This window comes from Callospermophilus lateralis, unplaced genomic scaffold (assembly GCF_048772815.1).
Source record: "Callospermophilus lateralis isolate mCalLat2 unplaced genomic scaffold, mCalLat2.hap1 Scaffold_127, whole genome shotgun sequence".
NCBI lineage: Eukaryota > Metazoa > Chordata > Mammalia > Rodentia > Sciuridae > Callospermophilus > Callospermophilus lateralis.
The window spans coordinates 115,521-186,204 of record NW_027512450.1 but is presented as its reverse complement, the minus strand read 5'-3'; the positions used below and the strand labels follow the sequence as shown (position 1 = coordinate 186,204).

Genomic DNA, 70,684 nt, shown 5'->3' with positions numbered 1-70,684 from the left:
TACTAAAAACAACAACAACAACAAACTTTGTCTATTCTATATTCATTGTTATGGAAATGGAAAGGTAAGCTGACAGACTAGGACAAAGTATTGGCAAAACATATATCTCTCAAGAGAATGATATCCAGGATATACAAATGATTCTTGTAACTTATTAATAAGAAAAATGACCCAATTTGAAAGGATGGGCAGAAGATTTTTTTCTTCACCAACGTAGATACAAATATGGTGAATGTGCACATGAAAGGATATCCAACATAATTATGGTTGCAAATGTAAAATAAGCTCGAGTGTCTACGTCTATTCCGACGGTGAATATATGATGGGCTCACACGATAAATCCAAAGAAACCAATGGATATTATAGCCCAAACTATTCCTATATAACCGAATGGTTCCTTTTTACCTGAATAATATGTTACGATGTGGAAAATTATGCCAAATCCTGGGAGAATAAGAATGTAAACTTCGGGATGTCCAAAGAATCAGAATAAATGTTGATAAAGGATAGGATCTCCACCTCCAGCAGGGTCAAAAAATGTGGTATTAAGGTTACGATCTGTAAGAAGTATAGTAATTCCTGCTGCAAGAACTGGAAGAGACAAGAGTAGTAGTACCGCTGTAATTAGTACAGATCATACGAATAAAGGGATTTGATATTGAGATATAGCGGGTGGTTTTATATTGATAATTGTTGTAATAAAATTAATTGCACCTAAGATTGATGATACCCCTGCTAAGTGAAGGGAGAAGATGGTCAGGTCTACTGAGGCTCCTGCATGAGCAAGATTTCCAGCTAGTGGGGGGTATACGGTTCAACCTGTTTCTGCACCTGCTTCAACTATAGAGGAAGCAAGTAAGAGGAGAAATGAGGGGAGAAGAAGTCAGAAGCTTATATTGTTTATACGTGGAAATGCAATATCAGGAGCTCCAATTATTAGGGGTACTAATCAGTTTCCGAATCCGCCAATTATAATTGGTATTACTCTAAAAAAATTATAACAAATGCATGAGCAGTAACGATAACATTGTAGATTTGATCATCGCCTAATAGAGCTCCAGGTTGACCTAGTTCAGCTCAGATTAGTAGACTAAGTGCAGTTCCTACTATACCAGCTCAAGCGCCAAATAGAAGGTAAAGTGTACCAATATCTTTATGATTAGTTGAGAAGAATCAACGGTTGATGAACATAGGTAGGTGGTAAAATGGCTGAGTAAGCATTAGACTGTAAATCTAAAGACAGAGGTTGAATCCTTTTTTTTACCAAGTCCTGAGGTGAATGAGTCATATTGAATTGCAAATTCAAAGGAGCAGCTTCAACTCTGCCGGGGCTTCTCCCGCCTTTTTTCTTATGGCAGGAGAAGTAGATTGAAGCCAGTTGAGTAAGGCGTTTAGCTGTTTGAAATGTAAATCAAAACTGCAGTGTTATTATACATACAGTAGGATGGACAAAAATTAAGACTGATCATAACAAATGTTGACAAAGAAGAAGACTATGGTATCTCTCTTAGAACTGCAGACTATAACATGTAGTACAAACAATGGCACAAACTGTTAGAAAACTGTTTGGCAGTTGCTTTAAAAATTAAATCACATCTGTCGAGATATTTACTCCAGAGAAATAAAAGCATACATCCACACCGAGACTTGTGCTCAACTATTCATGGTGGATTTATTTGTAATAGTCAAAAAATCCCCAATGTTGGACTGTGGGAACATGTCATGCCTCAGAACCCTTATACTCATATTAACCATATAGTATGCATTTGATTACTAACTATTCCATGAATGTAGAGATTGATTTTTTTACTGTTAATAGAACTTCTCTTTTATTAAATATAACAGACAAAAGAAAATCATGTATAGCACAATGAATTATCACAAAGTAAACATACCCACTAAACCCTAACCCAGGTCAAGAAATTGGACATCAAATGCACCTTCATGAGCCCTCTCTCATTGCTCCCCTAATTATTCCCTCCGCTCCCCCAGAGTTAGGCACTATTTTAACTTCTAATAACAAGGATTAGTTTTGCCTGTTTTGTTACTTTATTCAGTGTAATCATACACATGTGTTCTTTCTTGTGTGGCTTTTCTAGCTCCATATGTATTTTTATAAGATTTATCCAAGTTGTTGAATGTGAATGTACTTCTTATTTTCATTGCTTAATAATTTTCCACTGTATAAATATAACCTGGTTTCCTTAAAAAAAATACTCAATGTATATCAATAGGAAAATAGATAATAAATTTTGGAAACATACTTAGCAAGAATAAAGAACTATTGATAATAGCAAAAACAGGGAGATTCTGAATGAAATAAACTAGACAAAAAGTAATATGCATTGAAAAATTCTTTTTTGTACTCCCTAGTACAAATATCCAAGGGTGCTCTACTGCTGAGCTACATCCCCAGCCCTTTTTATTTTATTTATTCATTTATTATTATTATTATTATTATTATTATTATTATTATTATTATTATTATTATTTTCTATCAGAGATGGAACTCTTGGGAACTCAACCACTGAGCCACATCCCCAGCCCTCTTTTGTATTTTATTTAGACATAGGTCTCACTGAGTTACTCAGGGCCTCATTAAGTTGCTAAGGTTGGCTTTGAACTCCCAATTCTCCTGTTTCACCATTCTGAGCCGCTGGGATTACAGGTGTGTGCCACCATGCCCAGTTTAGTTTTTATTTTGAAACAGAGTCTGGCTGAGTTCCCCAAGTTTACCTCAAACTTGCGATCCTCCAGCCTCAGCCTCCTAAATATCTGGGATTACAGACTCTGCCACCACCTCCCAGCAGATTCAGTTATATTTAAAGGTAGAAAGTTATAAACCAGGGGAATCATAGTAAAGGTCTTAGTAAAAAATTAATAAAAATAAGAGCACTATGCTTGGTCACAATATGGTAAGTCAGAAAATAACAACAAATATCCATTTTCTCTCAGGTTGACCAGAACAATATCATTTCTCAATGGATTTCAAAGGGTCTCCTTCCTTCTTTCCCTGCCCTCCCTCCCTCCCTCCCTCCCTCCCTCCCTCCCTTCCTTCCTTCCTTTCTGAGTTTTGGTGTGTGTGTGTGTGTGTGTGTGTGTGTGTATGTGTGTGTACATCATCTTCTGTGCCAGTGTAAGAGGTTTAGGCAATGGATCAACCTTTACACCTGTGCCTAAGGACCCCAATCTTGGATCTATCTACAAGGGTGGAGGTGACTCTAGATCCTCATTATAATCTCGAGACTGGGAACTCCTAAAAAATAAACAACTCTTTCTTGGTAACACCAGTTTCCTCTTTGGTAAGAGTTAGTGTAGTGGGAGGGTGGCAAGGGCCCTACCCTGCCACAAAATAAATGCTGAAATGTATTTTGGTACAAATTGTAAACACTAAAGAGTTAAAAGTAAGAGATGAGTCTTGGGATTTGAGTTAGACCTGGATAAGTACATAGGATTCAGATTCTAAAAAGAGAATAAAAGGCAAGTGAATTAAACAGCATAAGAAAGACTCAGCAGAAAGAAATATGTTTAAAGGACAGTAAGGACACCTCATTTTGCTAAGAGAAAAGGATTCTATAAAGGATGACATATTTGTGTGCTTAGGTCAGATTATGAAATTCCTTGAAAATCAAGCATAAGGATTTAGACTTAATAGAATAAAAATGCAGAAAATATTAGACTTTAAGTAAAGGGATCATATAACTTAAGTGAAATTTAAACAAGTATCTTGTCCTTAAATCCAGGGAAGATGGAGGTTTAGGCTGGGCATGACCAGTAGGGCTGAGGCATTCCCCACAATTAAAAAGTCACGTCGAAGTGTACTGTACTAATGGGAGTGAGTCATATACAAGGCAAGGTCTTCTGCCAGCATCTACTGTTTGTCTAGCCCTGACAAATATTATTCCACTTTCAACTGTACAAAGAAAGAAACTCAAACATCTGAAATTGCCACTAATATATGGCATGTATATGAGTGCCTGTTTCTGGTTCTGCCTAATTTACCTTGGCATTCTTTTCATGGAGGTCAAATATTTGGTGTGTTGAAATAAATGCAGAACAGATATTGGGGACATATGGCCTATACATCTCAATTTCCACAGTGCACTGTTTGGCTTTTTTTTTAATATTTATTTTTTAGTTTTCAGCAGACACAACATCTTTGTTTGTATGTGATGCTGAGGATCGAACCTGGGCCACACACATGCCAGGCAAGCATGCTACCACTTGAGCCACATCCCCAGCCCCGCACTGTTTGGCTTGATCCATTTAGTTTTCAGAAATATAAATTACTTCCTTACCAGAACAACAGCAGAAATAAGGAATATAGCCAAAAGGATTGTAGTAAGAGTCAGAAGTCTAATTGTGTGACTATAGGCAAATCATTAACTTTTCTGAGTCTCAGATATTTTATCTATACAAATATTGGTCAAAGTTAAAATTGTATAGTTTATTTTTTAAGAAGAAAATGAGATAATATATGAAAGATTGCCCATTTATGTGGTTTAAATAATTAAACAGCAAAATCCTGGCTGTTACAGCCAATATAGACAATTGACAAAGCAACAAAAGTCTTGGCAATAAATGCTTTCATCACTAAGGAGCCATTTTTAGATAGTACCTACTCTGGAAACTGTTCTTTTCTCACTGAAACAAAGTAAGGCTGATAACATCCTACCAAAGTGTGCTTGGAAGATCACAAGCACCTCTTGGAGGAGACAGGGAGAGTGGAGGAGAAAATATGTTCTTTGGGATAACATATAGTCTACCAGAGCATACATTGAAGCAAAGCAAGCCCTCCTGAATCTTCAGCATTTTAACTGATGCATGCAGTATAAAATTAGAAACAGGATCATAAACACTATTATGAAGACTATACTCAGTGGGGGACACTGATCAAACATATATGGGAAAGTAAGTTCTCTGCGATTAGTATGAAAGCTCAGTCTTACCCAAATTCACATGAAATTTGAAATGATTTGGAATACATAAGAGGATCAGTGAATGACATCAAACCCAAATGATGAAATAGAGAATCTGAACATGATCTTTCTCTTATTTCTCACTGATTCCTTAGAACCACCAATAGAAATATAATATTAACTCTACATGTAAATTAAATTTTCTAGAAGTCATATTTTAAAAAGTAAGACAGATGAGCTTCATTTAATAATGCATTTTACATAATTCAATATATTCAAAATGTCATCCTTTTAACTTGTAATCAAAATAAAAATATAACTGTTATTTTACACTCTTCATAATAAGTCTTTGATATCTGACTTATGGCACATCTCAGTTCAAACTGGGCACATTTAAAGACAGTCGCAGCATAAGAAAGTAGGGATTGTAAATTAACACTAGGCCATATCATATATTTGCACTTATTTTAAAGAAAAGCCAAGTTTAAAAGTATGTTTTAGGTTTTAAAATATTTTTGGCCAACCTCTCTTGGTACTTACGCAGAAGTGAGAAAAGATGATTGAAGGTATCTCAACATCCCTCTTTTTTTTTTTTTCACTCAGAGGTTAAGATTTCTGTTGCAATAGCTAGGGATTGCATTGTCATTTCAGATGAATCTCAAGTCTGTAATCAAAAAGTGTAAGTCATCATTAGGTTCCTACACTTGTCATTCTTTTATTATTTTTCATTTTTACCTTAATTATATTTACTTCTTGACAAACAAAGAAATAAAGAATTATATTTAAATGGATAATAAAACAATTTGACTACATAAAATTCCTTTTTGTTTTAGGTAGACCTACTGGTACAAACAAGTAACCTGGGTGGTCTATTTTTCTTTGGTAACAGGGATTGAATTCAAGGGCTCTAGACCACTGAGCCACATCTCCAGCCCTATTTTGTATTTTATTTAGAGATAGGGTCTCACTGAATTGTTTAGCGCCTTATTTTTGCTGAGGCTGGCTTTGAACTCAGGATCCTCCTGCCTCAGCCTCCAGAGCCACTGGGATTACAGGCATGCAGCACTGCACCCGGCACCTGCTCTGTTCTCTTACTTAACTGCAACTGTTTTCCTTGCAGTTAAGTAAGAGACCTTGGTAGATTACTTCTTTGCACCAGGGTTTCTTGATAGAACTCTATTGGTACTTTGGTTTGGACTCTTCCTTCTAGCTGAAGGTTATATACTATCTATGGGCCTGGCCAAAAAATGTTAGTAGTTTCCTCAGTCATGGTGAAACAACAACAAAATGCCCCCAGGCATTTCTAAACTTCTCTTGATAAGATAGTATCACTCTCCCAGTTTGAGAGTCACTGCTTGAAACTTAAGTTAAACTCTGATCATTTAACAAAGCACCTTTAGTTGTAAGTATCCTATATTTTGTAGTTTGCAAGTATTCTGTATTTTGTAATTTCTCTTATCAGCTAAAAAGAAAGGATTATAAAATCAACATTTAAGGCCTGGCTTCATGATGCACACTGTAATCCCAGTGGCTCTGGAGGCTGAGGCAGGAGGATCTTGAGTTGAAAGTCATCCTCAGCAATTTAGCAAGGCCTTTAGTAATTATGGATTCCCTATCTCAAAATAAAAAATGTAAAAAAGGTCTGGTGATGTGGATCAGTGGTTAAGCACCTAGATTCAATCCCCTCAATCCTCCACAAATCAACATTTTAAAAACCAGAAGCACTAAAACATCAAAGAAACCCAAAGGCCCTTGTAAACACAACTGACTTTGCTTCAAAGGTTTTTTGCTTTTTGTTTTCCACTTCAAGTTAACACTACCTTTAAAAAAAATCGCATTTTTGAATTTATTTTTTCTGACATCTAAGAGGGATCTTACATTTTTCTACTTCCCTTTCCAAGACTATTCCCTCCTTTGCACTGTGTAATCTTAAATTTAAATCTGAATTAGTTGCATTGATTTTCCTTTGTGTTAATAGTCAAATTATGATACAATTTGAATTATTGAAATGCATATGGAGGGGTTTATTTTCTTATTTTTAATGAAAACTCATGTTTTTAAAATTAGCACCTAGGGGACTATAGGTAGAGACTTAATATGTAGAGTAATCAGCATGATAATTGTAATTAAATAAACACAAATCAGTTCATGATAGCTGATTTCATTTACCATTATAATCAACTTTCTCCTCTATAAAACAGCACAATTAGTCCTAAATTGACATTCACTAATTGTATATTAGAGTTTCAAGGAAAACACTGAAGAGTTAGTGACTATCATAATGATTGAGATGTGTTTTGACATCAGTAATTATTATTATTTTTAAGATGGGGGTCTTGCTATGTTGCCTAACCTGATCTCCAACTCCTGGAGTCAAGCAATCCTCCTGGCTTGGCCTTCTGAGTAGTTAGGACTACAAGTCACCAAACCAGCCCAGTAATTATTGTTTAGTAGATATCTTTTTGGACACTAAAATCACTACTAATATGATTGTATATGTTTGAAATTGGTTTTATGAGCAACATACAGATTTGATGCAATTCCCATCAAAATACCCACAAATTGGTGTGAACATACTTTGTATACAACCAGAGATATGAAAAACTGTGCTCTATATATTTAATATGAATTGTAATGCATTCTGTTGTCATATATATTTAAAATAATAATAATAATAATAAGTGTCATTTTTCCAGAACTAGAAAAAACAGTCCTGAAATCCATTTGGAAGAGCTCCATCCCCCACTGTTTTCATCTCCCATAGCACCACACTGAGGCCCAAGCCAGTAATCATAGTGTGTCTTTGGGCAACAAAAACCATGGCAATATATAATATGCTAAACTCTTTCCAAAGTAGTACCAATTTATATTCCACTGGTAATCTGATTAGGGTTTTCTTTTGTCAGTATGTTCCTTAACATTTGTTAATTTCAGAATTTTTTTTATATCTGCTAGTTTATTGGGTATAGTGGTCTCATATATTTTTTAAGAAAATAATAGCTTTATTGAAAATTGAGAAAATAGTTTATATGCCACATAAATATACCCACTTAAAGCATATAGTTTTTAATATATTCATAAAGTTGCCCAGTAATCATCACCACCATTAAATTTGGAACATTTTCATCACCCCAGAAAGAAACCCTGAACTCTCCATTTCTTCATAAGCTTCTAGGCAACCACTAATCTACTCTCTGTCTTTAGAGATTTATGTATTCTGGGAATCTCATGCAAGTGGAACCATCTATACAATATGTGCTCACTTAGCATAATGATTTTAAGTTTGCAAGTAACTGTATTTCATTCCTTTTTGTTGTTGAATAACATGCCATTGTATAGAGATACCACATTAAACCATTCCATGTTTATCAATTGATCGACATTTGGGTGGTTTCTACTTTTTGAATAATATTGCTGTGAATATTTATGTTCAGATTTATTTTTCTTGAATATGTTCCTAAGAGTGAGATTTCTGGATTATATAACTATGTTTAACCTTTGGAAGGAGCACTAGATTGTTTTCCGAAATAGCTGCACTATTTTATTTATTTATTTATTTTTGCATTTTATTAAAATTTAAAATTAGATTTATTTTAATGTAAACCTCCTTAACTTACAAATGCAAATTATTATTTAAAAATATTACACATTACATGTGTAGTGTTTGCCAGTCTTGAGAGATCTAAGTCAAATCATGTACAGAATGACATGGAAACTGCATGAAAAGCTGAGACACCAGCGCTCACCGAACTTTAATAATGCACATTACAAGTCACACTTTGGAAAGCAAGCCCAAGAGCTCAGGCAACATCGTTCCATAGAAATGGCAGTTCAAAGGCACAGCACGTCTGAGCAGAGCTCTGGATCCAGAGCCAATCTGATCTGCAACCCTCCCTTCTCGGAGTCCTTGTTTACTAGCTCTACCTTCAAATGGAAATATCAGGGATGGAAAAAAGCCTATTTGGTCATTACTGTGTCCATTCTGGGCAGCTCAGAGGTCATCCCTACAGTCAGGTTCCAGGGCTTTGCAGAATCCAGTTCTAATCATCTCAAAGGAAGGCTTCCTTCACTCGGAGAGACTATTCCACAGTTAGCCTTTCAGTCCGGGCCCCACAAGTAGTGTTGCCCGAGCGGCAGGGACATCCCAGCACCCCGGGGAGAGGGAGGGAAGCGAGCGGGGATCAAACACCCTACAGCACGTACGTAGCCCTTTCCAACCACACACTCTGCCGCCAGCCAGCCCTCTGCCGGCTCAGGCGGTGACACTGGAAGAGAACCCGCGGCGGCCCAGCCCCAGGGACGCCGCTGAGGCAGGGTGTCAGCCGCGCGGGGCCTCCCGGTGGCCGCCACACGGCGCCGAGTGCCGCCGACCCCATGGCTCCACCGCGCGTAGTGGCCGGCGGCGGCCCGGGGCGCTGGGCGCGGCAGAGAGGATCCCTTCAGCGATTGGCGTCAAGCCGGCTGCAGCCTGAGCCCTGGGGCTGGCGATGCGATCCCCGCCCCCCGATGCCAGGCGGACCCGCGGCGGGGGAGGGGAGGGCGGAGGGGCGCGGGTGGGGGGTGCGACCGACCTGTCGATAGGAGCTTGTGGTCCCCCATCCAGGGGATGAGGTGCTGTCCCTGCTCCTGGGACAGGGCACGCTTGTCGTCCAGAACGGCTTGCAGGCATAGCCGAACACCAGCAGCTCCGCTCACTGTCCCCGCCGAGGGCGCCACCGGCAGGGCCTCCTCCTTCGCGCGGCCATTCCTCTCGGGCTTGGCGCGCCTCCGCCCACGCCGTACATGACAGCGTCCCTGGCTTCCCAGCGGGTGCTGCTCTGCGCGATGTCCCGATGGCTTGCCTGGCTTACCCCCTCAGTCAAAGGCGCCGCATCCTGGCCGCAACCTTAACATGGCCGCCATGGCGGGCCACAAAATGGAGGAAGCTCGACTTCCGGCAGGGGGGCCGCACTTTCAGCGATGGTAGTGGCAGATTCGCCAGCGCCAGGAGCGTTTCAGCCGCTGGAAAATAAGTAGGCCTTCCTTTTCGCTTTCCCACGGGCTGCTGCCGACGGAGCTGCCGTGCTCACGGGACCCACATTGTTTTCCTGTTCTCCGGAGGTGCTCGGCAACATGACGAAAGCGCTGCTGGACGCCGCGCGCCCGCTTCAGCTGTGGCCGGTGGGGCCGCGATGGCGTCCGGGCGGGGGCCCTCCCAAGATGCCGTGCATGACCGCGGTGCTGCAGGGTCGCTTAGGGGTCTGGGTCCCAGGCACCCACCTCAGAAGGTGCCCGAGGCTCGTGAGTGCTGGGCGGCGCGCGTCTCCGTCTGGCCCGTGGCCTCCCCACGTGGGGCTCTGACTCAGCGCTTTTGGGTCAGAAGGTCAGGAGCTGGAGGGCCACGGGTCCTGCGGGTAGACAGCCCATTTATGCCAGGACGGGAGGCGAACATTCCCCTTTGTGTGCCTGGAGCCCCCGGCGGCGGCGGGACGTCTTCCTGCCAGGAACGTGACAGCGAGGCCATGTCGCCCCTCAGCTCACGTGTGTGGTGCTGGGAGTTAGCACCCTGGGGAGTGCAAGGGTACCATTCCCGACAAGCTCAGGGGCTGCTCAGCCTGCCGGCCCCTCCCTGGTGCGAGGCCTCTCCAGGTGCGGCCCTGGGGCTGGAGGAGCGCCACCCACGCTCGGCGCAGCCTCAGGTGCTGGGCACTAACCGAAAACATGCCGACCAGCAGTACCCGTTTCTTGAAAATTCGCTGCACTATGTTAAATTACCACCATTATCAATGGAAGGGTACTAAAGTCCATGGTATATATGGTTTTGATTTGCATTTCTATAGGGACTAATTATGTTGAGCTCTTTTCGTGTGCCTGTGAGCCATTTGTATGCCTTTGGAGAAATTTATATTTATATCTTTTGCATATACTTTGATTAAACCATTAATTTTTAGTTATTGGGTCATGAGTTCTTTATATATTCTAGACAGAAGTCTCTTAATAGATAAACTTAATAGAAATCTCTTAATAGGAGATATTTTCTCCTATTCTGTAGGTTGCCTTTTTACTTTCTTGCTGATGTCCTTTGAAACACAATTTTTTTTTTTTGAAGTCCAATTATGTGTTTTTGCTTTTGTTGCTTGTGGTTTTGTTGGCATATCCAAGAAACCATTGCCCACTTCAAGGACACAGAGATTTTCACTTACAAGAGTTTTATAATTTTAACTCTAGCATTTAAGTCTTTAATCTATTTTGAGTTAATTCTTGTGTGTTATATGAGTTAGGAAACAATCTAACTAAATTATTATGCATGTGAATGTCCAGTTGTGCCAACATAGTTGTTGAAAACAAGTATTTTCTTACTGAATTGTCTCGGTACCCTTCTTGAAAATCAGATACCATAAACATGAAGGTGTTGTTCCTGTACACTCAGTTTTCTGTCATTGATCTATGTATTTTCGTCCTTACACCTATATCATACTGTCTTGCTTACTGTAGCTTTGTAATGAATTTGTAAAGTCATGGTATGAATCTTCCAACTTTGTTCTTTTTAAAAATTTTTTATTCTATTCTCAGTCCCTGGGATTTTCATATAAATTATAGTTAGCTTATCCATTTATACAAAAAGATTACCTGCGCTTTTGATACAAATTATAGGACTCTGTAGACTAGTTTAACAATAGTAGTCTTCCAACCTATGTATCTGAGGTGTCTTTATATTTATTTGGGTCTTTTGAAATTTGTTTCAACAATATTACTTTTCAGATGGAACTTTTCATCTCTTTTTTAAAACGTACACCTTTTATTTTTAGTTTTTGATGCCTTTACAAATGGCATTGTTTTCCTAATTTTATTGTTTGCTTCTTCATTGTAAATTCATTTATTGTATTTATCTTGTACCTGGCAACATTGATGAATTCATTTATTAATTCTAATAAATTTTTAATGGAATTTTAGAATTTTCTGGACAGAAAATATAGTTTTCCTTTTCAGTCTAGATGTCTTTTCTATAATTTGCTGTAAGCCCTAGCTAAAACCTCCAGTATAATGAATAGAAATAGTGAGAGGGGACATTCTTATCTTGTTCTTGATTTTAGGGAAAAAAGCATCCAATCTTTCACTATTAAATTTCATGTTTGCTGTAGGTTTTTCATAGATGCTGTTTAATCAGATTGTGGAAAGTTCCTAGATTGTCGATGGTCACAAGATGATCATGTGGTTTTTGTTCTTTGGTCTACTCATTTGGTTTAGATAAGTAGATCTTTATTTACATTAATAGATTTTCAGTTGTTAATCCAACCTTGCATTCCTAGAATAGATCCCACTTGAGCATGATGTATTATTCTTTTAACAATAGCTCAGTTTACTATTGTCTTAACAGAAGTTCTCAATACTAAACGACTTTTCTCTCTCTTTTTTTTTTTTTTGTGATGCTGGGGATTGAACTCTGGGCCTTCACCAAATGACTTTAAAAAATTTTTTATCTTCAGGCAGATGAAAATGATTATGCATACAGTTCAGCAACCCAAAGTATGCTCAGTGACAGCTGGAAGACATCTGTAAATATTTGTGGATTGATTAAAACTCCTGGAGTTTGGGACCCTTTTGTGAAGAGTTATGTAGAGGTAAGTAGACTTTTCATAAAATTGTATTGGTTTTATTTTTGTCTTAAGCCTATGCAGAGATTGCATGCCTAATTATCTTTATTGATCAGGAGGAAATTTAATGGAAAAAAAATGTAAATCTAACTAAATAAATAGAAAAAGAGTATGGCATATTTCTTTCTTGGTCTAAATAATTCGGGTTTTTTGTGGGGAGGAGGTGGTGGCAGGTACCAGGGATTGAACTCAGGGACACTCAACCACTGAGCCACATCCCCAGTTCTTTTTTGTATTTAGAGACAGGGTCTCACTGAATTGCTAACACCTCGCTTTTGCTGAGGCTGGCTTTGAACTCTGTCCTGCCTCAGCCTCCCAAGCTGCTGGGATTGCTGGTGTGCATCACTGCACCTAGCATTTTGTTTATTAATAAGCTGTTGATGTTACTTTTTTTTCATTAATGGATAAACTGTCTGGGCCTTCACCAAATGACTGATCACCAAATGGTGATCAAGATGAAGCCTGAAAGATAGCCAAATATCTACAAAGTAAATAACAATATAATTGTAAGTGTCTGTTCTGTATTATTCTTGTTGAGCTTAAAAGCTGAAAGATCTTTTATGATTTGGTGGGATATAAAAAGAAGTGAACAAAAAACCTGAATCTAGGTCACAATATATGAGATGAAGAATAATGGCTTTTAGAAAGTTTATGAAGATTCTCTATCATCTCACAGTCATTGTAAAAAGGCCATTTGTGGGCAGTGGATATAGCTCCGTGGTAGAGTGCTTGCTCAGCATGTGTGAGGTACTGGGTTCGATCCTCAGCACCACATTTAAAAAATAGTAAATATATAAAATAATGGTATTGTGTAAAATATTTTTTTAAAAAATATATTTTTTAAAAAAGTCATTTGTCAGAGGGCTTTGATACTGAAAAATAGGAATAAATTTTCAAAATAAATCATTCTTTGAAAATTTGAGTACTTAAAGTGCTGAACATGAAAAGATGGAAACAAAATGGAAGAAGCTATAATTGTTATGCACTCTTTTGTGACTGAAGTTATTAATGGGGCACTGAGGTTAGTAAGCATCATATTTTAGTCATTAATATTTTTGCTATGAAGCTGGGTGAGGTGGGATTACACTCCTGTAATTCCAGCAGCTGGGGAGGCTGAGGCAGGAGGATCACAAGTTCCAAGCAGCCTCAGCAAAGGCAGGGTGTGAAGCAGAGACAGGTGAGACCCTGTCTCTAAATAAAATACAAAATAGGGATGGGGATGTGTCTCAGTGGTCGAGTTCCCCTGAGTTCGATCCCTGTCCCCCCACCCCCAAATTGTATATATTCTTGCTTTGAGGCCATGAATTTCTTATAGGAATAGTTCTTATGTTGAAATTACTATTTTTTTTTTCAGTAACAAAATAGCACAAGGAAAAATGAACTTTATAGTGTTCTATTTTAAGGTGATTTTTTTCATAGATGATGTAACATATATGCTAGTGGAAGCATGTTCCTTCTGTGGTACTATTTGTCAATTTTGTACTCAGCAATGAAGTTGTGTATTATCTTTTGTATCTTATAAAATTCAGCTAAGATATTATAACTTATTTTATATAGATGTTGGAATTCTATGGTGATCAAGATGAAGCCCGAAAGATACTTACTAATTATGCTTATGATGAAAAGTTCCCATCAAATCCGAATGCCCATGTATACTTATACAATTTTCTTAAGAAGGAAAAGGCACCAAGAGCGAAACTGTTAAGTGGGCTTAAGGTATAGATTTTTTATTTCACTATTTGAACAGTTTTGGAGGTTTATGTTCAGACATTTCGGGGTTATTGTTTTCTAACTTTTTATATTATAGCACTCATAGAAAATGACATTGTATGAATAGTATGCTTAGGTATACAGAGAAAGTTGCTCCCTCTGCAGGCTCTAGGAAGACACTCTACTTCTAAGGAGAGAGGATCTGTGTTTTAGAAACCCTTTGCCACTCTAGTTGGAGAATTCTGCATTTTTTTTTAAATCAACGATTGAAATTTAACTTATATATAGTAAGTGTACTTATTGCAAGCATATGCTTGGATGTGTCTTAACATATATCCATGTTACTTTCATAATAATATAATATAAAGCATTACTGTCACTCCCAAAAGTTCTTTATTTCACAACCCATTACCCACATATTCCTGCCTTCAGGCAGTCACTGGTCTGCTTTTTGAAATCATGGATTAATTTTATCTTTTCTGGATTTTCATATGAATGTAATCTTAGTTTTATACTTTTTTTTTTTTGTTTGTGGAGGGTGTCTGGCTTCTCTTACTCAGCATGTTGTTGAGTTTTTGCCATGATGTTGTTTTAGCAATTTATTAATGCTGAGTAATACTTCATTTTTATACATTAAATTTTTGATGAACATTTGGCTTTTTGACTGTTATGAATAATGTTGCTAAGAACATTCGTGTATTTCTGTGAGTGCACACATATTTTTGTTTTTCTTGGGTAGCTGTGTAATTGCTGAGTAAGGAAAATAGATATTTAACTTCTTAAGAAATCATCAGCTGTTTTTTGAAGTGATTGATTGTACCATTAACATTCCCACCATCTATGTTTCAGAGTTCAGCTTCTCTACATCCTGTCCAACATTCGATATTGTTTGATATTCTATATTTTGGGGGGGTTGTAGCCATTTTAGTTATGTCTGTTTTACATTTCTTCCAACAATGCATGAGGTTTTTAGTTTTTCTACATTGTTGCCAACTCTTAACTTTTTTTAATTTTGATAGTAGCTATTCTAGTAGTATTGTATTCCAGTAGTGTGGTGTCTCATAATAATGGCTTGTGATGCTAGGACATCTTTTTATGGCCATTTATCATCTTTGAAGAGATGTCTGTTCCAAGTATTCAAGTCCTTTGCCCTTTTTTGAATTGGATTGTTTGGTTTTGGTGTATTGAATTGTAGAAATTTGTGTGTCAGGATTAAGCACAGGGCCTCAGATATACTATGGGTGCTGTAAACTGCACCCCCATCTCCTATAGTAGTTCTTTATATATTTAGTGGTCAGTTTTTAATCTGCTGTTTTAGAGAAGAAAGAAGAAAGGTTCTTTTCAGCCTATACAGATGACTAACAGAAATTCTTATCTGTTAGTCTTCTTTTAAAAGTCGATTAGGAAATCAGTAGGGTGAACATTTATTCTTAAGACAAGATAGACTTAGGGAGAAATGCTGTTTTCCTTTTGAGAAGTACAGTATTGGGATCTAAGAGCTCAAATTGTTGGGTTTAATAGCAGATTGGGTATGACAAAAGAGAGGGTTAGTGTAATGTGTAGAAAAAGCAGCCTAAAGGACAGAGCAAAAAAGGGTGGAGAGTGCAAAAAAGATTGTATTGGGGGCTGGGTTTGTGGCTCTGTGGTAGAGCGCTTGCCTAGCATATATGAGGAACTGGGTTCAATCCTCAGCACCACACAAATATAAAATAAAGACATTGTGCCAACCTAAAACTAAAAATACTAAAAAAAAAAATAAAAATTAAAAAAAAAGATTGTATTGGGGACTTGGTGAAAACATCTGATACCTTTAATTGAAGTTTTGGAGGAGGCAGAAAATGGGAGAAAAACAAATAATAATAAAAATATATATGTATTTGAACAGTAAATGGCTAAGAATTTTCTAAAGTTGATGGAGAAATTTTTAAAAAATATATATTTATTTATTTTGTTATATATGACAGAAGAATGCATTTTAATTCATATTACACATATAAAGCAGGATTTTCATGTCTCTGGTTGTACACAAAGTAGAGTCACACCATTTGTGTCTTCATACATATACTTAGGGTAATGATGTCCATCTTATTCCTCTGTGTTTCTTACCCCCATACGCCCTCCCTTCCCTTCCCCTCCCCTTGCCCTATCTAAAGTCCCTCCATTCCTCCCATGCTCCCACCACCTCTCCCTATTGTGGATCAACATCCTCATATCAAAGAAAACATTTGGCATTTGTTTTTTTGAGATTGGCTTACTTCACTTAGCATGATGTTCTCCAACTCCATCCATTTACCTGAAAATGCCATGATTTTATTCTCTCTTAATGCTGAGTGATATTCCATTGTGTGTGTGTGTGTATATACCACATTTTCTTTATCCATTCATCTACTGAAGGGCATTTAGCTTGGTTCCACAATGTAGCTAATTGTGAATTGTGCTACTATAAAAATTGATGTGACTGTGTGTCTATAGTATACTGTAATCGGAGTCTTGGAAAAGGCAGGGTATAAACCAGAGTGGGATATAGCTGGGTCAAATGGTGGTTCCATTCCCAGTTTTCCTAGGAATCTTTCTGATGGAGAAATTTTATAATTCTGATGGTCTTTTATTTGATCTGGGTACTGGTCACCTGGGTGTGTTAAATTTTGTGATGATTTATTCAGTGTCATAGGACTTATACCTTTCTAGTACATACATTTCAATTAAAAAGTTAAAACTAAGTGACTTGAGCCGTATACAATGTAATTTTGGTAGGAACCAAGTTTTAATAATATTCTCTGATACGGGTATGTTGATCTTTATTATTGAACCTGGTTGATTAAATTTTTACAAATTATTAAGAGAAGTTAACAAACTATTTTCTGTTTTGTTGGGAATTATTTCATTTTAAGTTCAAAGTACTTTGGAAAGTAGACAGTGAATTTGTTTAGTATTATGTGTATTGAAATGAGAAATAATTTAAAATTTTGGGGTTTTGTATATTCATAAAAATAGTCCTTGTTTTCAGAGAGGAAAACCTGTAAATTTGTTCCTGTTGTGTAGAAGAATTGTTAAATTGTGGGCTGGGGTTGTGGCTCAAGTGATAGAGTGCTTGCCTAGCATGTGTGAGGCACTGGGTTCAATCCTCAGCACCACATAAAAAAAGATATTGTATCCACCTAAAACAAAAAATAAATACTTTAAAAAAATTGTTAAATTGTTTACCCAAATAACTTTAGGGTACTGTGTTCCTAAATCCAGTCTCCAAAATTGTTGCCCCTTTTTGAATTTTTGTTTTATGTATTATATAAAAGCATTTCACAATATCTTATATGTAATGTGTATATAAAACTTTGTAATCTGTGATCTCTTCTGATTGGTATTTTCTGTGTGATTTCTCCCCCCCCAACCCCCAGTCCTTGCTTCTGAAAATAAATTATTTTAAGTGTGGTAAATATTGTAGCTATGTATAAGATACAAATTAAGAATTCTCCCCATCTGTTTCTTCTGATAATCTTGTCTATCATGTTAGCAGGATTTTTATTTTAAAAAATTCTTTACAGAGAATACTTTTTATACCCAAGTTAAAATTGGATCAAAGCAAAATATCTTTTAAATCCTTGAATAACTTACTGAGAGTATATTAACCAATGAGAGCTTTATTTGAACATAAGCTGAAATTTGAGAAATGTCTTTGTATAACTTACAAGATTATTTTTTTCCCGAATTTGTATCAGATTGTACCCTCCCATAGACTGATGTTAGAATTCCATATGTTACTTAGAAAATCAGGTAAACAAGTTTTTGTTTTATGCCTCTTTGTACAGATAAGCTATAGTCAAGGAATTAACCAACTATGTCCCAGTGGCCAAATTGACCTCATGCCTGTATTTATAAATCCAGTTCCATTAGAACTTATTTATTTATGTATTTTCTATAGCTGCTTTTGCACTATAATGGCAGAACTAGTGGTTGTAATAGAGACTAGTATAGCTAGAATATTTATTATCTGACCCTTTACAGAAGTTTGACTACTCCTGTTATAGAACATCAGTTCCCAATTGGAAAAAGAAAATTGCCTTCAAGTTATGTAATTTCACTTTGTTTTAATGCCTCCTGAACTTCAGTATAGAAAATAACATGCTTCTTAAATGAAAATCAGTCCACTAATCCAAATAAATCAGTGCAAAGATTGCATCGGTTTTTTACCTAAGGGAAGAGAATGTTCCAAAGATGGGAAAATAGGGCAGGGACTTTAACTCATGTTCTCCATAGTATATGAGTTAGTGCATATAATCAATATAGGGATCAAACTGAACACTTGGACCTCATTAGCATGTTTGATATTATTGAGCGTTCTTCTGATTTATTTCAGGAATATGAGCATAATGAATTGTTTTAAATCATTAACCAAACTAGAAGGCTTACATAATTTGTTTTCATCAGCTGTACATGCCTTTCTAGCTTTATGCACTTCTTCAATCAATACCTTATTTAAACCTGAACTGTTATGAATGTTGCAGAAAAAGAAGAACTCCATAAATTGGGGTTGAAAGTATTGTTTGGAGTCCTGGATTTTGCTGGATGCACTAAGAACATACCTGCATGGAAATATTTGGCTAGATATCTGAGACAGCTCTTAATGGAGTGAGTAATAAACACAGCATTTATTTGCTTGTACTTTTGGATTTCTTCAGCTCTTTTCTTCTGAGTGTCAGAAGCTAGAAAATGCAAAGTCACAAACTTAACATACAACAATTCTCTCCAGATACTGTGTACTATCAAATACTACATCTTGTAAGTCCATTGTGAGCTGGATATGTAAAACTTTACCTATTTTTTGGCAGAATAAAGGATATCACAAAATTGTTTATATATTAATTTTAGTTGTATAAGGTACCCAGGGTAAGTGGAAACTTGTTTCAGACTTAAACTGATCTCGGGAGAAAAAATGTATATCTTAGTCTATTTGGGTTTCTGTAACAAAATATCATAATTTGGGTGGCTTTTATATAACAAATTTATTTTCACAAGTTCTGGAGGCTAGGAAGTCCAAAGTGAAGGTACCAGCAGTATCATTGTCTGATAAAGAACAAGATTCTCAGTTCATAGAGGGTTCCTTCTATGGTGGAAGGGAGCAAGGCAATTGCCTGGGGCTTCTCTTAAAAGATCACTAATTTAGGTCATGATTCATCTCCTCATGTCCTAATTATTTTCAGTGGTGATTAGGTTTTTAATATTTATTATTTTTTTAGTTATAGGTGTACAAATTATCTTTATTTTTATGTGGTGCTAAGGATTGAACCCAGTGCCCCACGCATGCTAGGCAAACGCTCTACCTCTGAGCCCAACCCCAGCCCGTGATTAGGTTTTAACATGAATTTTTGTGGAGGGTGGGCAAGCATTCAGATGGTACACTCAATGTAAACTCCTTTCAAATATAAAGGACTGTTTAAACCCCTGCTAAACCATAGGGCCTTTTTTTTTGCAGGGGAGGGGTTTGCCAGGGATTGAACTCAGGGGGCACTTGACCACTGAACCATATCCTCAGTCCTATTCTGTATATTATTTAGAGACAAAGTCTCTCATCCAGTTGCTTATTGCTATCCTCCTGCCTCAGCCTCTGAGCCGCTGGGATTATAGGGGTGTGTCACCACACCCAGCTACTATGGGGCTTTTGAAAGCCAAGAAACATAATGTTTGCTTTTTAAATTTCCAGAAGGTTTGCCACAGGAGACATACAGGTGCTAAATAAGTATATCCTCAAATTATTGATGAACATTTAGCATTGCTCTTCAGTTGTGAGATCCATGTATTTATGTATTTTATAATAATTTCATTTTAATTAAATTTTGGTAGCATATAATTTAAGGTTTTAAAGTAACTTTTAAATAATTATGATAGCATTTATTGAACATTTGCTGTGTACCAGATAGTGTAAAAGGAGCTTTATGTGAAACCTGCTTCTGGACTAGTTTAGTCCTAATAACAATGCCATGAAATAAGTATCATTTTTATCCTCAAGGAAATTGAGAATCACAGAGGTTAAGCAACCTGCTCAAGATCAATAGTAAATGGAATATCTGAAATTTAAAGAATTTTTACTTCAGAATCACTGCATCGCTTTACTGTAATGAACTGGCTATTTAGTTAAGAGGACATTAGAATGTGGAGATCAAAGAGAATTAAAAAGTATTTGATTTTATGTTATTGCTGATGTTAGTCTGGAAATAGCTTCCTATAGCTAAAATCAAATTCTAATGTACAGATTTGTCCCCATCACTGACCTTCCCTTTTGACATTTTTGTTTTTAGGAATCGTCTTGCATGGGTTCAAGAAGAATGGAATTCCAGGAAAAGCTGGTGGCCAACCTTTCACTTCAGCTACTTTTGGGCAAAAACTGATTGGAAGGAAGATACAGATTTGACCTGTGAGAAAGCTTTTGTAGCTGGAATACTGTTAGGAAAAGGTACATTTTTTATTTCTTTTAATTTTATCTTTTGTATATGACCATTCTTTGATTGTAGAACTTGTCTAATGTGGTCCATAAGGATTCTGGATGCTCAAGAAATAATTGTTGAGCTGGGCGTGCATGCCTGCAGTCCCAGTGGCTTTGGAGGCTGAGACAGGAGGATTGCAAGTTCAAAGCCCTCCTCGGCAAAAGCGAGACACTAAGCAACTCAGTGAGGCCTTGTCTCTAAATAAAATACAAAAATAGGGATGAGTGATGAGTATGTGGCTCAGTGGTTGAGTATTCCTGCATTCAATCAACAGTACCCCCCTAAACAACAACAACAAAAATAAAGAGTGGATCATGAGTTGGGAACTGGTAATGTGCTTATAAGGAATCCCCTAGAGTTAGAAACAGTGCTTTCATGTTGTTGATTGTGATTATTTCTCATGCTCTGACTTGGGTGTTGTTGGGGGCATTAAGATGCACTATGCAAGACTGTTTCACAATCACTGACTGCTTGGCCTTGTTGCATAGGTTTACTGAAACTGTCTACTAATCAAGAATGTTCTTTTATACCTCATTGTTCTTTAAATAATCTGTATTATATACACTTAAATGTTCCTGTAAGGAGAAAAATTCTCCTTAAGAATGCCTCCCATTAATTTGCTAAATAGTCCTCTTAAAAGGAATGAGAAATTGACTGTTTTTTATGGAATATTTTGGCCAATAAAACTCGTACCGGCTTTGTACGACTGAAATATTAAAGTTAGCCAGTACTGAAATGAAACTGCTACAAAATGTACAGAAATGATGTGTATGATGACAACTAGTAAGATATATTTTGCTTGCGAGTTTAAGGTGTCCTAAAGAGATTCTTCAGTTCCCTTGTTATCTTCTTCTACTTTATGAATTTGGAGTCCAAAGACCTGGACTAACTTTCTCATTCTCTACTCGTCATGTGACTTGGGTCAAGCAATTAAACTTTGGGATTGTCCAAAGGGATTTGGACACTGGGATTGTCCTTTGTGAAATATCAAGCGAACATCACATCAAAGGGCTTTATGAATTCTGAAGTTGTCCAGGAATATCAGGTGTTGTTATGCCTGAAAATGGGCACATCTCTCCTGTCTGGGTTGTTAGTGTGGAGAGAGTGAATCTATTAGAAAGCTGAGCTTTTTTTCCCCTCTTGTTCTGGTTATCAACATTACACCACAGTACTCAAATTCTGGTTGTGGTCTGCTTTTGCTTTGTGCTTAGAATGGGGTATGTTAGCTTTCTCCCCATTCTGTATGAGAAACAAGATGGGCCCCTTGCTCTGAGGAGGGACCTTTTCTGGTTGAAATTCAGCTATTTGGTTGCTTTGCTAGTTAAGATCTCTAGTGGATTTACAAAGGAGGTGTATTTTGTAGTTTGTTTACCTTTTTCTGACTGTGATAATGCCTTTTTGGTGACTTAGAAGCTAAAGTTGAGAGGGAAGTAGTACTAATTTGATCTTGGAGAATATTCCTTTAATGTACAAATATACATAATGATGTGTATATCACTATAGGGTTTGGGGAAAGAGAAGGAAAAAAGCTAAAATATATGCCTTAATTATAATGGATCAAAAACATCTTTGTGAAGTAATACATTTTATTGGTGGCAGCTCTTAGAATATGTGTGGGCCATACTGGTATATATAGAGTTGAAGCAAAAATTTCAAACTATACACATGTACTTTAAAATTTGGATGATAAGAATTAAAATTTTTTGCTCATTTTATTTTTTAGGTTGTAGATATTTTCAGTATATTTTAAAACAAGATCATCATGTGTTAAAAAGAAAATTAAGCGGATGAAGAAATCAGTGAAAAAATACAGTATTGTAAATTCAGGAGTCTGATATTAAATTTTATTTATTTCACAGTTGTAGCCACACTGTAGTAGCAGTAGATTGTTACTAAATGTATTTATTTGATAGTTTAAGAAAGTATGACTATAGAAAGTATTTATGACTATAGAAAGTATTTTTGTATTTTCTTTTACTGTAAGTTATAACTAGAAAAATAATGCCGCTGCCTTTGTTCCATGTAAATATATATACACACACATATTTTTTTGTAATGTAAAATAATAATGTAAAATAAAATAATAATAATGTTTTTATGGAATGATTCTCCAAGTGAAAAAATAAATGTTTAATTAGAGAATATAGCTCTGTAGCAGTTATTATTTGCAGATAACTTGCCTCTTGCTGTTATGTAATAAAATACAACTAGTGGTGCAAAATGAATTTTTGTTTTTTTAGACTCTAAATTTACCCATGTTAGATTTACCACGATGAAGAAAAATATTAGTGATGAGTTCTGTTGAATTTTGGAAAGAGAGATGGATTTTAGGAAGTGACTCTTTTTTTTTTTTTTTGTATTAAGACATGAAAATTTAGGATTGAGAATTTTTCTGCCAGATAGAAAAAGAACCTTCTACCATGAAGGAGTAATTTGGATCAAAGAGGTAGTGGGATTTGGCTGTTTCAACTGGCACTTGCATAATTTAAAAAGGCTGTTAGGTTTTGTTATTGCCTAGCACATCAGTCTTAGATGTTTTAGAACACAGGTGTCCTCTCTCCTTTCTTGGAAACTAGAATGTAGCAGTAAGCATTTGCCTGGTGGAAGACTCCTTACCATTGAAATAGTAACCCAGCATCACACAGTTAAGCCCAGGGGCAATTTTTTGAGAACACAAGCTGGGCCTGATAGCATTTTGTTATAGTTGTTCGGGTGTTCAAGGAAGTGCTTCATAAATGTCTGCCTTTTATGCATTTTGTGTTCAGATAACCAGTAACTGAGTTCCATGAAAGCTCACTAACTTTACAATAAGCCTAATATTTAGATGACAAGCCACACATTTTTCCCATTGTACTTTTTTACGAAGGTTACTTAATACTCAAGTTAAAAACATTTTCTGTTCTTTTCTATCTGTACTTTATCTCACTCAAAGCATCTGCAAGAAAATTGGGGGATAAATTATGCTTTGTCAATTTATAGTTCAGTATTATTTTGTACTTGATAAAAACACTTCTATCAATAAATATCCAGCCTTACAAGGTACACTCAAAACAAGTAGGTATTCCAAAAGAGCCAGAACAAATCAAGCTAAAGCCACCACATAATTAGGTCTAACTTTACTGCTGGGAGTGGGTGATTGGGTTGTGAAGGAGTTCTGTATATGAAAGACTACCACTAGAGGAATGAAATTCCCAGATAATGTGTTCAAAATCTCAAAACAAAGGCCAAGATAGCCAGAGCATCTATCTACTCCCTGAAACCTTTATCAAAAACTGTAAAATGGCTACAGAATGGAGGTTCAGAATGTGAGGTGAGTAGATATAGTTCTTGGTTTTCACACAAAGCTTTCCTAGAATTTTTTTAGCATGTTCATATCTGATTTTTTTGATAAAAGCAGTGTGAGTCAACCCTTGTGGAAATTATTTAGGTCCACTGAAGGTAAAGCCAGTTCCGTGAATAATAACAATGGCCAGAATTTATGAAGCACTATGGACTTTACATTTCATCATAACACCACTACATTTCTATGAGTTATTCCTATTTTACCAAGGAGGTGAATGGAGCCCTTGGAGATGCCAGTAACTTTGCCAAGGTCACAGCTAGTAGGTGTTAGCGCAAGGTTGCTAACCTAATTAGTATGATTCTGAAGATCACACTGGTGCTATCTGTATCACCTCCCAAGGAAGTCACTTTTTACTACCTGAACAGCTGGGTAGCCAGAAAAAGAATAGAAAGGGATTCATAACCCAGAGGCCATTGGCTCAAGCAAAAACTATTCTTACTCTCCCAAGCGATTGGTAGGCTTCCCATTTTGTGTCCCCACATGCTCCTATATCAGATCACCACTCCCCCTGCAACCTTAGCTTGTATCTTAGAATATGACCTTATTTGGAGACAGTCTTTACAGGAATAATGGAAGTTAAAATGCAGATATTATGGTGGGCCCTAATCCAGGATGACTGGTATCCTTATCAAAAGTTAAAGATTGGGACTTGGGTTTTAGCTCAGAGTTGGCCTAGGATGTGTGAGGCACTGGATTCCATCCTCAGCACTACATAAATATAAATAAAATAAAGGTATTGTGTCCAACTACAACTAAAGGGGGGGAAAGAAAGGGAAGGGGTTTGACACACACACTGGGAGAATACCATCCCAACATGAAGCCACAGATTGGGTATCTCCAAGTCATGAAATGCAACACAAACCATCAGAAGCTTGGAGAAAGGTCTGGAACCGACCTTGCTGACACCTTCATCTCAGACATTGAGTCTCTATAACTGAGAGGTAATTTCTATTGTTTAGGCCACCCAATTTGTGGTTCTTTGTTAGGGCAGCCCTAGCATTTAAAAATAATGATTTTTTTAATGTATGCTTCAGAGTGAGATCTGAGGTGATTCAGTCTGGTTCTAGTTTTTAGTTCCAGACTTAGAGTAAGTTCACCTAACACTCAAGTTAAAAACGTTTTCTGTTTTTTCCTACCTGTACTTCACCTTCAGGTAGAAGATTTTCTTGTTCCCTTACAGCCTGTTGTCATCTCTTTCCTTGGATTCTGAATAGCAATTTGTTCCTTACTGTTATCTTAGTATAATCTGTTTTTTTTGGGGGGTAGGGTCACTTTTAGCCTTCTCAGCATAAAAGTTGCTTATCAATTTTCCATTAAACATTCCTCTTCTAGTATAATAACTTTGCACACAAGAATATATATTTGTTAAATTGACACAATATCTACTGCAAAATTAGTTATTGTGTAATTATGTTACAATCATATGCATTATGTAATTCTATCTGAAATGTAGCTCCATATGAAATAAGATGTTTTAGAAGCTCATACTGTCATTACATCCCATGAACTCCTGCCAGCTGACCTTCACTTGCTAGTCTTGCAGGGAGTTTTTGCCCCAATCAATGTGATATCCATATTTTCATGGCAAAAGGAAAACTGAGACAAATGTCAAAGATACTCTCAGTTCTTTATGGAAGGAAAGAATGCATTCATTCATTCTTACATAATTCTGGGTCAGGTGTTGCCTCCTTTCTCAGAAGGTCACAGTGGCTGTGAACTCACTTGACTTAGTCCAGCTTACTCTTCGTGCTAAGGTTTACAAAGCAATGAATTATCTGACCTTTGGGCAAACAACCCAGTGGAAACTGCACCGTCACTAGTGAATCATGGATGCCTTATTATATTTTAAAAAGCAGGGACTTGGGACGCAGCTTAGTTAAAGCACATGCCTAGTGTGCATGAGGCCTGAGTGCCATCCTTAGCACCACAAATAAGAAGGAACACACAACTAGGTCTGATATTGAACAGTACAGGGCTGTATTGACAATCATTCTGAGTACTCCCTCCTTTTTCCTTGGTTATAAAGATTTGGATTTTAAATGCTGCTTGGGCTGTCATAATTGAGAGCACTGTAATGTAGACTTGGCTAGGTTGAGGCTCATCTTCCCTCTTGAAATCCTGGCAAAGGCTGCGTGTGAGTGGAAGCCAGGTGGGGTACCCTCTGTAGCAACACATTGAAACCAAGACAAACAACAAGAAGTGCTGGTGAGGATGCGCGGGGAAAGGTATACTCATACACTGCTGGTGGGACTGCAAATTAGGGCAGCCAATTTGGAAAGCAGTATGGAGATTCCTTGGAAAGCTGGGAATGGAACCACCATTTGACCCAGCTATTCCTTTTCTTGCACTATACCCAAAGGACCTAAAAACAGCATCCTACAGGGACACAGTCACATCAATGTTTATAGCAGCACAATTCACAATAGCTAAACTGTGGTGCCAACCTAAATGTCCTTCAGTTGATGAGTGGATAAAAAAAATGTGGCATTTATACACAATGGAATATTACTCAGCACTAAAAATAAGAATAAGATCATGGCATTTGCAGGGAAATTGATTGCATTAGAGCAGATTATGCTAAGTGAAGTTAGCCAATCCCCCCCAAAAAAAACCAAATGCCGAATGTCTTCTCTGACATAAGAAGGGTGACTCAAAATGAGGTTGGAAGGGAGAGCAAGGGAGGAAGATTATCTCTAGATAGGGAATAGGGGTGGGAGGGAAGGGGAGGGAGAAGGGGAATAGCATGGATGGTGGAAGGAGAGGGTCATCATTATACAAAATACATGTATGAAGATGTGAATTTGGTGTCAATATACCTTATATACATACAGAGATATGATAAATTGTGGTATAAAGGTGTATTAAGAATTGTAATGCAAAAAATAAGAGTTCATGTATAATGGCATAATTTGGCGTGAACATACTTTATATACAGAGTTACGAAAAATTGTGCTTTGAATGGATAATTATGATTGTAATGCATTCCACTATTGTCATTTATGTAAGAAATAAAAAATTTTAAAAACTTGCATTTCAAAGGTAAGCTTTTGCAAGAAAGGAAATTGCAAAGTGAACTGGAAACATGGAAAATAAAGAGTAAGCTCAGGGAACCTGATGTCCCCATGGACCTGTGTCCCTATTTGTGCCTCTGTTTGGTTTTGTGGCTATTTGTCTACTCATTAAAGAAGAATTTCCAAAGGCCCGTTATGTGTAAGGGACATGTACAGAGCAAAACACATTCTTAAGTGGTGTTGGAACTTACACTAAGTGAGGAGGAGTACCCCTAAAGCTGGTATAGACTTGGCAAAAATAGCCCAAACATCCTGTGCTTCCTGGTAAAATTATCCCGAACAGTCCTTGTTGGGTCACACTCCTGTGTCTTAATATGTCTCTCAAAATTAATATACTGAAACTAATTTGCCAGTGTGTTAATATTCAGAGGCAGGGCCTTGGGCTGGTGTGTTATTCAGCTTTCCGTTACTGTCACAATCACCTGAGGTAATCAGTTTAATAAATAGGAAAGGTTTATTTTGGTTCACAGTTGTAAGGGTTTCAATCCATGGTTGGTTGGGGAGCCTGGGTCCACTATCCCTTTCAAGGACACGTTCTCAGTGACCTAACTTCCTCCACCTCCAAGAGGTTCTACTATCTTCCAGTGGCACAATGAGTCAAGAACCAAGACTTTAACACATTGACCTTAAGAGGACATTCAGGGTCTAAACTATAAGATGGGCTTGGTAATGCACACCTATAACTTCCAGCAACTTGGGAGGCTGAAGCAGGAGAATGGAAATTTTGAAGTAAGACTTGGCAACATAGTGAGACTGTCTCAAAAGATGGGGAGGGCAGGGTGCTGGGCATGTAGCTCAGAGCATCCCTGTGTTCTATCCCTGGTACCTGGAAGAAAAAACAAACAAACAAACTCTAGCAGCCAAGGGTGTAGCTCTGTTAGAGTGAGTGCCTAGCATGCTAAGGCCGTGGGCTCAATCTCCAGCACACACACACACACACACACAAAGGTGATGCCTTTAGGATTCAATTAGGGCTTCTGTAAGGGGGCTTGAGAGTTGGTTTGTTTCACTCTGACCCTTCTGCCATGTGATGTCATAAAGATGCAACAAACAGTGCCATCAGCAAGGAATAAGGCCCTCATAAAACACCAAAACTTGTCCTCCATCTTAAACTTCCTAGTCTCCTGAACCATGAGATTAAAAATGTCATTTATAAATTACCCTGTGATATTTGGTACAGCAGCTTGATTTGACTAAGACACCCTCCTCTTCCTTTACTGTCTTCTCTTTCCTCACTCCTTGCTGCAGATGCAAGACTCACGACATGTCCTTCCTTCTTACCATCCACATACACACCTTATCAGACCCCAGGGGCCATAGGGCACCCTGGCTTCCACAAAGCTCCCCTCCGTCTTCCCCCACCCACACTTGAGTCCCCACAGTGCCCTTCAGCACCACAGGAGCCCTGGAAGTCTGCCTTCAGAGTCTGCTGTCTGGGACTCAGTAATGTGGTGTTCTCACAGCGACTCTGGGCCACTCGGCCTGTGAAGAAATAGTAAACAAGTGTGGATTTTCCAGCCTGCTCTGCAGAATTCTGTGCAGTTTTAAGGAATCAGGCCCCTCTGCTGTTGCCACTGTTGCACCTTTTGGCTAAGAAATCGTGTGCCCCAACGACTCAGCGCTGGCATTGAGAGTAGCACAAGCTTCATGTTTAGGTGGGACGGAGGAGGTAGGGACAACTTCCTTTTCCTTCCAAAAGGGACGCTTGGCCACCAGCCCACAGGAGGGATACTGCTCAGAAACCACTTCTTGGAACTAGGGGTGGGGATGGGGGTAGAAGGAAGAAATAGAAAGGGGGTTGAGGAGCAGGGAGGAAGAGAGGGAGGGAACATGGGCAGAGCAGGGAAGCCAACCTGAGCAAACCGCAGCTGGAGTGTTCCCAAGGCCAAAATGCTGAGAAAGCCCAAGCCCGATTTGCATCATGGTTGGTGTTCCTGGGTCCCCAGGCTCTCTCCCGGCACTGTCTGTCTCTGTCTCACATTTGTGGGCCAGATGGGCTTGCTGCAGGGACAACCCCAGTGCCTGGATTATAGGCCTCCCTTTCGGCCTCCCCTGCATCTTGAGTTTTGCTCCGACTATGAGTCCTTTGGCTGCTGTGACCAGCGCAAGGACAACCACATCGCTGCTAGGTACTGGGACATCATGAACTATTTCGATCTGAAGGGCCATGAGCTGTGCGGAGGTTTAAAGACATCCTTTGCCAGGTAGGCCTGAGTGTAAACCCGAGGGGAAATGATGGAGCCAGCTTGGCAATGTGCCTTCCAACCCCAGCGGTAAAGGATGCTGGGCTGCTGGTGAGTCCTAGTGGAAGGGTACTTTGGACACTCAGCCTTTTAGAGCTTACCTGCCTGCTAGGTGCCTTGCCAGATAGCAATGTGCTCTGTACACTGAGGCACAGGTGTGCTGAGTTTGGCTTGCACAGGTTCCTCAGAGCTCTCCCTCTGGGGCTCTTCCCCAGGAGCCAAAAGAATAAGAGAGGTATTTTTCATGGAGCTCTCAGAACCGCTGCTGTCCATGTCCTCTCTGCAATGATCAGAGAGCTGGGCACAGCACACCTGTGACACTTCCAGAGTATGTGAGAGAGGGAAGCATTGGCATCTGCTGGGGTCCAGCCCTTGCTTAGCTGGGTACTTTGTGCCAAGGGGGTCTCTGGTGTGATGGTAACAGTGGCAGAGATTATGGGGCTCTCTGTGGGGTATTGGCTTCCCAACACTCCAGAACTGGACTGAGAGAGCTTCAAGCTGCTGACAAGCAATGACTCAGAGTTTTTGCTTCTCCAGGCTCATCAGTAGCCAAAATCCACATTTCTGGGATGCATCGCCAGAGTTGAGTTCAGTCTGGAAACCTGATGTGTACAGGCTGCAAACAGACTTTATGGGAAGAGGGTGTTTAGGAGTGCAGGGAGAGAGCTGAAAGAAGTGGCCATGAGGAAGGTGTACTCTAACAATGTGACAAAAGTCCAGGCCGGCCTTTTATCTGAGACCCTGCTGGGCATTCATGTCCCTTGATGCTGCCACTATTCAGAAGTGCACTGGCCACCCCAACTCCCTGCATGCTGCAAAGAGAGATTATCTGAGCCCCTCAGAGTCCAGGCAGAAATTACCACTGAGCCTGGTGCAGAAGTCAGCCACTTGGGTGGCACTACCCCAGGGCTGTACTCTTTCACCTAAAGCACCACCTCTTGTTGTTTCCTCTAGAATTAACTCTGGGATAGCCATGTGGTGTCAGAAGTTGGGGTTTTCTTTTTTGGACCAAGGATTGAACCCACGGGCTCTTAACCACTAAGCCACATCCCCAGCCCTTTTTATTTTTTTTATTTTGAGACACAGGCTTGCTAAATTCAGGGCCTCAATAAATAGCTGAAGCTGTCTTTGAACTTGCAATCCTCTTGCCTCAGCCTCCCCAGATGCTGGGATTGCAGGCGTGTGCATTGGCACCCTGCAGAATCCTGGCTTTTTTGAGCAGTACTCAGGTTGTTTATTTCTGAGAGCTCCCCTGGTGAAAATGTCTCTTCCTTCCAACTTCTCTCTTTGGTGATGTTTTAAAAAGTCACATGCAACATCTCTTTTGTTTCAGAGATTTGAGGAATAAGAGTAATTTCAGCCAAACAACTCGACTCATGTCTGTTAAAATTTCTGTCTTCCCCCAGACATGTAGTGTGTTCTTGGCAATGATTTTGTAGGTATTATGAATTCCACCTTTACCAGAATCATTTGTCCAAGGTTAAACAGTCCTGGGGCACGAATCTGGATGTTCAGACACCAGATCTTGTGACCCTGTGATCACATAACATTAAAGTATAGTAGCAACAGCACTGGTCAATTAATTGCTTTTCTGAACTCCTGGAAGCGTGAGCTTCATTAGAGAATTTGTGCACTCGCTGCTGGTGCCCGGTGCCGAAAGCAGGGCGTGGCATGCAGGAGAGACTCAATAGTTAAGGCGTGCAGTAGACATGCTGCCTGGGCATGGGTTTTCTTACCCATGAACTGGAAAAATGTTTGTTTAGATATAAGCAACTCTGCAAACTCTATAAACAGCTGCCTAAGAGTGTGCCATGCTGGTGGTGAAATTTCCATCGTCCTTTCTGCCCTTTAGTATTTTGTTTTTATTTTTGTGTCCCTTCTCCCTTTATTCCACCTCCCAGAGTTGGATGGAGTCAGTGAGGTGACACTCAGGAGCAGGTCATTTTGCTTGTTGTTACTCTGATAATTATTCTCAGCTGACCCAGACAGTCCCAGGAGAGACACTGTGTGTGAAACTCTGGGTTCTTTTTCTTTGCCAAATAAGCAAGAATTTGTTCTGCAATCTACAGTCCAGAGGAAAAAAGAGAAGACAGGGACACAACCATGCATAAAAAGTGCTGCTGCTCCCTTTGTGAAGTGTTGAGAGAGTGCAGGCAACTGAGTCAGCCCACAGGTGGGCTTGGGAGAGAGATTAGTAATCAGTGGGGTTTGGCTAATGGACTCTCCTTTACTCTGCCTCTCCAAACTCCACAGGTAATCTGTCTTTCTTACTTTCCAACTGTCTTTCTTACTATCAACTGACTCTCTTTCATCACCATTGGGAGCTGATTGTCCACAAAATTGTATTTTCACCTTAAAATTTCTGTAAATCTAGGGAAGACCAAGTAGCAGATACTTTTTTGGACACACTATTCATATGTATTTGTGTAAAGAGTAGTCATATTGCCCAATCGTCACAATTCAAATATGTATAGTTCCCAGCGCAGTGCTTTGAACACATCAGACACAAATAGTTTTACAAATACCTGAAGAAATTACTAGACACCCAGTCTCTGGGAGTGGTACACCTAATGTCCATTTTGATCATTTACCTTTTAACTGTAAAATATTTCAAACATGGAGAACCAGAGAATGAAATAATGTCTCATGTCTCCAACACCCAGATTTAATTAATGTGAAACTTTTGCCAAATTGCTTAAAAACTGATAAAGAAAGAAAATCTTGCAGATACAGCATTTATACGAAAGGAAAATTGAGAACTTTGATACCATTTTCTCTTTAAAATGTTCATCTAGTAATATCAAGTGTCAAGAACTAAGATGAAATGCTAAAAATAGTGAGTACAGCGTGTGTCCCCCTCCCCTATCTTTTTTTTTTTTGGTACCAGGAATCAAAAACAGGGGTGCTGCATCACTGAGCCACATCCCCAGCCCGTTTTTATATTTTATTTGGAAATGGGGTCTCACTGAGTTGCTGAGGGATTTGGTAAGTTGCTGAGGCTGGTTTTGAACTTGTCATTCTCCTGCCTCAGCCTCCTGAGCCACTAGGGATTACAGACAGGCACCAACACACCTGGCTCCCCTTTTCTTTCTGCCTTCTAGGAGCATTAATGGATAAAAAATGTTGGTCCAAGAAGTGATTAATTAGTAGTTGGTAATAAAAACTCCAGAATCTGGAATCCAGCCAGGATAGTGGTGCACACCTGTAATTCCAGTAAGAAGCTGAGGCAGGAGGATTTCAAGTTTGAGGAAGCCTGGGCAACTTAGTGAGACTTCCTCTCAAATAAAAAAAGAAAGAAAGAAAGAAAGGCTTATAGCTGAGTGTAGTGCACCCCTGGATTCAATCCCCAGTACCACAAAACAAAACAAAATAAATCCCCTTCAGAGTCCTTTTTTTTTTTTTTTTGGTACCAGGCATTAAACCCAGGGGCAGTTAACCACTGAGCCACATCTCCAGCCCTTTTATTTTTTATTTTGAGACAGTGTCTCATTAAGTTGCTTAGGGTCTCACTAAATTGCTGAGGCTGGTTTTGAACTGGCAATCATCCTGCCTCAGCCTCCTGAGTCACTGAGATGACAGGTGTGCACCACTACTGCTGACAGAATCCTATTTTTTTCTTCCCCTTGGCCATTTCTCTGCTTGCTCAAATTGAGACTGACCTTCAGCTGTCTTCCAGGAGTGCTCGCCCTATGCAGCCACCTCTACGATGCCGAGAACCCTCACACACCCCTCCGGAACCTTCCTGGGCTCTGCTTTGACTACTTCTCGGCATTCCATTCTGTCACTCTGCCATCTCCCTCCTAACCAATGACCGAGGTCTCCGAGAGTCCCACAAAAAGGACGGTGCCCACTTCTGCCACCTCCTCAATTTTCCGGACAAGGATTACTGCTTCCCCAACGTCCTGAGGAATGACCATCTCAATCGCAACCTGGGGGTGGTGGCCGAGGACCATCAGGGCTGCCTGCAGCTCTGCCTGGTCGAGGTGGCCAATGGGCTCAGGAACCCGGTCTCCATGGTGCACGCCGGGGATGGCACCCATCGCTTCTTTGTGGCCGAGCAGGTGGGAGTGGTGTGGGTGTACCTGCCTGACGGGAGTCTCCTGGAGTAACCTTTCCTGGATCTCAAGAGCATCGTACTGACCACTCCATGGATCGGGGATGAGAGGGGCTTCTTGGGATTGGCTTTTCACCCCAAATTCCATTGCAACAGAAAGTTCTATATTTATTATTCATGCCTGGGCAAGAAGAAGGTAGAAAAGATCTGGATTAGTGAGATGAAGGTCTCTCAGGCTGATCCCAATAAAGCTGACCCCAAATCGGAGAGGTGAGATGGACTCATGCAAATGCACCTCTACTGTGTTCTGAAATAATGCGGATCAGCCCTTTGAAATGACAGAGGTAGAACCTTGCTGGTTTTAGAACACTAGCTTAAAATGTTAAAGGAATCGTCAATTAATGAGGACAGCCCAAGTTAGACTCTTTAAAGCAAGGGTTTTTATGGGATGTGACAATCCGAATTAGAGCCTGACTTGGTTGTCTTTACAGAGGATAAGCAAGAACTAGCAGCCAGAGGGATTGAGAAGTGATTATAAAAAATACAGTGAGCCAGGCACAGCAGCACACGCCTGTAATCCCAGCAGCTTGGGAGGCTGAGACAGGAGGATCGTGAGTTCAAAGCCAGCCTCAGCAATGGCGAGGTGCTAAGTAACTCAGTGAGACCCTGTCTATAAATAAAATACAAAATAGGGCTGGGGATGTGGCTCAGTGGTCCAGTGCCCCTGAGTTCAATCACTGCTTCAATAATTACAGCTTATAATTATTGTGTGGCCCATAGATTCCAGGCCCTTTAGCTTGAATGTGGGATCTTGCAAGAAGCTATGGCATAAGGCCATAACACTAGTGATACAAGATCAGATGATCCCAGTTCTAGCTGACTCGAGTTCATGTTCTTTTCACTCTACCACCCTGCTCATTTCTCCTCTTCTTTCTACCTTGCCTCCTTTTCCATCACAGACAGATTGAAAGATTGGAGAAAGCATGAGGAATGGATAGATCCATCCCTGCTAACTTGCTCAAACAAGGACATTGAAAGTTCATATAGAGCCAGAGACTAATAGGCAAGAGCCACAATGGGAGGGTTATTCTCCTGTGTCTCAGCTTGTGAAGTCATGGTCTTGAATAAAAATGACCCATGAAAGAGTTAGAGAAGGAAAGAGGGATCATCTCAGAACCCCAAGCTACTTGCTTTGTGATTCCTGAAGCAGGTCTTGGCTGACTTTGCAGATCTTGGTGACTTAGACCAGTCTATTTGGGGTGTCTCTAGAGGATGTAGCTTTAGCTTTGTCAAAGTATGAAGTTCCCTTTTCTTTTCCAGGGTCGTCGTGGAGATAGAAGAACCAGCCTCAAATCATAATGGTGGACAAGTTCTTTTTGGCCTGGATGGCTACATGTACATATTCACTGGGGATGGAGGGCAGGCTGGGGGTCCCTTTGGCAAATTTGGAAATGCTCAGAACAAGTAAGATGGATGGTAGCAAGGTCCCTGCCCCCTTAGAGTGAACCCTTGGTATAGTGTTTTTGTTGAGATGGAGTCAAACCCAGAATGCTTTCTGCAATATATAGTCCCATTTAGGCAAATGAGAGGAACATTTGGTTTTCTGTCCTATAAATAATATACATCATATACTTTGGTAGTTAATATTATGGATGCCTAGTGTTAGTTTCAAATACTATGTAAAGAAAAATCAGTACTTTAAATATATGTTAATAGGACACTATCCATGAAATCAATCATTCAATTAACTTTAATCCAATTATGTTACCAAGCTCAGTGTTTCAGGAGTGGTAGGCCCTGGGGACACTAAAAAGTTAATGTGCCTGGTGAACTAATGTGGCCATGAGTGGTGGCACATTCCTGTAATCCTACAGGCTTAGGAGGCTGAGGCAGGAGGACTGAGAGTTCAAAGCCAGCCTTAGCAACTTAGTGAGATCTTAAGCAACTTAGTGTGAACCTGTCTCCAAATAAAGTATAAAAAAGGGGCTGGGGATGTGGCTCAGAGATTTAAGTGCCCCAGGGTTCAATCCCTGGTAAGCCCCCCCACAAAGAAACAGTGAGTTAAAGAGAACTAGTGCAAATAGGGTGCTAACTGTGTGTCAGAGATGTTCCAAATACGTAATGTGTATTTGAGAATTTTAATTTTAATAACCTTTGAGGTTAAGAAATTTTATCTATTTTGTTAATTGGTCTATCTTCAGCACACCCATAACTCTGTAAATATTGTGGAATGAGTGAATCTTATGATGTGTAGGTATTATGAGAGCCATTTTACAGACAAGAAAATAGAGGCACAGAAGTCACACAGCAAGTAAGTGGAAGAACTAGAATTATAGCTTGAATGATCTAGTGCCAGAATTCACTGATGCTCTGCTGCCTATAAAGGTCAGTTGTTCTTCTCTCCTTTGCACCCAGTCAGCACTTGGCTCCCCATTATTCCTAGTATTATAAATATTAAAATTAATAATAATAAAAGCTAACATTTATTGAATGCTATGATTCAGGAATTGCATTAAGTACTATATGCACAATAACTCATTGAACCCAATCACACTGTTAAGTAATGTCACTCTCCTCTGCTTTACAATTGAGGACACCAAAGCCCAGAGATCAAAGTCATTGACAAAGCCTCTTAAAAGTCTGTTCTAAGGGTGCAGCAGCTAATGTCTGTAATTAGGAGATTAAGGCAGGAAGATTGCAAGTTCAAAGCCAGCCTCAGCAATAGTGAGGTACTAAGCAACTCAGTGAGACCCTGTCTCTAAATAAGATACAAAATAGGGCTGGGGATGTGGCTCAGTGGTCGAGTGCCCCTGAGTTCAATCCCTGGTATCCCCCACTCCAAAAAAGTCTCTGTTCCATTTACTGACCCCTTTACTATCTGAAAAGTAATAAAACCAGCTTTAGGGCTGGGCCTGTAGCTCAGTGGCAGAGCACTTGACTCACACGGATTCGATCCTCAGCACCACATAAAAATAAACAAATAAAATAAAGGCATTCTGTTCATCTACAACTAAAAATAATAAAAAAACAGCTTTAAGAACAATTCGTAGTATTAGAACAAATTATAGAGAAAAGTTCTCATCATTAAAATAAACAATTAAAGCTGCAACTTTTTCAGGATTACGTGAACCCTTTTGCTTAATAGTTCTCCTTGAATCAAAAATAGGGAAGTCTTAACATCCTGTGTGTGTGTGTATGTGTGTGTGTGTGTGTGTGTGTGTATTTTTTAAAGGTACTTATCCTTATGTGATTCCCAGCCATTTCCTGTCATCACTGTCAATCAGCCCTCCTCGGTGGTCACCTCTGGTCTTGTGTCCATGCTTACCTGAGCCTGATTCTTGGCCATCTGTCTTTCAGAAGTTCCCTGCTTGGGAAAGTGTTAAGGATTGATGTGAATGGGGCAGGCTCTGACGGCAAGCGCTACCGAGTGCCCTTGGACAATCCCTTTGTTTCTGAGCCAGGGTCCCACGCCGCCATCTACACCTATGGGATCAGAAACATGTGGCGCTGTGCTGTGGACCAAGGGGACCCCATTACATGTCAGGGCCAAGGCCGGATGTTCTGTTGGGATGTGGGTCAGAACAGGTTTGAAGAAGTTGACCTCATTGTTAAAGGCGGGAAATATGGATGGAGGGCAAAGGAAGGGTTTGAGTGTTATAACAAAAATCTTTGTCACAATGCCTCTTTGGGTAAGTAAGAAGCTGTCTGGGTGCTTTCTTGAATGAATTGAGTGGGTAGGAGGAGGAGTGGAGGAATAATCCTAATGTCCTGCAGGTCCTTAAAATCCTTACTTGTGTCCTTTGGGACTCTGCTTCCCTGAGTGGTTCTTCTGCTACTAGCCCTAGACACCTTAATGGTGCTTGTTAAGAAGTGGATTTTTGCTGTGAACTCATCAGTTATTTTCCTATTATTCTGTCTCCCTGTCCCAGTCCTAGAAAAGAAGTAACTTTGAAAGACCAGCTTTTGTTTATCTGATTTCTTGAAGCTATTCTCTTTCTGTAAAACCAAACTCTTGCTCAGACCATAGGAACATTTGTTCTATTATGAAATGGAATGTTGCCCAATTCTAGGATAAAATAATAAAGCCAGTTAAGACTCTACTTTTTTAACTAGATTTTGATGCTCTAGGTCAGACCTGATGGGTTTGCATCTTGGGTGGGTGGGAGAGTGGGATGGACTAAGAATCTGTATTTTAAATAAGTTACCCATTTGATGTTTGGGCAAATTATTTTCAGATCCACAAGCAGAGCAGAATTGGTGGCTGCATGTTTCTCTTTATTTCCCAAATGGTAACAGCCCAATGAAATGATATTCCACCTATACTCAAGGGAGAATATAATCCCTGAGCATCAATCATCAAGAAGTGTTTTAAAAACCACATCTGGATCAAAATTCCAGTGTGCTGAATCTATAACTGTTTCTTGGTCTTTTTGACTCTTTAAGTTACAAAGCAGTCTTAGAGACCCTCACAATGCTTTCCATATTCTTAAACTTGACTACTATGTCAACCTTGGGGAGAAATGTATGTGTCTGAATCTTCCACGACACAGCTTTATAGATGCGGGGAGGGTTGGGCTTAGATAACAGTCAATTGGGAAGCTCACAAATATTGTGACTGGCCCTTTGAAAAAAAATAAACACAATCCATTTGTCTACCTGTCCTACTTATGACTTGCACTGAATCAGGTAACTGAATTATAAAGCCTCTTTTTGGGGCTGGTGTTGTGGCTCAGTGGTAGAGCGCTTGTGTGAGGCACTGGGTTTGATTCTCAGCACCATATATAAATAAATGAATAAAATAAAGTTCCATCAACATCTAAGAAAAAAAAGCCCCCTCTTTCCTTTTAATTTTTGGTAATGAAACTTACTGTCTTTCCTTGTTCCTGGATAGATGGCATTCTGCCAATCTATGCTTATGGCCACGCAGTGGGGAAGTCAATCACTTGGGGCTATGTCTATCTCCAAATCTCAATGGCCTCTATATCTTTGGAGACTTCATGAGTGGGTAAGAAGTGTTGTTGTTGTCTTTGCCTTTTTTATTTGAACAATTTTATTGGGTGTAACTTACATGACTGCTACCATATCCAGCTACTGTAATGTTTTTGTCTGCTAATATTAATGCCTGTGTCAGTTGTGTGTCAATTTTAATTGATCTTTCTTTATTATGGGTTATATTTTCCTCCTCCTTAACTTTCATGGTAATTTTTTATTTAATATCAGAAAGTATTAATATAAGTTTGTAGGTGCTGCATATTTTTGTGTTCCTATAAATATTTTTGAGTTTTGTTCTGGGTCACAGTCAAGTTCCTCAACAATAGTTTGATCCTTTCTTGCTGTTAATATTTGACCAAAGTGGTGCTTTTTCTAGAGGTCTCAATTCCTTACTATTAAGGCAAACCTTCCTGAGGCTTTGCCAATGTCCTGTGAATGATGCACGCACCATTCCTGACCCGAACTAGTATCAGGCACTTTCCCTTCCAATTCTGTCCCTTGCCCCAGGTAGTCCCCTCTCATGCCTGCTGTTGAGCCCACTGATGAGTATTTGAAGATCTCTGAAGGTCATTCTTTATGTAATTTTCTTCTCTCCATTTTCTGACCTGCAAACTTTTACTGCTTTGATCTTCCTGAACTCTTAGATCTATCTTTTCAACTCAGGGAGTCTACTGGGCTCTGCCTATGTATTCCCTCTCTGTGCTGGGAATTTTCTCAAGGAAGAATCTAGAACAATCTCAAGGCTCATCTCATCTGTTTTCAATCTCTCAGGGAAGACACACCTATGCTGCCTGATAGTCAATGTCTTTTTTTTTAGCATTTTTTTTTAGTTGTAGATGGACACAATTCCTTTATTTTATTTTAATGTGGTGCTGAGGATCGAACCCAGTACATCACCTGTGCTAGGCAAGTGCTCTACTACTGAGCCCCAACCCCAGCCCCAGCCCCAGCCCTTGTCAATGTCTTTTAAACCACTCTTATTCTATTTTGTACAGGTTTTGACTCATTAAGGTGTGATGGTAAATCTAGTCCCCATTACTTCATCTTATTTAGGAAAGATGTAGTTATTTTGATGCTTCAATTCTTAGTTTTAGAGATGGTATAGTTACTAATTGGTTAGGTTCTTCATCATTACTTATTAGATCGTTGGAACTTCATTTATCTTTATAGACCTCCCAAACACATTACCCTTTCACAAATCACTTTTTTATATGCAGTGATTTTTTTTTTTTGATAATGAGTATTGAACCAAGTGAGCTGAACCACTGAACCACATCCCTAGCCTTTTTTATATGTTATTTAGAAAAAAGAGTCTCACTGAGTTGCTTAAGGCTAGCTTTGAACTCTCAATTCTCCTGCTTCCGATTCCTGATCTGCTGGGGGATTACAGGGATGTGCCACCACACCTGGATGATATGCAGTGATTCTTTTTTAAAAATATATTTTTAGTTGTTGATAGACACTTATTTTATTTATTCATATGTGGTGCTGAGAATCTAACCCAATGCCTCACACATGCCAGGCAAGTGTGTTACCGCTGAGCCCCAGCCCCAGCCCTGCAGTGATTCTTAATTAAGTATATGCCTCAGAATCACCTGGTGTTTGGCATCTTGGTCTTTATAAAACTGTTCAGGAAATTCACTGAGCACCCTGGGCTTACCCAGCTTCCTTTTCTTCTTCAGACAGATGCTAGAGATATATGGAGCATCTACTTGCTACTGTATAGAAATAATAATAATAATAATAATAATAATAATAATAATAATAATAATAATATAATAAAACAGCTAGTTGAGTTTTTCTTTTTTTATTCGTGCATTATGATTATGAATAATAGTAAATTCATTGTGACATATTCATGCATGCAGATAACTTAATAATAACAGCTGGCAGTTTTTGAATCCTTTTTATGTGTCACAACAATGTTGAGATCTTTACATAGCTTATTTTACTTAATATTTTCAGTTTTCTACATGGTAAACTGTATTATAATTACCCCCCTTTTATATATATTTTTGGGTATTGGGGAATGAACTTAGGGGCACTTTACTGCTGATCTACATCCCCAGCCCTTTTTAAAAAGTTTTTTTTAGTTGTTGATAGATCTTTGTTTTATTCATTTATTTATATGTGGTGCTGACAATCAAACCTAGTGCTTCACACCCCCAGCCCCAGCCCTTTTTATTTTTATTTTTTTATTTTGAGACAAGTTCTCAACTAAATTGCCTAGAGCTTCACTAAGTTGCAGAGTCTGGTCTAAAACTTGCAATCCATCTGCCTCCGCCTCCCCATTCACTGGGATTACAGATGTGCACTACTGTGCCTGGTTCACTTTATGATTTTTTTTCATTATATAGTTTAGGAAACTGAGGTTTAGAGATGTTGGACAACTAGCCAAAGGTCATAGAACCAATAAAAAATGAGGTTTTTTTACATGGACACAATATTTTTATTTTGTTTATTTATTTTTATGTGGTGCTGAACATCGAACCCAGTGCCCCACATGTGCAAGGCAAGTGTTCCGCCACTGAGCCACAACCCCAGCCGAAGATGAGTCTTTTGTAGTGATGCAGTCTTCTCAGGGCATTAAACTTTTAATAGAAAATGTGCTTCCCCATGGAGGATCAGTGGGTCTGAAGTATCACTGAAGCAGCTTTTTGGTTCTTCTTTGAGGGAGGCTTGTTATTGATCTCTTTGTGGGAGACTTAGCCTTGGCACTCAATGATTGCTGATTCTAGGTGGAAAAACATTCTGCAGAGTGGAAATATAAATTCCTAAAATACAAGGTTTTATTTTTCATCTAGTTGACTTATGGCTTTGCAGGAAGATAGAAAAACCCAGAAATGGAAGAAGAGAGACATTTGCCTGGGGAGCACCTCATCCTGTGCTTTCCCAGGGTAGATCAGCACCTATAGCAAGTTCATTATCTCCTTTGCTGAAGATTAAGCAGATAATCCATGTGCAGAGTGGTTTGATGTCTGCTTACTTTACTTAGATGATCACAAGCATCAACTGAACATTTATTATTGTTGTCATTATTTATACAGTAAATACTGATTCTACTATTATTATCATTTAATCATCTCTTTTAACATACTGGATACTCTTCAAAACACTTTATGTTTTTCACCTCAACTAGTAACCACAACACCTCTGTGACATAATTATTAGGTTCATTTCACCAACAAAGAAATAAGCTCAGTGGTAAAGTGCTTGCCTATCATGTGCAAGGTTGTGGGTTCAATTCCCAGTACTGCAAAAAAACAAACCAACAAATAAATAGGCTGCTATGCCAGCCTACTTAACTTGTTTGACCTGCACATCTCATTGTGAGGGGCATATCAAGTTTGAATTTGGGTCTTTTTGATCCTTTCACTATGAAGAGATTCACAAATGGTTCCCTCTTTTTTTTTTTTTTTTGCAGTGCTGGGGATTGAACCCAGGGCCTTGTGCATGTGAGGCAAGCACCCTACCAACTGAGCTATATCTCCAGCCCCTCCGTCTTTATTCTTAATCACAGTTACAGGGCCATGTGCAGGCCAGGGGGCCAGACAAAAGGGATTGTGAACGCTTACCCTCCTGGGATGGCCTAGCAGAAGGGACCTCTTATGATTGTCTCACCAGTTGGCCTGACCCTGCCAAGAATTTGTGAGAAAGGGAGAATTTATTTCCTGAGAAATCTGAAGAAAGAGTAGACAACTAGATAGACAGGAAGTGGCTAGGTACATGTTAATGGCATCATTGAAGCTAGGCATGGGCTCACGTAAGGGAGGGGAGAAGAGACTCAGCTCTAAAAATTTTCCAAGACTTTTATCATTAGAGAACTGACTTAATTTTAGCTTCATATTATGTTTAATTTTGAGAGATTACACTTCCAAATTTTAAATAAATTCTGTTTTGTTTTATACAGGTGTGTATAGTGATCGTTTTAGTATTTGGCACTGGATCTAGACATGCTTAGAGGCAAAGAAGATAATAAAATTCTCTTTTAGAGTCTCTTCCAGACCTGGGATTCTCTGTAGGTGGACATCTGAGCCTTGAAGAGTTCCTGGGTGTTTGGTTTCTTTCCACTCTGAGCCACGGGGTGGCTGTACAGGATCTTTTCTTGAGTAGAATATAAAGAGATCTGTTAGCTTCTGGATTCTTTCTTCTCAACTAGCAGATAGGGAGATAGATAGTTTGAGGTGAAGGTTTTATAGAAGAAGAAGGCATTTTTGGAAAGTTCAAGCCTTTTTAACAGAAAAACACCAGTGTGAGTTCCAAATTAGAAGTCCAAACATATAAGAAAGGAGAGGATCGATAGGCAGGCAGGAGGATGGAAAGTGGATGATTGTGGATGAGCCCCCTAGAGGGTGGAGCCCCAGAGGCAGGGCCACCCAGGAACAATGGGCAGCAATCTTCTGTGACTATCTTACAGGAGGCCACAGACCCATCCGTTTGGTGGTTTGGTAGTTTGGTTTCTTGAGCCTGCAGGCGACTCAGGAGAAAGCAGGTAGTTTTGGAAAACTAGTCAGTACATCTGGCAAACAAAACTAAGTGTCCTTGGATGAATTCTAGGAAGTGGACTTGCCAGGTGTTTGCCCAAGGGCAGCCCTGAAGCCAGTGAGAATCTTCCCCAGGCAAATAAATTTCTCCCAGAGCTGGTGGGTTTTTTTGTTGTTGCATAAATGAATTTGTATTTTTTGCTATTAGCATATTCTTTCCACTTGGAGACTTTTTAAAAATCTTTTTTTTTAATTTTCATTATTTTATGTTATCACTCACCAGCATTAGGTGAATTATTTTTTAGAGGAACCAGAACTCTCCCTCAACTAATGCCACAGTTTACTTACTGAGCTCAGAGTTGATAGCTGATATAAATAAATAATTGCTGAGTGAATGGTTGGTGTGGGACCACCCCTTGCCGTTTTGATAGATTGGATTTCTGAATGTCAGTAACCTAAGCTCATTTCCAAGAGGGCTGGCTAAAGTATGATGTTTGCAGTAAATTCATATTGCATGTATTTTGTTTCAAGTGATATATGGTAGTTTTTTTCTTTTTAAAATAGATGCTAAATTGCTAGAGATGTTGAACAATTTTTTGTATATTTGTTGGTCGATTATTTTCTTCTGTGAAGTGTCTATTCTGTTCCTTAGCCCATTTATTGATTGGGTTATATGTGGGTTTTTTTTTTTTTTTTTTTGCTGTTAAGTTTATTGAGTTCTTTATATATCCTAAAGATAAATGCTTTATTGGAGGTGCATATGGTAAAGGTTTTCTCCCACTCTGTATGTTCTCTCTTCACATTATGGATTGTTTCTTTTGCTGAGAAGAAGCTTTTTAGTTTGAATCCATCCCATTTATTGATTCTTGATTTCACTTCTTGTGCTATAGGGGTCTTGTTAAGGAAGTGAGATCCTGGCCAGCATGGTGAAGATTTGGGTCTACTCTTTCTTTTAGTAGGTACAGAGTCTCTATTCTATTGCCTAAGTCCTTAATCTACTTTGGGTTGAGTTTTGTGCAGGTCAAGAGATAGAGGTTAAATTTCATTTTGTTACATGTGGCTCTCTATTTTTCCTAGCACCATTTATTGAATAGTCTGTCTTTTTCTCCAGTAAATGTTTTTGGCACCGTTGTCTAGTATGAGACAGCTGTATTTGTGTGGGTTTGCCTTTGTGTCTTCTATTTTGTTTTGCTGGGTTGCTCTTGACTAAAACACTCAGGGGTCACTCCAGGGGAACTGGGCTGTGTGAAATAACCACACAAGAGACAGAAATACCTTTCTCTTTGGGGGTGCTGTGATGGCTCTTCTGACCTTAAGGGTCTGCAGAAAGAGAGAGACAGAGCCCACATGTGTTGACCCCTTTTATTGAGGAGAAGCTATTCAAATGAGGCAAGGGATCACGTTTCAAGGGGCTGAGTCTAGCTTCATGATGTCTGCTGTCAGCAGGTTGATTGACATCTAGGAAGGCCAAACCCAAGGGCACAGTAAGAGAAGGGGACACACAAATGGTGTTTCCATGGAATATTCTATCCCAAACAGGGCAAGGGGTAATATCACAAAGGAACAGGTGAGCATAGCTCCACCCATAGGGATGTAGGAAGGCACACCCTAAAGATTGGGGCTATCTTCTTGGTTACCTAGGCAAACAGATCCTAGAGTGACCAACATAACGACAATGCCACACCAATCAGAAGGGGAGGCAGACTCAGTCACGTGCTAGTCGGCCTCCCACACTGTTTCACTGGTCTATGTGTCTGTTTTGGTGTCAAAAACATGCTGTTTTGTTACTATAGCTCTGTAGTATAGTTTAAGGTCTGGTCTTGTGATGCTTCCTGCTTTACTTTTCTTGCCAAGGATTGGTTTGGCTATTCTGGGTCTCTTATTTTTCCAAATGAATTTCATTTCGTATTTCTATGAAGAATTCATTGAGATTATAATAGGAATTGTGTTGAATCTGTATAATGCTTTTGATAGTATGGCCGTTTTGACAATATTAATTCTGCCTATCCAGGAGCATGGGCAGACTTTCCATCTTCTATGATCTTCTTCAATTTCTTTCTTTAGTTTTCTGTAGTTTTCATTATAGAAGTCTTTTACCTCTTATTAGATTGGTTCCCAAGTATTTTATTTCATTTTTTTGAGGCTATTTTGAATGGGGTAGTTTTCCTAATTTCTCTTTCAGTGGATTCAACACTGATGTATAAGAACACGTTTGATTTATGGGTGTTGATTTTTTATATCCTGCTACTTTGCTGAATTCATTTATTTATTTTAGAAGTTTCCTGGTGGAATTTTTTGAATCTTCTAAATATAGAATCATGTCATCAGTAAATAATGATAGTTTGAGTTTTTTCTTTACCTATTTGTAGCCATTTAATTTCTATCTTCTGTCTAATTGCTCTGGCTAGAGTTTTGAGGACAATATTGAATAAAAGTGGTGAAAGAGGGCATCCTTGTCTTGTTCCAGAAGAATACAATCAATCAACAAATTGCTAGAGAGCGATTAGAGAAATGCAAATCAAAACTACTCTATCATTTTATCTCACTCCAGTCAGAATGGCAATCATCAAACAACAACAAATGTTGGCGAGGATGTGGGGGGGAAAAGGAACACTCACACATTGCTGTTGAGATTGAAAATTGGTGCAAACACTATGGAAATCAGTATGGAAATTTCTTAGAAAACTTGGAATGGATCCATCATTTGACCCAGGTATCCTTCTTCAGTTTGTATCTAGGGCTTAAAATCAGCATACTACAGTGATGCAGCCAAATCAATGTTTATAGCAGCTCAATTCACAGTAGCTAAACTATAGAACCAACTTAAGTGCCCTTCAATAGATGAATGGATAAAGAAAATATGGTATGTATATGTTTGTGTGTGTGTGTGTGTGTGTGTGTGTGTGTGTGTGTGTGTGTGTGTTATAGAATGTTACTCAGCTTTAAAGAAGAATGAAATTATGGCATTTGCTGGTAAATGAATAGAGTTGGAGAATATCTTGCTAAGTGAAATAAGCCAATCCCCCCAGATCAAATGCTGAATTATTTCTCTGATATGTGGATGCTAATTCATAATGGGGGGAGTCTGTGGAAAATTGAGTTACTTTTGATTAGGTAGAGGTGATTGAAGGGAGGGGAGAGGATATGGTGACAATAAGCATAGTAGAATGAAACATTAGTTCCTTATGTACATGTATGATTGCATGACTGATGTGATTCTTCTGCAGCATGTACAATAGAAAAATGAGAAATTATATTTATGTATGTTATACCAAAATGCATAAATGCATTCTGCTGTCATGTGTAACTAGTTAAAACAAATAAAATTTAGAAAAATAGATACTAAAAATATCAATTGGAAACTACAGTTAAAATTCACCTCTGTTGGGCTGGGATTTGCTTTTAGAGTGCAAGGCCCTGGGTTTGATTCCTAGAAAAAGAAGAAAAAACATAAGATATAAAACATATACATTTTCCTTCAGTCTGTTTGACCAGAATTAAAAAAAAAATATTTTTTAATAAAAATTAAAGTAAACTTTGACTATATGAGTCTATCTTTTTCAGATCACTACAGCTATGGAGATAATCCCCAACCAAGTCTGACCAAACCAGAATGTGTTAAAATTTTCCACCCTATTATTGGGTAGAATGCAGCATAATAAACATTGAACTATCTCAGGTCTTGTATCTTATGCATACAGTGTGATTCCTGAGTTTGCAAGCTCCTGCCTTATCCCCAAAGCTGTATCCTTTCCCCAAATCCCTCTTTTTAGGTCAGTAAATACACCTGGCCTTCTATCTTATTTTCTGTTTATCATTCCAGTGTCTAGAGTTAACTCAGCTCCTGGAAGTTATTTGCTGAGAATTGCTTCATAGCTCACACTGCAAGTCAGTGTTGTACTAGAGCTCTGGAGAATGCAATATGGAGGAAATTCTTTCAGAATACTGAATACAGAGTACCAGGATTCAGCAGGCCTGGTTCAGCAAGCTATGCAGATATTGAAAGTGGACCCCTAAAAGAGATGGCAAAGATAGAATGCTCATTGCTTTCAAAAATAATTTGTGGAAATTTTGAGTCTATTTGTGGAAAGAGTCCAACACTTGTAAACTAATTTAGGGTATAAGAGAGAGAAATTAATCCCAGATCTTTCCTGGATAAATGGAGCTTAAAATTTACTAGTCTGCTAATTTTCACATAAAGCTAATATAAGGGCAGCAAAATCTGGAAATTTTTGTCTATATATTTGAAGTATTGAAAATAGAAAAGGACAGTCCATGCCAAGTGTGATTCTTGGTAGCCACGTTCCAATTTACTACATACAGTCAAACACTTTTAACACAATCAAATACACATTACATTCTCATACCCTCTGTCTCTCTCACACATAGTCACACACATTTTCTATATAACAATTCAGATCAATGGCAAGGTCCTTAGATACTGTCCCTGGTCTCCCTTTCAACAGTCAATCCCATAGAGAAATCAATTTTTTCACTGTAAATTATATCAGAATAAACATTTTTGCCAAGTTACTAGAATTGTGGTTAAAAAAAATAATATGTAGTAGACATAGTACATTGCTCTTAAGCAAGGCAGTCAGCAAAAATTCTCCTGTAGAACAAAGAAGAGAAAAAGTCATAAAACTTCTGTGAAAGAAAAAAGCAGATGAATTAACAACTCGTTTAATATCATACTTAGACAGTCATAGCTACAGAGCATATCAGGTAGATTAGGAATCTGACAGAAACTAGTTGGTGCATTATTTCATTTTTGCTGCAATTGCAAAAAAACTGAGGTGGGTTAATTTATAAAAACAGAAATTTATTCTTTTTAGTTCTGGAATCTGGAATGTTCAGGTTCAAGGCATCAAAGGAATTGGTTTCCAGTGAGGGCCTTCTTGCTTCCCCACCACCTAACAAATGGGTGAAAGGGGAAAAAAAACACTAGGGTACTCTCTTAGATCACTTTTATAAGAGACACTTAATCTGGTTCATAAAAGCAGAAACTTAAACCACATCCAAAAGGCTCCATCTTGATATTACCTCCTTGATGATTAGGTTTCCACATATGAATTTGGGAGGAACATATACATTCAAACCATAAAATATAAGCTATGATATTTATTAGCATCATACGTGACATATTAGCTTTTCATCCCTGTGACCAACATACCCAACAAGTCCAACTTAGAGGGAGGAAAAGTTTACTCTGGGCACATAGTTTCAGTGGACCAGTCCATGGTCAACCAATTCCACTATCCTGGGCCTGAGGTGAGACAGAACATCATGGTAGTAGGGTATGGCAGAGGAAAACTGCTTTAAAGAAATAATGCAAATTAAATAGTTACAGATAAAGGTAGCCAGGAAGTGGAGAGAAAGAGGGGTGGGGGAGGAAGCCAGAGACACAATTTAATATTCAAAATGATGCCCCCAGTGACCTACTTCTTCCACCACTCTCATCTACCTAGGATTGGCACCTTTTCCATTCAATTATTTCCATTCAAATTATTAGTCCATGAAATATATCAATCAACTGATGAATTTATAGCTTTCATAATCTGATCTTTTCACTTCTGAACATACCTGCATTGCCTAACACATGAGCTTTTCAAGATACACCTCGTAATCAAACCATAAAAGTTTGATAATTTACTTAACTTCTCTAAGCCGTTATTTCCTCAGCTTTATAATAGGCAGGATAATACTAAGATCCTTCACATGGTGTTGCTGAAGAGTAAGTGAAAAGTTGAAAGTTGATTAAAGGTTCTCAACATAGTTTTTTTAAAAGAGAATCTCTTCCCTTAAATAAAGTATGTCATCATGAGAAGATGTATATTCCCCCTAACTGCATAGTTCAGAGGTCGTTTTCATGGGCATATAGAGTCAAATATCAGATGGGTGATTGGAAGAGGGACCTTTAAGATTCCTCTTGCAAGACTATGTGCAAATTATCAGGTAGGGAGCATTAGAAGGATCTTTTAATAGATGCTAAATATCACATCAGTGGGATGAAGCGTTGTATAGCAGACCATATAGAAATCTTCCACTTAAATAACAAAAATTGTCACTCAAAATGGCATCATTAATAGGAAGACATAATATTTTTTCAAACATAATAGTAAAAAAAAATGATTATGTTAGGATTCATTGGTTTTATTGCTTGAGAGACATTACCCAGAAATTTTCTTATTGCTTTATATATATGCAGGGGTCAACTTCATCTCAAAGTGCATTTCCTATAATTCCCTAAAAGGCTGTCAGCAACAACTTCAAAGATATACTTACTGTTCTTTCCCCTAATTGTCCTATCCTTCAGGCTTCCAGGAGGTTAGCAATCACCAGGGGATTTCTAAGCACAGACTTGGCTTGCATCAATGAATAGGAGCAACACTGGTAGAAGCACATGATGATGATAAGTGTGTGTCAAGACCAAAACCAAATGTGTGTTTTCAGAAAAAAAGAATTAAAAATCAATGAATGCTAGAAAACAGAGCTCAGTGTCAGAAACAATTTAAAAGTAAAAGATAGGGCAAAGATAATGCATATCCCAAGATCTGGTTATCTGTAGAATAATTAGAACAAAGAAAGGAGAGAATTTCTTCAAATTCGGGATTCAACACTTGGACATCATCCAAATGTTTAATTTTTTAAAATTCCAGTGTTATTTGTATAAGAGTGAAAATATTAAGAAAAGCTATAAAGAAATAATGCAAACTAAATAGTTACAGGCACTTATTAAGTTCTTACTATTTTCAGTGCATATTGTTTAGTTTTATAAGAGAAACACTTTTCTGCATGCATTATTTCATCGATTGATATTTTTGATTGAATGAATAAATAAATGATTAATGAGATAATACCTGTACAAAGGAAATGCCATAAATCATAGCACATTTAAGGTTTTTCAATAGGACTGGCCTAAAGAAGTTATTAAAGATAAACTGAAACATGAACTTGGCTTTGGTACAGCCAAACCAAAGTTGTGGGAAGTATGACTCATTCTGACAGAACCATAATTTTGTAACGCAAATGGAATTATTGGTAATTTGGAGTATAGAACCTAGTATCCTAAAATATTTCATAACACCCTCCACAAAAGAAAAAACTTTGACATCAGTTTCCTCTGGTTAAAAGAACAAGATAATTCAATTGAAATAAAAATTTTATTTAAATATATGAATGTTTTCCTCCTTGGAAAAGTCAATCAGACTTTGAAGGAGAACCTCAACAGTTATCAAGGGCTGGGTTCCTGTTTACTTGATTGGGACTAGAATCTACCATAAAATTATGTTAATTAATTTATTTATGATATTAATTATTGTTATGCCAAGTTGGGTAAAAGGGAATATTGGATGAAGCCTATATGCCCGTTACAAAGAGCCAAAACAAATGATTTTGAAATGTATATTTTCCACTGCCATTCTGCCGGCTCTCGGTTCTCTTGCCATTTCTTGCCAAATTATATTTGCTCTCTGTCAATGTCCACTGGCAGTTTGACAAAGTGCTGAATCTGCAGAAACCATTGCATGCTGTGCAACAGCTCCCGTAGCAGATTTCTGACAGATTTTCTTCCCCTGCAGTAATAAGGTTCTTGCTACATTTTGTGCAGAGAGCATAAATTAGCTAGTATTTCTAAAGCATTTTGAAGATGAAAAGTGCCATGTACATACTAAGTTTTATTATTAATTTCTGTTGCTGTAAGTTTCAAAATAAACACAAGAACACATTAAGCCCCACTCAGAGAAGCATTAACAAACATGTTGCTAAGATTGTCAGGTTTCCCGACAAAGACAAAACATTGCATTCGCCTTCATATTTGACAACATTTGATAAAACTGACAAATCAATGTTCTGGAAAAAAAAACACAGGCATTTATTACAGTCATAATTCATTTGAATCACAGATAAAATGCTAGCGGAGATTGTGCATATGTTGACAACATTATGGATAGTCAGCTGAGAATTACACACCACAATTCCAAGTCTCAATTCTCAGTTCTTTCACTAGAAAGGGCACCTGTCTCTCTCTGTATCTCTGACTGTTTCACAGAGGAGACTTAACCAAAGTTTCCAACAGACAAGAACTTTAGACCCAATTCAAAAGAAATTTCTTGATTTCATTGGGTTAAAATGACCAATTCCTCTTGGCCGTATCTCAAAATACCAATCAAAACATTCAGGAGTGAACCAAGAACATTGTTTTTATTACCAGAAACTCAACTGTTTCTGCTATTGACTTCAGCTTTGCATACCATTAACCAATTCCTACACTTCCAAGAGTTTCTTCTTTCTGAACCCATATGTCTTGGACTCTTAAAAAAGAAGTTAAGTTGTGATTAACTTGTTCCCTAAGGTTTTGATTAAATTGGTTCAAATGATGTGAAATCTAAATTTTTTTGAAACTTATTTTTCTTCTTCTCACCTCTGATTTTCTAGCTTTTGTATAAAATCTCTCTTTTCTTTGTGTCTTTGGCCATTTCTTTATTTGTATACTTGCATGCAACAAAAGTTTGGTGATAGCAATTAGGAAATTTCCATGTACAGTTTTTAACACAAGCATACCCTATGTGATTACTACAAAAGTTCTCTGTCTTACTCCTATAGTCCACTAATTTCTTGTTTTAAATGATTTTAAATTCAGATGAAAGATTTAACTTTGGCCTTTGAGGATATTCTGTCTGTTAATTGAATTTTGTGTTTGTACTTTGTCTACTTTTACTGTTTCATCTCGTTTTCCTTTAAAGTATTACCCATCAATTTATCTTTTATTTATTTTCATCTATCTTTTTATTCTTTCCTTTTCAAACGTGAAACAAGAGGGACAGGCATAAGATGCATAGTCAGCATGTGCCAGTTCAGTACAAGCAGCCTCAGTCCCAGTCTAGATTCCTGTTGGGACAAGTGTCACCTCATTTCCAGAATGACTCAGAGGTATCATGGTAGAGGTAAAAGATCCAGGATGAGAAAGTCAATATTTAATCCTTGTTTAGTCTTATTAACTGTGACCTCAACAAGAAATTGGCTGTCAATGTTGTCAAATGAAGGTAATGATATCAGCTCTACCCACTTTAGGAGATGATGTTAGAATCGGATAACATGATGGATCTACAGTGTCTTGAAGACTGCAAGTAACTGTTAACTCATATGAGAAAATGAGTGCATTAAAAAGCCATGATTGCAACATAAATAATCATGAAAATTGACTGGTTCTTCCATCTTTTTCTGGATAATGAAGGGACCAGGTGAAACAGAGTAAAGGAGGGCAATACCTCAGCTCAGAAGAAGCATAAGTGTGAGGATTGAGCTGCAGATAACACATAACCAAGAGGAAAGATGGAGCCACTGAATTGGGCTGGGACTGATTAAAACTAGTCATTCCAGTTAAGTAAGCAAATAGCATTCTTTGTTTAAATGCTTGTTTTTATTGTATAATTTATCAAAACACTAGAAATCATTCTAGTAAAATGCCTCTATTACTTGTGTGAACTAAGGCACCATGCTGGGACCTAGAATTCAAAAAGATGGATCCAAATAATTTGACTTGAGAAGATTGTCTTTGCTGAAAGCGTATTCAAAAATTTCAGATATGTCCACATACTTCAACTTAGAAAAGAAGAACAAGGACCTCCCTGGGGAGGATTATACTTTAGAATACAGCAGAACTGGGTCCCTCAACAAAATATCCTTTATGAGAGAAATGCGGGTCTCAGTCCATTGTTGACCATTGCTAAACATCTACCCTATTTTTCAGTTGTCTTTTGTGGAAGATTTTCACCATACTGAGAAAATATTTGAGAACAATGCAAGCCTTTGTCAGTAGTATTGATCTACATTTAGCCTTTGATTCTATAGACAGGAATCACTATAGGCTGAGCTATGTGATCTCAGCACAGATCTGATGCTATGAAGTTTCCTTCAAAGTCTGAAGCATAATACCACTGTGAGAATCAGAGCAGATAGCAATGGACCCTCAACACTAAATTCCAATCAAGATCCAAGAAAGAGACTTGTGTCCTAGCTCTTCCTCTTTTTAATTTATTTCAAAATAATTTAATACAGCTTTAAAATGATCTGAATGAATACCCTCCTGCCACAGGAAATAAGGAGACAAGCACCTACTTCTGTGCTGATAACATAGATTTCTCATTAGGTTCCAGAAGCTGCCTTAATAAGCTACTAAGCCTGCTGGCTAAACACTGTCAGTTTAATATCTACTGTGCCAAAACCAAAATTATTTCAGACAGATATTCTGAAATTCAGATAGATAATATGTGTAAAGTCTATCCAACAGGATTATTAATTTAGCTATCTAGGTTAGTGGTAGAGTGATACAACTTGCTGTTAGCAACCCAAGCAAACCACAGATATCCATTTGTTGTATACATTTTTTACTTCATAAATAAATTTCAAGTGCCACTGTCTGTATTGGTCTGCTTACTGATTAAGATTCATTCCTGTAAGAAGCTTATATTTTAAGGTAGAATGCCAGGATTATGTAAATTCTGAAAGAGTCATACTTTGATATAAGAAGAAAGTCAAATTGTTGAACGCTTGCTTTGATCAAACAATACATTATGTGCTGAGTTTATGGGAATACAAAAGTTTAATGAGTATCCTTAACTAGCATGGATTTTACCCTTTATTTTAGCAATCTTTATGTGTTTCTCATTTAAAGGAACTTCCAGTCTTTTTGATGTTGTTTTAATTATTTTGAAGGATGGAGAACATTTTAACTTCTGCTTAACAGTTTAAATTGCATGAGATCTCCCCTTGCATGACTTGTATTATATTCAGTAAAAACTAAGTAAAGAAAACTTGTTATATACAATAGAAAAGGGGGTAAATGCAGCTCATCCCATGAATAGGGAGGACTGAGCATCAAGCTTAGCTCTAAGTCATTGTGAAGGTGACACTTGACAGACTGTCATGATATTCCTTTGGAAGGTAGAAAAATGTGACCACAGTACTCGAGGAAGCTCATCCATCGCTGAACAGAGTGGACTCCTGGCTCATATTCAATATGGCAACCAGACTCTAGTGATGTACTTTGAAAGGTGTCCTTTGTATTCTTCTGCACAAGAATCAGATGAAGTCATAGAATTTGTACCTAGCATATTCTGGGAATTCAATCTGAGAATTTGGCTAAATTTCTGGACATACAAAATATGGTATTTAAAGTTTTCATTTAAATTTCATATACCTCTGATTTGCTCAACCATTACATATAAAGTTCAACCTGAAGGAGTCTTTAATTGATTGCAGTTTGGGTAAAAAGCTAAGCATTTTATGAAAACAAGAAAACACTATGAGCAGGAGGTTAGCTCTGTTATTTCAAAAATTGTAACAAGGCTGTAGGATGACCCTTCTACAGCTTTAACTCAAGAGTTAAGCCCAACAATATGCTGGGGTGGTGTTGGGTCGCCAAAACTATACCCATGAAAATGTTGAGGGAATGTATAATATCTGGCCTGGAGATAGAGAAGGGTGCTTGACTGCAATCTGCAAATATTTGAAAGCCTATTGTGGATGGGGGGAAGTAGATTTATTGTAAAACTTTTCAGAGGACAAAACTAGGATTGGTGACTAACAGCTAGAGAGGAGCAGATTACACTTCTTTTCAAGGAGAACATTTTAAATGATATGGAATGGATTTCAATGAAGTCAGAATTGGGGAAACCATAAAATATTAAATAGCCATCCATCAGGGATGTTTTAGAAAATTCTTTAATTGTGAAAGGAATTTAATGGCATGATCCATAAGTTCTCTCTTATCTTTAAGAGTCAATGGCTCAGTGTTTTGTCTTGTTCTTAATATTATAATGAGCCTCATACAAAGATTTGCTACCAGTTTTGTTATCTTAAATGAAAATGAGCATGTGGCTCTTTTTTGAGGTACACACACTCAGATATTACATTCTTGTTCTGCTACTTCTTGGTATTTGAATCTATTCCCCAGGAAGAGTCTGGATGTACTAGAAATACAAGACACAGAAGCATCTTAGCAGCTGATATACTCTGTGTAACCAAAGGCTAAACAGAAAGCAACAACAACAAAAACAGAGAACACCAAGTGGAGTTAGATGTTTTACATAATTTGAATAATAGTTTCCTGGAGATTGAATATCTTTTTCCTGAATTGATAAAAAAGTTTAGGGTACATTAGTTTTTATAATCAATAATCAATAATCCTTTTGGTATTTGCCCTACCCAAAATCCATATTGAAAACTCCAGAATTCAACAAATTTACCTGAAACAACCTAGGTCCTTGCATTTTTTTTTTTTTTTGTGGGTTTGTCTACCTAAAGAAATTTTTTTGTTTCCCTATCCTTTGTTAGTTTTTATTGCTTTCAAACTCTGTGTTCCACATTTTACCATGCTCTCTTCCTACTTTGTGCTCCATTTGACAGGCCCTTACTCCTCTTTCAAAACCTTCCTCCATTTCCCTATCTCTCATGGAGTTTTACCAGCTTCCCTCGATAGAAATGTTCATTCCAGCCTTTCACCTATAGCTTCCTTATTTACATGTTACTATCCCCATCTAGAATAACAACACGTTCTTGAGTAAATGTGTTCATTACAAAATTTCATTTTGTTCATCAATGTGCTCTCTTTAGAACCAAACACTAATGCACCCGAAACACTATAGGCATTAAACAAAAATAGTCAGGAGAGATGACTGAGGAAATACATAGAATGAATGAGCAGATGTGCATATTAAATATGAAAAACTGCTTATAATAATTTTGAACTCAATAGCAAAAATGCCATTACACCAAATAAAATCATACCTAAAGGAAATATGATGCTATAGGTTTGGGTCTGGAAGCTTCCCCAAAGCCCCACATGTTCATGGTTTGATCTTCAGCTTGGTGCTACTGGGAAGTGGTGGAACCTTTAGTAGATAAGGCCATTTGAAGGAAGTTAGGTCCCTGGGGGTGTTCTTGAAGGAATCCCAGCCTCTTTCTTTCTCTCTGCAAAGAAATGTTTAATTCAGTGCTCTAGTATTATCTGTTGTCACTCATAGTAATAGATAATTAACAGTATAAATTATTTAACCATTCTGATTCTAGGAAGAATATTCAGGTATGAGGATTGTACCAATAGAATTTTACTTGTTTCATGTGTCAATTCTCCATTCTTTCCTGAAAAGGAAATTATAAACAAAATTGAATTTTTAAATACTTCAGCACAATATATACTTAGAAAGTGCATTTGTTAATTATTTGATGTTTCATGATAGGTTTGCCTTCTTCTTTATTTTTACTTGTATTTTGTTTGATGAATAATAGTATTGCTTACTTTTTAGTTATTGTTACATCTCTTGTGTTTCATATTTTTCAAATTTTGACTTCCAAATTACTAAGGCATGAATGTTGCCAAATATCTACTGCTTTCAAGTACAAAAATGAGAAAGTATTGTATTTTGTAATTCTTTGAACAGAATCTTTTGGTTTTTCATAAATACAGTATACCTAGAAAGTTTAAATCTTTATATCTAGATTTTGAAAAAATATTTTCTTTACTCTGAATAAATATTAATATTTCTGAGAACTTACAACTTCAATGGAAAAACAAACGGTATCCATACCAACCAATAAAATCTTTGTGACATGATTGATTAAAATTTCACTGCTAGTATGGGCAATATTATATGATGGGTATACTATCTATGGGGCTATGCTATGGATATGTATTTTGCTGTTGTTCTCAATAAGATCACTATCTATTATATCACTTAGTAATATAATGCTGTTATTTGAAATGTAAATAGTAAGTGCTGTATAAAAAGACTTGTTGAATTGAACACCATCAGATTCAAGAGCATTTTAATCAGTAAAATTTATGCAGTAGCAGCATAACACCCTTATGATCTCGATGGATTCTGTGTCATTCAGGCAGTGGTAGTGTTGTATGCTTGCTGATTACTAAAGTGGGAGGTATGCCACTCATTATATGTTACTTTCTCAGTAGCTGAAGAACACTCTAAATGTTACACCAGAGATGAAATTCTATGTCTCTCAAGCAAACCACATGACTGCTACTTCCCTAACACTTACATCACATGTCACAAATGGATTTCAACTAAATCTCACACATGAGATACGCTTTATAATTTGTTTATACATTCAAGCCATAAGGTGATATAAAACAAGTTAAAGGAAATGTTCTTACTAAGATTACAGAGACAGAGTTATTAGGTAAAAGAAAATCTATATGAGACAACCAAAGACCCATTCTGGATCTAAGCTTGGTATCTAAGAATGAAGGCTTATTTGAGTTCATCCATATTTTAATATTTTGATATATGATTTTTATTCCTGTGTGTACTGTACTATGTTTAAGGATCCAAGTACTCAGAGATGAGATCCTGTATGTCAGAAAATCTTTTACAATTTCTTGGACAGTAGTGTTCAAGGTAGCAAAATTGATAACATGATCAACAATAAGAGGTATATTTGTTGCAGACAGAAACAATACCTTTATTTTATTTATTTATTTATTCTTAGTTGGTTCTGAGGATCAATCCCAGTGCTTCACACATGCTAGGCAAGCATTTTACGACTGAGCCACTACCCTAATACAAGAGGTATATTCTTAACTGAGTAAATTTAGATGGGTACAGCCTATTCCTTTCTCAGCTCCACAATCCTCACAAAAATTTGTAGATTGTGCAAGGATTGGACCAGAACTGCTCTCTTTTCTGTCAGAAGGCTATGATCTCTGCTCAGTGCTATGCTGAGAATGATTTGACAAATATGTATGAAAGAGCATTCCACTCTAGTGACACTTAATATCAGTTTAAAGAATAATATATAAATATCCCCAATTATTACATGTAACTTTAAACATATAACGATTGTTTGTTCTGCCTTACTGACAGATATATATGTGAAGGGGAACACAGTCAAAGTTAATTCTGGGCCTATCACTATCTTGAAACAATACTTGGTCTAGCTTTAAGGTCTTTTGAACGCTTTAACAATGATCAAATGACACTCCACAAGTAAATTGGCAGGTACTTTTTGTGGATCATCTTGTTAGTGTGCTCTCAAAGGGCATCGTGACCTATGTTGCTTCAAGTGTCCAAAAAGCATCAATTTTCTACCTTGATTTTCTCTGATTATTGACAATTTTCTCTGCTAGGGACCATTTAGATGATGAGACAAGACTCAATGTGATTGGCCAGGGTAGCCAAGTGAGACCATTCGAGTCTATCAGCATGCACCTCATTAGTATTGCTTTCTCTCACAATTCATGAAAAAGGTATCTTGAAATATACAAAAGAATTTTTATTATAAGATAGGAAACATTTTCTTATTTAATTCTCACCCACACTGTCTTGCAGCATATGATGTCATGATAAAAATCTGTAAGTTTCTTCTGAAAGATCTCTTTCTCTGTCTCACTGCTAAGTTCCTCTCTAATATTTTGTCATATCCTTTCCTACTTGGAGGTGGTGGGTTTTTTTTCACCAACCATTGTAGAATAGTTATTCAATATTTAAATCTTTTTTGGTTATGTATTACTTATCTACTGCAAAACGAGCAGCCATAAAAAACTTGGAAAGAAAATTCCAAAGGCATAGACTTTGAAATTATTTTAGGATATAATTACTTATTAATCAATAAACTAAAAAGCTATATTTATAATTTGAGATAACAACCAGGAAATACTGTCATTTTGATAACAGAGAGGAGTATTCATTTCATTATAAATTTTTTGGCTTTGGCAGGAAGCTTTGGTCTTAATACAGTATTGAGATTTGGAAAATGGCCAAGGATGTATCTTAAAACCATAGAAAATATAACATCTAAAAACAGATAATAAAGCTTAAATGTAGACTGATGCTTTATTATATGTCCAAACGAGTAAACTGCATCTGAAATAAAATAACATATTCATGAAATGGCTGCATTAGAAGTAGGTTCAGAGTAGAGATAGATAGATGGTACTATATAAATTCTTTAAAACCCTGAATTTTCTATTGATAATTAATGCCAAAATTATTCTGTCTACAAAAGAAAAGCATTGAAAAATTGGGTGTCACCAGTATCAACTATTTTTCTTGAGAAAATACAATTGCAAATCAGTTGTCAATACTCACCATAAATATCTACATTGCCTAGTTACACCTACTTAGATGATACCAAAAACAATCCCAGGAATTCTAAATATTTGTAAAGGAGTGAAATATTGTCAATAGAGGTCTTCAGAAGAACAATTAACAAGAAATTTTTGTTCAAATAATGTTCTGATTCCCTGATTTTTTTCTAAAACTATGTTCATAGGAAAGTTTTGGTGCTCTACTATAAAGTCAGTCCATTACATTGAATACTGAAACAAGAATTAGACTATCTGTATTTTTATCATAATGTTTATCTACAATATTTTTATTAGGTGACTTCAATTTTCATTGCATTACACACAACATGGTTTTAATAATATTTGTGAAAATTGTTTTAATATCCTAATCTTTGAGATCAGGATACAAATATAAGTAGATAAAGTTTATATTTTTGTTTGACTACCAATTTTAGAAGCAATATTTCAAAGGCAGTAAATTTAATTTTAGGATATCTCAAGCAATAATACTTGAAAAAAACATTAGCAGCTTTCTGGCATTAAAAAATGAGTAAATAGCAGTTTGAAAGTTATTAGAAAATAGTGACAAATAACAGTGACATTCGAATTGATTGGAGGGGTCTTGTATATGTCACTGGGACTGATGTTAGGTCCGGTTAGGCTCTTTAACAGCTTCATCAATGATTAGGAGGAAAGAAGAAATAGCATGTTAATTAAATCCCTAGAGCCATTAGGTCCAAGTATCAATCCATAAAAAGTGTCAGCCCAGAGCACTTAGTTCAAATATGGTTCAGAAATAAACTTTAATACAAAAGACTGATAGGGAATTTGAAATTGAATTCTAAAATATCATGGAATAATGTTTTGAAAGGTGTAATTAAAACACACTATTTTCTAAAGTATCAAGAAAAATGGATAAAGTTGACTTTTTACTTAAATTTCCTCAACATTTTTATGGATTTTAATTTGCCATGAAGATGAAAAGCACAAATTTTATAAGGCAAACAAAACAGTAACAAACAAATAATCAAAGATAGCCTTAGATCACAAAACTCATTTGTCCCTGACCATGTGCCTTTCTTTACACTTAAGAATATTGAACCCTTATTATAGAGTAAGCTTTGCTTCAGTCTTCATCGAACAATCTGACGGACTCAAAAATACTCTGTCCAAGTCTCTAGCACAAGATCCATAGTCCAGATCCACCTCTGCTGCTCTGAGGTTAGCCTTGCATTTCACTTGTGTAACTTGAGCTTCTGCTGTCTTCCTTAGTCTAGTTGAAAGCCCTATCTACTTCCTGAAGTATGATCCTACTTAGTTGTTCCATTTTTCTGTGTTCTAGTTCCTTTCTTATTGTAACAACCTATTGTTTAATCATTCTAATAGCAAAAGTTTGCTGTCACAAATGATGAGTAATATATCCATAGCTGTAATTAATTAACAAAATCACAAAGAAATAAAATGCTTCCCTAATTTTAATACAAACATAGCAATGTAAAGTTTATTTCACAATTATCATTAATAGTACATATGAATTTAAAATAGAATATTCCACATTAAAGAAAAGCAATTCTAAATGAATGGAGCATATTTATTTGCTATTAGACCAATCTCATTTACTAATTTCATTAAGGAAATAAATTTGTTGCTTTTTGCTGTTTAATCAGAACTGATCCTCACATATTCTATTTTTTTTCTATTTGAGACAATTTTCCATTACATTCAGGTTGGTTTTTTTTTTGTTGCTGTTGTTGTTTTATTGAGTAGTAATTGGAATTTTCTACAAATTAGAATGATGTGTATCAGTGCTATTTTAAAGTGATGATCTCATAGTAATACTGTTGCAAAGTAAGGCAGAGGAAATACCACATTGCTAGCTAGTTTGTGCTCCACTTAATAACACCTGGGTAGCTGGCAGTTATTCTCATACTTCAGTCATGTACATCTATCTGAAGGTACCATCTCTGGTGTTCTGCTTGACATATCTAAGAAATCTTCAGTTCTCTATTAAGCTCTCCTCTTGGCATCCTTTGCCTATTGCTCAAATGCTTTATGAGGCCATTTCCTTTCCTTTCAAGACATATATCTTCATTCTTGAACTTTTGTTCTCATATCTCACTGTCTAAGGAAACCCTGCTCTCTGACTTTCAGAATCCTGAATTTTGCATGCAGTGATGTGCTTGCAAATATTTAACAAGCAGCTCTCTTAGGAGAGCAAAAGCCATGACTTGTGCCATTTACCAATTTTAATGACAGAAATGTTCACCATAGATAAATTCATGCTACCAAAGTGACTTCACTAATGTGGAGTCAAGACATGCATGTTATTTATTGCTGCATAACAAATTAGTCCAGAACTTAACTGCTTGAAAAAAGGCATGCTTATTACATAACAGTTTCTGTTGATCAGGAATCTGAGCTGGGGTCTTTCAAAAGAAGGGACAAATGGTGTCAACTGGGGCTTTGGTCTCAAATGAAGTCTCAATGGAACAACCTTTGAATTCACTCATATGGTTGTTGGAAGAATTCTGCCTTCTTAAAGTCACTATTTTTTTCTTTAATTTTTATTGCTGGTTGTTCAAAACATTACATAGTTCTTGACATATCATATTTCACACTTTGATTCCAGTGGGTTATGAACTCCCATTTTTACCCCATATACAGATTGCAGCATCACATGGGTTACACATTCACTGTTTTACATATTGCTATACTAGTGTCTGTTGTTTTCTGCTGCCTTTCCTATCCTCTACTATCCCCCATCCCCTCCCCTCCCATCTTCTCTCTCTACCCCATCTACTGTAATTCATTTCTCCCCCTTGTTTTTTTCCCCTTTCCCCTCACATCCTCTTATATATAATTTTGTAAAACCCTGAGGGTTTCCTTCCATTTCCATGCAATTTCCTTTCTCTTTCCTTTTCCCTCCCACCTCTCACCCCTGTTTAATGTTAATCTTCTTCTCATGCTCTTCCTCCCAACTCTGTTCTTAGTTACTCTCCTTATATCAAAGAAGACATTTGGCATTTTTTTAGGGATTGGCTAGCTTCACTTAGAATAATCTGTTCTAATGCCATGCATTTCCCTGCAAATTCTATGATTTTGTCATTTTTTAATGCAGAGTAATACTCCATTGTGTATAAATGCCACATTTTCTTTTATCCATTTGTCTATTGAAGGACATCTAGGTTGGTTCCACAGTCTTGCTATTGTGAATTGTGCTGCTATGAACATCGATGTAGCAGTGTCCCTGTAGCATGCTCTTTTTAGGTCTTTAGGGAATAGACCGAGAAGGGGAATAGCTGGGTCAAATGGTGGTTCCATTCCCAGTTTTCCAAGAAATCTCCATACTGCTTTCCAAATTGGCTGCACCAATTATCTAATCATTCCTGACATATTGAGTCCCTTTCTCTGGAACTCTGTGGAGTTAGATTTATCAGGACTGGCTCATCCAACTGTCTCAACACTAAGATTTAAATCTGAGTAAGATGATGAGACCAAACAACAGTACAGAATCCCAACTCAAAAAACAAAAATTTTCTTCAGAAGGCAAACATAATATGTTTATGTTTGCAGAATAGGCAAACATAAAGATATCTTGGATCTCACATGTTAAATTATTTTAAGTTCATTTCTTTAATATTGACAGTGCAACCCAATTCAGTTCACCATTATTAACTTTAACATGTCTCTTGTTTTGCTTCAGGAGCATTCATTGTGTCTCTTTCTTTTTAAACATTGTTTGACCTCTTTTAACTCTGCTCTCTGGGTTTCTGTGATTGAACACTTACAGAGCATCCAACATCTTTCTGTCATTTTTTCTCAGTTTCCTTCAGGACTTCATATCCCCCAGTTGCCTTTGAGAGGCAGATTTTCTAAGGATTTTTTTTTGGCCCTTGATTAATCTCACTCTGCATGTACTACATAGGTTCCGGCACTACCCACAAGCTTGAGGATCTTGCAGTATCAATCAGCTCAGATTTCTTCTCTGAGGTCAGACCTATTCATGAATGTTGACAGCATCTGTAGTCATAATCACCAAAAGATGAGAACAGCACAAATACTCATCAAACAGGTCTCAAAAGCATTATGATATGTGAAAGCAACAAGACACAAAAAGCCTGACAGTCTGGTTCTATTTACATGAGCTTCTGGAAAGACAAAAGGTTAGGGACAACAAAACAGTTTTCCAGATGCTGCAGGTAGGCAAAGGGGATTGACGAGAAAATGACATCAAGAAACATGGGAGGTGACTGATGTAGTCTACATTTTGATTCAATGGAGGTTTTATGACTACAGTTATTTGTTAAGGCTCATTGAACTGAATTTTTGGAAAGAATTTATTTTATTCAATGTAAATTGTACCTTAATAAGCCTGATGGTAAAAAAAAAAATCTACATATTGAATACTGAGTTTATTATCTGCCTTTCTTCAATCTTTTCCCACATCTATATTCTAAATGTCAATTCATAACAATTACTCAGTCACATAAGGGGATATATAAAATCATTTTTGATTCTTCCTCCTTCCTAACATTCTACACTGAATCCATCACCAACTTCTGCCAATTTAAACCTCTGACTTATGTCTTTGAATTTCTTCCTTACTTACATCAATTGACCAAGTAGAGTCCTTCATCTTTTCTTGCTTAACTAAGACAAAGATTTATTGATGATAACTCTGGAAAACTGAGACTTTCCAGTAATCCTTTTTATCACTAAGATTCATCCTTGTACTACTTCAACTTGAAACAATTCATCAACTTCCCTTTTCCTGACCAAAAACTTTCAAGTTTTTAAAACCAATATTTGTTAATATTATTCTAAGGATTAATAATTAATTAATTAACAACAAACAATAATGTATGTACTTCTTTGTGTTCCTATTCTTACATCTGGAGAAAAGTGCTGAAAGTTCTGTGTCATCCCACGGCCCAGCATTATCTCCATAATTTCATCTCATTTCCTCTTAAAATATAAATACGTGACTCCTGAAAGGTAAACCTCTTTGAATGACCTTTCACTATTCACTCTAAATAATTCTACTTCCAAGCTTGCCTTAATAGTCCATGACCAAAGTTTTGGCAAAATTTACTCAGCCCTACCTCCATTTAGGTATATAAAAATCTTCATGGTTTAGATATGAGGTATCCCCCAAAAACTCATGTGTGAAACAATGCAAAGATATTCAGAAGTGAAAAGATTGAGAGGTTTAAACTTAGTGGCTTAATCCACTGATGGCAGATTAGTTATGTGGGCAAATTAATTAATTGGATGGAAAAAAGTCGGGTGTGGCTAGAGGAAGTAGGTCACTGGTGGTACTATTTCAGGGTTTATCTTTTGTACCCTGATGAGCAGAGTTCTCTCTGCTTCCTGGCTGTCATATCCTAAGCTTTTTTTCCTCCACTATGAGTTTCTGCCATGACTGTTATGCCTTTACCTCAGGCTCAAAGCAATGGAGCTGGGTGATAGAGGTCGATAGACTCAACCTCTGAAAATGTGAGCCAAAATAAACTTTTCCTCTTCTATGTTATTTTTGTTGGGTCTTGTTTTAAATTTGTTCTAATTAGTTATACATGACAGTAGGATGCATTTTGACACATCCTACATAAATAACTTCTCATTCTTCTGGTTGTTCATGATGTAGAGTTACACAGGTTGTGTAATCTTATATGTACATAGCGTAATAATATCTGATTCATTCCATTGGCCTTCCTACCTCCAAAATCACTCCCCTTCCTTCACAGGGAAAAATAAAGGTACTTTGTTGGGTCTTTTGATCACAGCAGTTAAAAAGCTAGCTAAAACAGATATATCTTCTCTAGAGCTCCATAACTTTTTCTTTTCCTCTGGAACACTCCTGAGGGATTAGCAAATTCCTCTGAATCCACACACTCTTTTCTAAATAGTTCCTACACCTCCTTGTCTTAACTTACTCTAATCTGGATATTCTTGGAGGTCACTCATTTCTCAGTTCCAGATATAAAAATACTTAGACATGCCATTGGTTCTGACCTGGTGAACGGAGGCTTCATCACAGTTATCTAGAATGCTATCTTGAAGTGTGTCTTCCCAGCCCATCTCAGCCTACCTCTTAGCTACATTACCTTATTCCCTAGGTTTGTAGATGGAGGGTGGATGAGCATTTTGAAAAACTCTCTCAGTATTTCTGCATTGCTCTTGACCAATACAGACTCAATCACAATGGATGTTCATATGTAGGAATAAGGTAGAAACTAAAAAAATCATTTTACACCCAGAGCTGAAAGTGTTAATTTCTTTTATCAGGACAGCTCAATTTTTCTTCCAAAATTTATTTACCTTAAGTGACGGCCCCTCTGCTTTGTATCATCTACCAAGATTAATTTATTAATTATATAAATATGTATAAGAGTGTCTGCAATATGAAGGTCATTATGTTACGTGCTGGTGATAGAAATGATGAGCAAAAAGTCCACAGTCTGTATCTTCAGCAAATTAAAAGCCTAGTCAGGGAGTCATATATTAATCAAATAATCACACTGATGATATATAATTATCAATTGAGATAGGTGTATTGAGGGAAATAATCATGTTTCTGTGAGGGAAAATATCACCTTATCTGATTTATAATGGAATCAAGGAAAGCTTCCTGAAAAGCATTTGGGCTGTGACAGGAAGGAGGAATGAATGAATACAGAGAGGGAGGAAGAAGAACATGCTCATGACAGAGAAAAGCAGTGAGCATCACATCCACATGGGGGAAATAAGCAGGCAGATTCAGATTCTCAAAGTCAATGTAAAGAAAAGCAGAGGCCAAGGGGGAAGCCAGAGACTTCATGCGTAGAAAGCATCTAGACAAACTGGACATTGCTGGCCATTTTGTGTGTTTTTGCCTTTATTTTTTTAAAGGTCAATAATATCTCACTGAGAAGGCAGACCATAGAAAATCTGTTAACGAGCAATTGTGTGTTCTAGGCAAAAGATTAGGGTAATTTGGATTATTATGGTGGCAATGAGATAAAGGGATGTGGATCAATTCATGAAATATTTAGAAAAGAGAAAAGATACCCGATAAATTTGATATGCTTTACTTAGTCGCATAGTATGTTAACAGTTGAGTACTTGGGACTTAAGCAAAGAGAAGAGGAGTGAGCTGGAGATAGGTATTTAGGAATCATCACGTTGCATGTGGTAACTAAGGTCACAGAGTGGATTAAGTTACCTAAGAAAAGAATACCAAGTAAGAATAGGAGAAATCCTAGAAAAGCCTTTAAGAAATTCCAATATTTAATTTAGGTAGGTAGAGCAGCATACACCTGATAAGGAAGAAAGAGGAGAAAGCACAGAAGCAGGAGGAAATCCAAAAGCCCACAATGTTGAAAAGGCCAAGGAAGAAGAGAGCTTTAATAAAGGTCTGGTCTACATTGTTAGTGGTGCTGGAAGGTCAAATGAGAAGATAAATGAAAAGTCCACCGAGCATAGAAACATGGAGGTCTTTAGTGATGTAGTTGTGAAGAGCTCTTTTGTGGATTAAAAAAGTAAAATTTAACAAGAAGTAACTTACGAGTAGAAAGTAAAGAAATTCAGACAACAAGCCTAAATGATTCTAGTATATAGGATTAAGAACTAGCCTGACGTTGTAGACAAGAATTTATGGTGATACATACCCGTCTTCAGGAAAACCTTCCCTTCAGGATCCAGAAACTTAGGTCAACATGAAAAAGATGATGGAGTTTGTCCTGCTAGTGATTACTAGAGTTGGGAAGTCTTAGGAGAAGGAAGAATAGAGGGAGGCTGGATAACAGTGACCAAAACACAATTAGAATAATTTCTAGCGTTCCACAGCACAGTGGGGCAAGAGTGTTGCTCAAGAGAAATGAGAAGAGAGGAGCTCATAAGGTACACACAAGAGTAATGATAAGGAGGTGGAAATACTAATTAGTCAGATTTGATCAGAATATTTTTATACCTTTATTTTTTATTTATTTTTATGTGTTGCTCAGGATTGAACCCAGAGCCTCACACATGCTAGGCGAGCACTCTACCACTGAGCCACAACCCCAGCCCCAGAATATTTTTATATGTGTACTAAAATATTACACTGTACCCCATAAGAGTGAACCATTATTATGTCCCCCCAAAAAAACAATATAATGTTTAAAGAGATAGAAATGGCAGTTATGTTTATGTGATCATTACATATTACATACATGTGTCAATTACCATGCTGCATCCCATATACATGTAGCCTTAAAATAATGATAAAAGAAGAATTTTAAAAAGAAGAGGTAATGGTAAGCATGGAGATTCAGTCAATGATTTTAGGAGTCATTTTAAATAATGACAGGTCCAGGGTATGACTGGGAACATGTACCTGAGGTAATTAAATGTTCATGGCCTTGGAGACAGGGAGGTAAGGAAAAAAGCAGTGTGGTATTGGATAGATCCTTTAAGTGAATGATAAAATTATTTAGAGCAGTGGTAGAACTTGGCATGAGGGAACGACGGTGGGAATAAAAAGCTCATCAAAGAGTCTCCTTAAAAGAGAGTAGCTGAGAGTTTTGAATGACAGTGTCAATGCAAGGGAGAAGTCTAAGTAGTATGAACATACAAAGGGCAGTGCTTTCTAGAAAATGGTAGAGAAGTAAATGTGTCAAAACAACCATAAGGAAAGAAACTAATCTTATGACTAACTTTTAGCTTTATATTTTGAAATTATAAATAACCACCACTTAAACAGCTCCAGAGGAGAAAGTGTCATAGGAGAGCTCTTTTTTTTTTTTTTTTAAGAGAAGGAGGTAGATAAATTCCTTGAAAGAAGATATGGGAATGGGAAAAAAAAACAATCACAGAACAGCATTTCCAGGCGTCAGACTGGAAAAATCTAAAAGAAACTTATAGAAGACTTGGCCAGGGACTGAAAATATCTGAAGCATTGGGAGATGTTGGTGAGAAGAGTAGCTTACAACTTTGGAGATTTCAAAATGAAAATTCTCACAAAACCAATGATGAGTTCAGTTAAAAAAAATAAATATATATGTATATATGTACATATATATATGTATATATCTATCTATATGTAGATAAATAGATAGATAGATGATAGATAGATAGATAGATAGATAGATAGATAGATAGAAATCAATCTTGTATCTGAAGGCCAGAGTGACTAAATCTTTAACTACCATGTGATTTCACTAGCAGTGGTTGCTGATGGTATAGCCAGAGATAACAGCACAAATTTTATAAGATGAGCAAAGCAATATCAATCAAATAACTAAATGTAGTCTTAGACCATGAAATTTATTTGTCCTGGACCCTGTGCTTTTGTATTCAGCTAAACACATTGAAATCTCACTAAGCTTTGCTTCACTCTTCACAGAACAATTGTGACTGTCAGCTTTGGAAATTAAGGCAAATCCTTATGGCTACAAATGAGGCTCACTCTGTGTAACTAGAGATTGTAGAGGAGAGTTGTCTTGGGTTGGCCAGGGAAAAGATATGGTTTAAAATAATGAAAGCTTAGAAATAAAATGAAGAGAATTGTTCTTCTTTAAGAAAAAAAGAGGAAGCAGTTAAGATGCAATAAATACCATCTTAAGTATTACACTTTTAAGATAAATATAGCAAAACAAATGAAAGATTTATATATCTTCAATTTTCAAAGAAACCTAACTTTACATTTTTCCCTTTTGAAAATTTGTATATGACTTAAAGAGCATACCTTTTCCCCTACAATTTTGTGATTGCTTTCTCCTATTACTTATTGATATAGGGAGGAAAATAAAACCTGATTCACATCTTTGGAAGAATTTTTTTTTTTTACTTTCAAGAAATTTCTATTGCTTTCAATGCTTTGAAGCTATTTAAATGCTACCAAGCTATGTGAATACATGGAACAACTCTCTAAATAACTAAATTGCATACACAAGCTTAGCAAAAGACTGAAGAAGATAACCACTATCTCTATTGGAAGCCATAAAATCATTGCAAAGAATTTTAAGTGCATTAACATTATTTTCTGACAGTCATAAATACATCATTTTATGTACTTATCATTATGAATGAGACAATTTCTAATAGAAATAGAAAATGAGGAAAAAATACTAGTAATCCTGTTTTTATAAACATTTTATCCACTATTTCCAGATATCAGTAGATAAAATTATATACAATTGTTATTGGTTGTTTAGAAACAAACTCCAGGTTCAAATGTAAGGTTTTGGGGAAACATTTTAACAACATGCATTTGCTTAAGAAACTAAAAAGAAATACTGAAACATAAATGAGAAAAATTCTTTGGAGTTAAGAGTAAATTATGGTAAAAGCATGGCCTTTATTTTGAATAATAATTAGTGATAATTACTACATTTTTGTGTACTAAAGGATTTGTTGATCCTATCATCAGTGTATGTATATACAGACATATATATTTCTTAACATATGGATAATATAGAATTTAAATGTTATTTATTATTTATTATAATACATAATTTAAATATATATAATTTAAAAAATATTAATTATGCCAAATCTTCACTCAAAATGTTATTCTCTAACATGGAAATAATAACTAATGTAGTTGCATTTTTTTCCTTCCTAGATAAACTACAAAGCAGGAGATATTTCTTTAAAAGAAAAATAAAATTCTAAAACCTAATAATGACATTAAACTCAACCAATTCTTCCTAAATATCTACTACAATTCAAGCAAAATAGCATTCAAGGAATTTAAAATATTTATTTCTCTTGTTTTAATTTAACACTGATTATGTTGTGTCCAAATGTTGCAATGCAACCAATTCTATATGTGTATAATTAGGAATTATCTTTAGGTATAACTATGATTCATAAGCACTTTGAGCTCTAGTTCTCTGAGCTATTCTCCCCATGCTGTTCTCTATTATTTAGAAAATACCATGAAGTATATAACTTTCTTCAGGTAAAAGTAGGGATTTAATTCATTCATATACAGTAATCTCTGCTTATTTTAGGTTCACATGTTTTAAAACTCCCAGTCGATGACCCCATGGATATATAGTATATTTTTATATTTACTATATACTATTATATATATATATATATATATATATATATATAGTATATTTTTCTATACTCTATATACCTATCTATACTATACATTTTTCTATACTACATATTCTTATAAATAGTATATTTTTCTATGCATATATACCTATGAAAGTTTATATTTATAAGTCAAGCATAGTAGGAGATTAATAACAATTACTTAAGTAGATCTTTTCAACCTCAGAACACATTTTTTCCCTTTTCTTATTAAGTCAAAAACTTCTACCTTTTAACCTAGAAGAATTTCATAGCTTCTTTAGTATATTGAAACTGCCAGTACCAATAATTTTGTATTATGGGGACATTATTTAGTAAAATAATGGTCACTTGAACTCAAGCACCGCAGTACCATAACAGCTACCAAGTTTCCAATGGGTGGGTAGCATAGTGTTAAGGTCTGTAAACAAGTCAGGATGGCACCTGGTATTTTGACAGAGAAATGTTAAAGTCTGTAAACAAGTCTGCATGGTGCCTGGCAAAATGCCAGAGGGAGTGGTTTGTGAAGTAACAAAAGCAAGCCATTAAGTGTGGAGATTCCTTATTGGTTGACTGCTGTATCTATTTTATGCTAATTAGATAAGCTGTGTAAAATGTATAAATATCG

General features: G+C 37.3%; 2 pseudogenes; both read left to right on the top strand.

The window, feature by feature from the left end:
* The first annotated feature begins 10,090 nt into the window (after positions 1-10,090).
* On the top strand, positions 10,091-22,678 carry LOC143387305 (TATA box-binding protein-associated factor RNA polymerase I subunit A-like; annotated as a pseudogene).
* A 6,368-nt stretch (positions 22,679-29,046) lies between these two features.
* Positions 29,047-41,391, top strand: LOC143387306 (HHIP-like protein 2; annotated as a pseudogene).
* The last annotated feature ends 29,293 nt before the right edge of the window (positions 41,392-70,684 follow it).